Here is a 71499-nt window from a genome sequence, read left to right as displayed (position 1 = left end):
GTAATAACCTTGGGCTTTGCCAGCATGCTTCTGTTTGTAATAAACATGTCTCTTTGTTCAGACAGCCAAGATTGGCTCGAAGTTTGCATGGTGCTGGGCTCTGGGGTTACTAGGTGTCAAAGTCCAACCCAGACCTTGTCCTGGCTTGTGCCTGTTGGGGGCGGGGGGGGTACCACTATCCCAATTAGCTGCTGATTGAGAGTGGGTCGAAGGCTGATATACTGGGGTCTAGGGAAGATGAGCCAACCACAGATGATTCCTCCACTTGATCCCCATTTCAGTAGGGGCCTGTACAGTTTTCAATAGAGAGTTGAGGCCAGATCATTTGAGCAATTCTTGTGTCCTGGCCGCCCCCACCTCTTTGGGACCTCCCATCCTCCACTGGCTGGGGCAGCACAGCATTCCCTCGGGCTCAGCCTGCTTTTTTTCCTTTCTCTCCCGCATATGCCCTCACCTGATGGGTTGTTTGGCCACTGGTGCTCTTCAGGTCTCGGTTACAGACACGGACTCATAGAACATGAAAGAGAACATGTCGGGCTAATTATAGTGTAGCCTTTCCTGGGAACACCGAGAACATTTTGAGATGTACCAGCTAGCTCCCAACAGACCCCATAGGCCTGGGAACAGTAAGTGGCTTTCAATGTCCCCAAAGAAGGTCTGAGCAGAGACTGTACACTTTAATCCAGAACAGCTGTAAGTGCTAAGCACGGTCAGAATGTCCCTCCTCCAGGCACAATCCTTCCCAGGGACAATTGAAGCCAGGTTGACAGCCAGCACCAACACCCAAACAGAGAGAGATAGCTCCTGATAAGCCGCTGACTTTCCACATTAAAGCACAGTGCCTTAGTGATGCTTGTTGCAGCTAGAAAGCGTTATGGCCTGGGTGTGTCTCATGTAATAGTGGTGGGGGGGTGGGTTTTTGAGAGCAGAGGCCTCCTGAGCACATGACTGACCCTGTAGGAGGGCTCCACCAACCCTCGCTCTCTCTGTCATGTGACGCAGTGAAAAGCCAAGGTATGTGTTAGTGCCCAGTCTTTCTGTCTCCAATCTCCGGCCTCCAGAATTGAAAGTAAGAAATTTCTGTTGTTTAAACCCCTGTCCTAATGGCTCCTTGTATAGCCGCCCAAACTGCCTGAGACAGAGCAGTGAATGGACAGGGAAGCAGACACGGCATTTTTATAGACTTTATAAATGCCAAAGACTTCATGTAAACCAGGCATGGTGGTTTGTGACTGTACTCCCAACACTTAGGAGGTAGAGGGAGGAGGGTCACATGTTTGAGGCCAACCTGAGCTACATAGTGAGCTCCAGGCCAGCCAGGGCTACATAGTGAGACCTTGTTTCAACAAAGAAAACAAAAGTCCTGTCTATGCATTACATACATGGAGAATGATCATATTCTCAAATGTAATACTTGAATTTCCCAAGTCCACAATGACTAATGTTTCTAGTTTAAAGTTGTGTCCCTGGCATTAGTCACTTGGTGTTGAAAGGAGCTCACTAGCCTCTGAGCAGTCCCCTCCCAATGTGGCCGTGCTTTTCTCAACTATGTCTTGATTTCTCTGCACCCAGCCACCCTCTGGAGTGACATCACTTCCTGTTCACCAGGAAGTCGGGCTCTCCTGTCCTTGTGGCAAGGAGCTTCCTGCTTCCTGACTCTGCTCACCTTCTGGAACCCTCTTGGCTCTGTCTTGCTGTGGCTAATGCAATGTGACGTGTGGGGGTGGTCACGCCACATGCTTCTTTCTATTGTGAGGATTTCAGAGCCACGTTAATACAGGAAAGCCTGGAGAACAACCCCCGTGCTCCCCCCCCAAAAAGCTGAAGCAATTCCTAGAGACGAGCTTGGTGGACAAGAATGCAGACCCAGAATGGAAGGTTGCAGGAGTGAGGTAAACTCTAGCTGTGCAAAGAAGCTGGGTTTTTGAATCTTTGCTGTGGCCAGATTAAAGAGTTTGTGGCACAACAGGTGTTGTCATTCTGATTTCCAAGATAAGGAAGCTATAAAATTGGTATATGATACTACATTTTTTTTCAAGACAGGGTCTCTCTGTGTAGCCTCAGCTGTCTTGGACTTGCTTTGTAGACCAGGCTGGCCTTGAACTCACATTGATTCACCTGCCTCCGGCCTCCAGAGTGCTGGGATTAAAGGTGTGCATCACCACACCCAGTTTCCACACAACTTTTGACTCTTATCTCTTCATTTTGTTTTTATAATTCTCTTTAGAATATTTATTATTTTATTTTATGTGCATGAGTGTTGTACCTACATGTATGCAAGTGCGCCATATGTGTGCCTGGTGCCCGTGGAGGGAAGAGGGCATCAGATCCCCCGGAACTGGAGTTACAGATGGTTGTAAGCTGCTGTGTGGGTGCTGGGAATTGAACCTGAGTCCTTAGGAAGAGCAGGATGTGCTCTTAACTGCTGAGCCACCTCTCCAGAGGCCCCCATTTCCTTTTTAAAACAGCACCCAGATCTATCCCAAATCACACCCTCTGCCTCCAATGGGGACCTATCCATCCCTGTTACCAGGATAAGGTCGCTGAGAACAGACTGTGCTGTGAAGTGTTGGCAAACGTTTGATGAAGGTCAGTGTAGCTGAATGGCAACCCAATCTGTGATGAACTTTCTGTCTTTAGATATTTTAAATTACTTGTGTACACACACTTGTGTGTGTGTGTGTGTGTGTGTGTGTGTGTGTGTGTGTGTGAAGACAACTTGTGGGGGTTGGTTCTCACATCTCACTATGTGGGACACAGGGATTGAACGCAGGTCATCAGTCTTGGTGACAAATGCCTTTACCTGCTGAGCCACCTCACCTGCCTTAGAGATGACTTTTGTTGATGGAGAAGTTTAACATTTTTAAGGAAAAATAAGTACTTATTACATATATTTAAAGGCTTTATTGTAGTTGGCAAACATTTATCGAAGGCCAGACCAACGGTGCGAGGCATATCGCAGGAAGTGGCGCAGAGGATTGTGGGGAGGCAGACGGTGCCCAAAGGTGGCTGTCATCCAGCCATTTCTTCCCTGTGGTCACACAGCGCCTTTCCTGCCACGAGGAGCCATTCCCATTTATCTGGGACTGAGTCTGTCCTTGTGACTTACCTCAGACAACAGACACGTGCACGTGGCATTGTGCTGTGTTGAGTTCCACTCAGAAGACAGGACGTTTCTATTTCTATTGTTCTGTGGGGGAAACCCAGAGGCTGGCCCATTGCCTGGGACCATAAAGGCACTTAGGGGAGATTTGTTGACCACAGAACAATTACCAGATAAAGGGGTCATAGAAATATCGACGTTTGGGCCACCAAACGGGAAAAGGTGCCTGCCACGGAGACTGACAACCTGAGCTCCGTCCTTGAGACTCATGTGGTTGAAGGAGAGAACCAGTTCCTACAAGTTACTCTCTGGTCTCCATGAATGTGCCATGGCACACATATGTCCACACAGATGTGCGGGCGCGCACACACAGGAAATTTTCCATGAGCTTTCATCTTCTTTTACATTTTCTATCTATCTATCTATCTATCTATCTATCTATCTATCTATCTATCTATCTGGATTTTCTGAACCAGGGTCTCAGATACATACTATACACACCAGGCTGGCCTTGAACTCACAGAGATCCACCTGTCTCTGTTTGCCAGGTTCTGGAATTAAAGGCATGCCCTACCAGGCTCTTATGCTTTCTGAAGCAAACTCAAGGACTAGAGTGTTGTAGACTTGGGCTGACTGCCCTATATAGACTGGAGAAGCCACGGAACTAGAGTGGTCTAGATATGTCCTCATACACAGAGCGCTGCACCACGTACACCCTTCAGGCAGGGAGACTGTCACCAGGGCTTCCTAGAAACAGTGTCTGGAAGCTTCTTGGGTCCTCTCTTTCCCCCATCTGCCCTTTGCCTTCCCTCTTGTCTTTGGCATGAGCTCAGTGGCTAAGCCATGTGAAATCCTTGTGCTTAGGAACACTTCCCAAGGAATGGCCGGAGTAGGAAGCAAGATAAGAAGGCTGCAGCTCCACCAGTGTGTTTGTAGGAAGAATCGAGAATGGACTGTTCCCACAGGGGATGAGACTTCTGTCTGTCCTGTGCCCTCACTCACCCTGTGTCTCCTCTTTGTACTCTTCTAGTCTCCACAGGTTTCTCCCTGTCTCCCACAGGGTGAGAAACAGCAAGATGGACCGACTGCAGGAGGGGCAGGAACACAGGTGAGGCGTGGCCCTGGCAGCCAAGCTCTGGAGAGGAAGGAGAAAATACAGGTAGCTGACACTGCAACTGGAAGTCACTGGTCTACCTCCCTCTGGACTGAGACTCTGGAGAATTACCCAAGATCCTCTGCTTTGAAGAATCATTCCATCTGGTCAGAGACCAGAGACCTCTGCTTCTTTATATAACTCCCCAGGCAGCTGGGCGGTGGCGCAGGCCTTTAATCCCAGCACTTGGGAGGCAGAGGCAGGTGGATCCCTGTGAGTTTGGGCCTAGCCTGGTCTACAATGTGAGTCCGGGACAGCTAAGGCTACACAGAGAAACCTTGTCTCAAAAAAAAATAAAATAAAATAAACAAAATAAAAATAACTCCCCAGGCTGGCCCAAGAAAACAGGTTCGGGTAGGGAGAGGCATAGCATCCTAAGATCAGGTATTGGGGGACTCTGGGCAGCTGTGAGGCCTGGAGCTGAAAAGATAAGGCAGGCCTTCTGTCTGCTGGGAAGGTTGTGAGGGAGGCCTCACCAGCACAGTGGGGCCCCCCACAGGCATGAACTCCATCTACAAGGGGGACAGCAGGAAGCTGCTTGCACCTAAGAGCTAGGTCTTAAGACTAAACATCGCCATTTTGTAGAAAAACAAAGCAGATATTCTAAATCAGCCTGTGAGTGACAGCCTTTTGGGGGTCAAATGACCCTTTTACAGGGGTCACCCGAGACCATCAGAAAACATATTTACATCATGGTTCATCACAATAGCAAAACTAGTCATAAAATAGCGACAAAATAATTTTATGCTTGGGCGGTCACCACAACACGAGGAAGTTTATTGAAGGGTCGCAGCATTAGAAAGATTGAGAGCCACTACTCCAGATAAAGGAAACAGTTCATCCGAAGACAGAGGCGAGGCGCATGGTGGCATCCCACCCACTGGCTGCCATCACTGAGGTGGTGAGGTCCACCGTGGAAGCAGTAGGGAGGCATGAGTTTGTCAAGAGGCTCGTGTTATACTCAAGGTACTTTGGAAGGGCAGGGTGGGGGGCAGGGTAAGGTTTATGACTCAGAGCAGGCGCCCCCCCCATACCCTCCCCACATAAATGATGATGCAACCAGGAAGAGCTGGAGCCAGTAAGGGACACGGAACGAGAAACAGTCAGACAGGTGGAGAGCAGGTGTGCGACACCAGGCCGCTGGCTCCTCTTGTCTCGCATGTGATATGGGCTTTGTCTTTTCTTCTGCTACTATAACAGAATCCCTCAGGCTGGGCAAATTACACAGGGTAGAAGTTTATTCAGTTCATATGTCCAGAGGGTGGGAGTCCAAGGTCGAGGGGTCACATGTGATGTGGATCTCCTTGTTTCATTACAACATAAGCCAGGAAGCACATGAAAGACAGACGACAAACAGACACAGACAAGGGGGTTGAGAGAGGAAGAGGTGGGGAAGACCAAACTGACAACAAACCATCTTTAGAGAGTAGCCCCCACCCTAGGTGAGATTAACCTGTTCCTGACCACAGAGTTTTCACACTCTAATCGCCTCTTCTTAGGATCTACCTCCTAACCCTTCTTCCTTAGTGGTTGTTTTCAACTCATGAACTTTGGGGGCCATATTTAAACAACAGTGTGGGCATGCTTGTAGCAGGGATTTTAGGGTACTTTGTTTGGTTCTTCTCTCTCTCTCTCTCTCTCTCTCTCTCTCTCAATATTTTTATTTAATTTTTAAAATTTATGTGCATTGGGGTGAGGGTGTCAGACCTTGGAGTTACAGACAGTTGTGAGCTGCCATGTGGGTGCTGGGAATTGAACCCTGGACCTATTGGAAGTGCAGCTGGTGCTCTTAACCACTGAGCCAACTCTCCAGCTCCCCCTCGTTTTTTGGTTCTTTTCTCTACCACCCTTATCCCCCCCTTCCACCCCCCAACACTAGGTAGGAGAGAAAGAAGGATAGAGGGAAAGGGGCACTATCACTAGACTTCTTTTTGCTGATTAGGGGTGTCAAGGTTCTGGAGGTAAATTTGTTCTTTGTGCTCAGGACATCTGCAACCAGCAACAGAAGCAGGGGCGGCAGCACCTGCCATGCCTCTCAGGGCTCTGGCACCTATATACCCTCTCAAGAGTTCCCAGAATTCCACATGTCATACACTTGCAGAAACTATCTCCCGCTGGCAAAACCATGCCCCTGCTAGAGCATGAGGCAAATCATAGTCAGCTGCCGTGGATAGTCTGCAGCAGCCCAATATCCCACACCTAGGGTTTAAACAAAACACATTCCCATAACAGTCTGTGGTTGTTGGTTTTATTTTTTTTTAATCTCACTATGTCTGTCAGAATCTGCATTCCGGGTGGTGCAATTGTAGAATCAGTGCAGTAAGACAGACACACAGACGTGGCTCTCAGGGACTCCTGGTGCATGGAAGCTGTGGGTGCAGCATGCAGGGAAGGCTCTCCTTACACTGAGATTATTCACATCCAAACAATAATAGCCCTCACACACAAATGCAAGAGAAAAAACATATTTCTATTGTCCATATTATGGGGCCTGTGCCTTCTCCCCTGGAGTTTTAGTCTCTGCAATGACTGTAACTAGCAGAATTCTGTGAAACTGACATTATTCCATGTGCAAGGCCAGGCCCTCAGGAGCTCTCACTCCCACCCCTGCCTCTTGGGTAGGAGCCCGCGGTCAGGATTCAAGGGCCTGCGCCCACCATGCTGGACACGGCTCTGCCCAACACCAGGCAGGTGAGTAGAGCCAATGCCAGGTCTCCAGCCCATCACACATGTCTAGCTTTGGTCCCGTTCCTGAGATGAGGCGCCTCAGAGCCGTGTAGGGGTACAGTACATCTCAGTAGGATGATCACATGGGATCCAGCGCATCAGTGTGCTTGTTCTGTTTACTCAGCCCAAGATCCCAAGTCCAGCGAGCGGTACAGTCCACAGCAACTGCTGGGTCTTCCCACATCAGCTAACATAATTATGATATCCCTGACAAACATTTTAAACTTAAAAAAACTTTTTACTGATTCTTTGTGAACTTTACATCATGCACCCCAATCCCACTCGTCTCCCCAGCCCTTCATACATGTCCATCACCCCTGCAACCTCCTCCCCAAAAGAAAATGAAATAAGATAGAATTTTTAAAATCTTGTTATGGAAACTATAGTGTGTCAGTGTGTCACACAGTATACCCCTTTGTCTACACATTTTACTTGCAAATGTTCATTACAATGGGTTGTTGGTCTGTTTTGAGGCCCCTGGCTTCTGCTACACGAACTATACTGGATCCTAGTGGGGACTCTTCTCAGATATTCTGTTGTTGCCCTGTGTTATGGAGACACTTCAGCTTTGCCTGTGCAGAACTGGCCCTTTTGTGTGTTCCAGTAGATCATAGAAGGGGTAGATGTTGGTGTGGGCCAGCTCAAACCCTTGGATCTGGGCCTGGGTGGCAGCTGAGTCGGTCAACTTGCCAGCTCTCCTGCACCTGCCCAACCAGTGTGAGCTCTCCAGTGCTACTCTAGCGTGCTCACTCGATGCGGTAACCAACAAGGGGCAAGGTAAGCTCTCCTGCTCCCATGTCCTCAGGGCCAGCTCACCTGTATATATGCCACCAGGGTGAGCTCTACTGTGCTGTCCAGGCCGGCAAGGTGCAGGGACCACTCTCCCAAGTGGTGCAGCAAGTGAGAGGCAGAGCAGGCTGTCCTGCTCTCATGACCTCAGCCACTTTACCTGCCTGACACAAGGTGGTGAGGTGTGACAAAGGGTACTTCTCCCTTGCCCATGACATGCCATCAAAGACTAGGTATAGGGCCACCTTTCTTTTTTCTTTTTCTTTTTCTTTCTTTTTATTTTTTGAGACAAGGTTTCTCTGTGTAGCCTTGGCTGTCCTAGACTTGCTTTGTAGACCAGGCTGGCTTTGAACTCACAGTGATCTGCCTGCCTCTAGCTCCCAAGTGCTGGGATTAAAGGCGTGCACCACCACTCCCAGCTTTCTTTCTTTCTTTCTTTCTTTATTTATTTATTTCTTTCTTTTCTAAGATTTATTTATTATTATGTATACAGTGCTCTGCCTGCATGTATACCTACATGCAGGCCAGAAGAGGGCATCAGATTACATTATAGGTGGTTGTGAACCACTATGTGGTTGCTGGGAATTGAACTCATGACCTCTGGAAGAGCAGTCAGTGCTCTTAACCACTGAGCCATCTCTCCAGCCCAGGGCCACCTTTCTTATGTGCATGTTCTGCACTCCTGTCATCAGGGTGACTGTGGAGGAGCAGGGCCAGCTCTCCTGAGAACTGCAGCCAGTGAGGGGCAGGAAAGCTCTCCTGCGCTCATACCCTTGTGGCCTGCTCACCAGTTCTCCTTGCCATCAAGGTCAGCCCTACTGTGCTGCTCAGGTGAGGGGTGGAGCCAGTTCTCCCGAGTGCCTCACAGATATTCTTAGAAGCACAACTCTGGTGAGTGATATGTTCTCAGGCAAAACAACTGGCAGCAGGCAGCAGATTCTGTATTCCTCTTAGTAGCTTGGTGAGATAGAAGTCATGACCCTGGGCATTTTACAGATGAAGACGCAAAGGTAAGGATAACTGCAGTAAATTCCCTCCATGGCATAGTTGCTCAAGTAGTGGAGCCAGGTTCCAATTCCTACAGGCAACCCTCAGGTGAGAGTTTCTGTTTGCTCCATTTTCCTGCCATATCAAGGCATCTGATTCCTTAAAGGGAATAAAGGAATGAGAGGAAAAAAGACGGCTGGCAAAGGGAGACCCTCGGTGGCCAGGCAGGAAAGGTACCAGGCAGGTCTCCACCTCCGTGTCAGCCTCTCTGGGCAACAGATGGAGTCTCTGCCATACCTATTAGCCTCGGTGCCTGCCAAGGTTGTGTCAAATCCAACATCATCTTTTCATCACCAAGGTCAAGACTCTTGCTTCTTGCGTGGTTTAATTTTGGCATTGGTCAGTAGTCCCTGGAAATGAGCTGGCTAAACTACAAGTGAACAGTGCCAGGTTGCCTGTCCACAAGCTTCACTTCATTTTATTTAATTGCTGAGTCTTCCCCATGGCTCAATTTTGAGGTAAATCACATCATTCCTAATTTACAAGTAAGAAATCTGTGGTTCAGGAAAGAAAAATAAGTTATCAAGGGTGATTTTTGTTTTGAGTTCTCCCCAGAGCCATCTGATGAGCAGGCACCAAGCAGGGGGCCTGCTGCCCTCCCTCCCCCAACACACACACACACACACACACACACACACACACACACACACACGCACACACACACACCACCAAACCTTGCTGCTTATGGAGTTGCCTGAACTGGTCCCAGAGTACTTGAGGATGCTGTGGGCACTCAACTAAGTCCAAATTTACCCATTTTTAACAGCTAAGCAGATTCATTCCTAATATTAAAATGACATTAAAAAACAGTCTTATAGAATCATCTGGCTTGTCATTTCAGTGTCTCCAAGTGGGAAGAGTGGGGTGTGAGCTGGTTGTGGGCAGCGACACAGACTGCAGGCAGCAGCAAGAGCATGAATCATTGAAACAGAGTGGAGACTGGTCAGGGCTGTGGCCTGGGGTGGGGCAAGTGTGAGACAGGGGTTAGGACTTTTCTTCCCAGCTCTGCCCTGGCAAGCAGCACCTCTGGGCCTCAGCTTTTCTTGGTCTGGACTTGGGTGAACTTCAAGATCACTTTGACTCCCAGTTCCCTGCTCCTCGGTGTGGGGATAGGAAACCATTTTCTGTTCCTGCCATGAGCCCAACCTTTGCAATTCTTTCCGGTAGTGGTTAAGAGAAATCAGGAGCACCAGATGGTTGGAGTTCAGACCCAATTCCAGCCTGGTCAGTTTTCAATGCCATGACTTGGGCAAACATACTTGCTCTCCAGGCCCGCCTCTAACTATGTAATGGGGACCTCATTGTCTTCATGCACTGATGTTTGTACCCCGTCCCCATTCATACATTGAGGCCCTGATATCTGACGCCATGATACTCAGAGACGGAACGTTTGTCATTAGGACCAAATGAAGTCATGAGGGTTGGGCCCCATGATAGGATGAATGTCCTTATAAGGGCAAAAGCTGGAATTGAAACTCTCCCGACCTTGTGTGAGGACACAGGAAGGCTAGCCATCTATAAGCCAGGAAATCTTGCCACAGTCTGGATCTGTCGGCTCAGCTCCTTGAGAACGGTTTGTTCTTTGAGCCACACCATCTATATTTTGTTATAGCGACTGAAATGGGTGAGGAGCACTGTGACAAGAACTGATGGCATGGTGCTCTGTGCCTGGCTGGAGAACAGGAAGCCTTGAGACACTGTGCACTCTGGTCCTGATGTCATCCTGATTTTTCTTGACAGCCAGATCCCCTCTGGAGAAATGGCCAGCCATCCCGGGGCACCTTGGTAATTGCATTTAGTGCAGGCATTTACTTGACTCAGGGCATTCCTTGAAAATGCTCCTTAAGGGCAACTCAGAATCCCTGACCCTTGACCCTTGAATGTGGCGCTGCCTTCCCACTCTCAGAGCATTGTTGGGATGACTCAGTGTTCACACACTTCTGAGTCCCTCACAGGGTGGGTTCCACCTCTTCCTATAAATGAAAGGGAAGTCTGTCTCCTCCCTCCTTCCTGAGCTGTGGGACTGCCCTCTTAGTTTGTTGAGTGGACTACAGTCTGCTAAATTTAGGATGACTAAAGAAGCCACCAGAGACCTTATGGGGCTAAACATGGCCTGGCAAGGTAGCCTGTGATCCCAGCAGTTAGGAGGCTGAGGTGAGAGGGTTTTGTGTTGAAAGAGAACCTGGATTACATAGAAAGACTCTTTTTCAAAACTCAAGGCAAAAGCCAGGTGTGGTGATGCAAGCCTTTGATCCCTGTGCTCAGGAGGCAGAAGCAGGCAGGTCTCTGTGAGTTCGAGGCCAGCCTGGCCTACAAAGTGAGTCCAGGACAGCCAGGGCTGTGTAACACAGTGAAACCCTGTTCCCCCCAAAAAACAAAACAAACCAACATACAAAATTAAAGCAGAAGTCAAAATCCTTATCAGAAAGCTAAGCGTAGGGCTGTCATGTAACATGTCTGGTTCTACTTTTAGATAAAGAATGAAAACATAAAATACAAAACCCCTTAGAAATAAATTTATGGCACTACTCGTAGTAGTAAAAAGAGTAGAAGGAACCTTAATGCAAACCGGCGGTTGAATAGAGGAACTGAGGTGTGTCCATACAATAGAATATTATTCAGCAAGAAAACAAATGGAATGTTGATATATGTTCTATGGGTGGGCCTGGAAAAGGCCACACACTGTATGACTGCACTTGTAGACCAGGATGACGTAGACTCTCCAGTCTTTTAACATGAGCAATCAAAAGTAGTCAAATTCATAGACACGGACGGTCGAGTGGTGCTCAGGGCCATGGGGAAAGAAAGAGAACTGTGCGCCTTCCTGTATAGAGTAAATTCTTGAACCCTTTTCAGAGCTGTGTGAAAACACCACTGAACTGTAAGGTTCAAACGGCCATGATGGTATTTCTTACAATATGTGTTAGCATGGTACATATATTTTGAACATTTATTTCTTACTATGTTATATGTGAAAGCATTTTGCCTACATGTATGTGTGTGTGCCATACTCGTGCCTGGTGGCCTCAGGAGTTGGCAGAGGGCACTGGGTCCTGGAACCTGGTTCTGAACTTCCATGTGGGTTTTGGGGAACAGAAGCCAGACCCTCTGTAAGAGCAGTGAGTGGTCTCTCCACTCACCTTAACACAATATTTTAGAAAGCAAAAATAAAACTATGCCATTTACCGATGGATAAGGCTATTGAGAATGAAGGTTGGGGTGTCCCCGGGGCTGGTGGAGGGCAGCGAGGAGCCACTTAGAGGGTTCCCTTTCTGCACAGTGAAATGTGTTTTGGAGCTTTACGGAGGCAGTGTTTGCATACATTTCAAACATATTAGGTGTGACCTCCTTCACCTTAAAATGGCTAATTTTATATTATGCAAATGTATGTAAATTTCACCCTGATTTAAAAAAGTGTTGGTGGATTTTATGAAGTATAAAACCAAATGTAGCCAGGTGTGGTGGTGCACGCTTTTAATCCCAGCACTCAGGAGGCAGAGGCAGGTGGATCACTGTGAGTTCGAGGCCAGCCTGGTCTACAAAGTGACTCCAGGACAGCCAAAGCTACCCAGAGGAAAAAAAAAAGAAAGGAAGAAAGGAAGAAAGAAGCCAAAACCAAATGTATTGGACCAGCAAGATGGCTGTGCTGGCAAAGGCACTGCTGCCAAGCCTTAGACTAAAATAAGAAGTATCTATTGTATGTGAGGAATAGACATAATAGCTATGCCCAAACCTTTCCCAGTCAAGCAGCCTGCCTCACCTCAGCCTCTCTACATTACTTGACCCTGAAAGAGGTTCTGAAAGAGGCCTAACACTGTGACAGGACACTTTCCTGGATGCTAAGTGAATTAATGATGCATCAAAGAGATGAGCTAAGGGACCGAGCAGCTCACGAGCAAGTAGATGAATGGATGGATGGATGGATGGATGGATGGATGGATGGATGACTTTTGTGTCAGATAGGCAATTGCATTTGGCCATTTTCTCTTGGGCAGCAAGAGAAAAGGTTTAGTGACAGAACATGTGAGCCCCTCCAGAAACAGTCAAGTCTGGCAAGTGACAATCACTGTCCCTGACAGCTGTCCTGAGAACACTGACCAGGAGATCATGAAACAGGAAGCCCTCCTCTTCAGGGCGGTGACTTCCTGGAGCCTTATGTTGACAGAGAGGACGGGGTAGAAGTGGCAATGATGCCATCTGTCATACCAGAGCCTTTCCATCGAGCTAGTTCCCACTTGTCACATCAAGCACCAAGACTGACTGACTCACAAGAGCTCTGGAGAGCCCCTGAGGAGCGGAGTTCATCGTCCTGCGCTACCTGAAGGCCGGGCATTGGGGCTGCCTTGATGGTTTCTCTGTGCCCTCCAGGGTGGGAATGCCGTTCTCCCGACACCTGATCTGGAGGAGAGGCATCTGCACTGTCTTGCTACTCATCAGCTGGGACTGATGGACCACTGCGGGGCGTGCTTCCGGTGTGTCCAGATGCGCCCTTTCCATTCTCCCTGGCCCTCTGTGACTCTGATCAGAAGGCATTCTGTGGACCTGCCTGGATTTTAAAAGCCTGTCACAGCCGTGTTTTAGGAGTTTGACTCATGGGATGTGGGTGGCAATGCCACACCTTCTCTTGATGCAGCTGTGTCAAATGTGAGGGGGTGGCATTCTTTGCTGTTACCCATTCCATTTTTATTAAGAAGATCTAAGTGCAGTCGTATTGGAACAGTGAACTGTTTTCTTCCAGGCTGAAAGCCACTGAAGCAAAAGATATTGGATTTTGAGGCTTTTTTTTTTTTTGGTAAGGCAATCTTTTTATTTAAGTTTAGATGCCTATGCACAGAGGCTGGAATAGCAACAGCAAAGGTGTTACCTGCCTGGCCTCCCCTCCCCTAGATCTACCATTAGTCTCAGCTCTTATAAATCAGTGTAGGAGGCTGTCTGGTTCCCACGCTATGATCAGGGTCCCTCTCAACAGCTGAAGGTGAGCTTAGAAGCAAAGAAATTGTCGCCTGTACAAGCTCCAGGTGTCAGCAGTGGGAGGCGAGACTAGGGCGTGGTCTCTCCTCTAGCGGCCCACGGCACACTTCAACATCATGCAATGCGTTCTTCAGGGAGAGAGTTCATGCGCTTGCTACGGCGTCAGACCGCTTGCCTAGCACACTCACCGACCAGGTTGGGCTTGCTCCCTGCGACTGCAGAAATGGGTGTGGTAGCGCATGCGTGTAGTTCCACCACTGCAGCCCATGTGGGGGGGGGGGGGGAATCACCAGGCCAGGCTTGGTTTTCCCTCCCACCAGCTGAGTCCTGAGACAGAACTCGGGTCATTTATCTCCTCAGAAAACACCTTTACTCTGAGCATTCTTGCCAGCCCTATCTTTTGTGTAGCCAAGGTTAGCCTTGAACTTGTGGCAATTTTCCTGCCTTTGCCTCCTGATTACAGGTCTGTGCCACCTCGCTTGGCTCAGATATGTTTTGTTTTAAAATCCTTTTTTGTTTGTTTGTTTGTTTGTTTGTTTGTTTGTTTTTCGAGACAAGGTTGCTCTGTGTAGCCTTGGCTGTCCTGGACTCACTTTGTAGACCAGGCTGGTGTGGAACTCACAGTGATCCGCCAGCCTCTGTCTCCTGAGTGCTGGAATTAAAGGCTCGTACCACCATGCCCAGCCTAAAATGCCTTTTTATGTGTCCTGAAAAATTCATACAATTTTGCAATGCATCTGATCACGTCTGCCCACCACTATCCGTCCCCAACTCCCACTCCATCTCTCAACTTCATGTCTTTTTCTTTACGGTTGCTAGTAATTCCTAATCCAACATGTGTGTGAGACACCAGTACAGCATTTAGAACGCAGTGCTTCTGTTTTCTTCTTTCCCTCATCGCTGCACAACGCCCGTCTCCCCCCGTAGCCCTCCCTTTCCTGTCCCCTGTGTCCTTTCGCGCCCCCTTCCCCTCCCCATCCTACTTTCTTACCCAAGATTACTGTCTGCAGTTGCCTTTCTAAGAGCACAGAAGGCTGGTGAGATTGCATCCTGGGTAAAATGACTTGCCACAAGCCGGACAACTTGGGTTCAATCTCAAAGACCATGGGTAGATAGAACCACCTTCCAAAAACTGTCCTCTGACCTCTACATGCCCTCTGTCTCTCCCCTCTCTGTCTCTCTCTCTCACACACACACACTGATAATTTTTTTTTTTAAACAGTGAATAAGAATAAATCTTTGGGGAAAAACTTACTGTCTGTTGTCATCAGGCATAAAATATTTTCCTTCAAGAAAAAATAAGCTTCTTTGTGGTTAACAGTTCGCTTTAAAGCCCTTTTAAAGGAGACGGAAACAAATAGAGTGGGGGGTGGGAGGGAATGGGGTGTGCTTCCTGTCAAGTGGGGTTTACTAATTTAGATGCACTGTCCCGTTTCCCTATCTGGGCTTTCCAGCGGTCTTTGTTTCTTAGTTTGCTGTCTCTGGCTTCTTCCATCTTAACCACACGCAGTTTTGTAGTTCTCTGCCTGCTTGGCCAAGATGGTTTCCGTATCATCAGCTCAGCCCCAGCCTCACTTTTGGCTTCTTCGCCCGGCAGCTGCAAGACTGTGGGCAGCTTCGCTCCTAGGGCCTGGTCCTTCCTCATCTGCCGCCCCTGGCTGCCGTGAATGGGGACAGGCCTTAGCTGAGTAGAACTGACAAGAACTGGACAGTTTCTCCTCCGTGACAGGCCTTTGCGTGGTCCTCTGTGACCTCCATCTTGTTTTATGAGCCAAAGTCTCTCAGCCATACCACCGTGGGAGCGGAAACAGCACGGCCCAGCCTGGCTAGTACTTGGATTGGAGATTTGGTCTCATTGACTTGGGATGGTGATCCGTTTTTCTGAAAATATCCTTTGACCTCTCATGGGACTGATGTTTTCACAGATCATGTCACCGGGTTACAAAGAACCCTTGAGGTCAGCTAAAGCTATGTGTTTAACCTGCGACCTACTGTGTGCTCAGCCTGTTTATGTTTAACCTGCCTTTTTTTAAAAAATGACATAACCAGCCAGGCATGGTGGCACATACTTTTAATCCCAGCACTCGGGAGGCAGAGGCAGGTGGATGTCTGTGAGTTTGAGGCTAGCCTGGTCTACAAAGAGAGTCCAGGTCAGCCAAGGCTACACAGAGAAACCCTGTCTCGGAAAAACAAAACAAAAAACCATACACACACACACACAACCCCAACAACGATAACAATACCCCTGTAATCTTACTATGTCTTGGATTTCCCACGGATTCCAACTTTTACAAAAGTTCAAGACACAGCCTTGGCTCCTCCACACCCTTGACCCAGCACACCATGTGTAGTTTGTCATGACTGTTTGCTGAAGGCAGCTAACAGGTTGGAAGCAACCTTACAGCAAACATCTACCAGAAATGCTGGAAGCAGCATGCAGGTTATTGGTTGGTAGATGTTTGTTGTTTTGAATGCTACTGAGTCGGTTGGGGTCAGTAATTTCTTCCCTTCTAAAACTCTGTGAAAGACTTTCTTTCTTTCTTTCTTTCTTTTTTTTTTTTTAAATCTCTCAATCTCTTGCTGGGCAGTGGTGGTGCACATCTTTAATCCCAGCACTTGGGAGGCAGAGGCAGGTGGATCCCTGTGAGTTTGAGGCCAGCCTGGTCTACTAAGCAAGTTCAGGACAGCCAAGGCCACACAGAGAAACCCTGTCTTGAAAAAAAAAAAAACAAACAAAAAACCAACCCCCCCAAAAAACAAAAACAAAAAATCCTTCATTTTCTTCCTATACCATGTTTTGTTGTTTTGTTTTGTGCTGTTCAATAAACAAAGTAAAGCTCTTTGTCAGACACACACACACACACACACACACACACACAGACACACACACACAGACACAGACACAGACACACACCAGATTATATACAGGCCAGTAACTAGACTACAGACAGATGGAAGGTAGAATTCAAATTTGGTCTTGCTTTTGGTCAAATTAATGCAAAAGGAAGTTGACTGCTTTGTTTTCATTCCTTAATGTGCCTCGATGAATGTGCGTGTGCATGTGGAGGCCAGAGGTCATCCAGCGTCTTCCTTTGTCACCTCCATCTTATTTCACAAGCCAAGGTCTTCATCCACACCACCCTGGGGGTGCCTGTCTCATCTGAACTCTGCAGCTAAGCTAGGCTGGGCCTAGTTAGTATTTGGGTGAGGGACAAGACGTCTCACCGAACTGGAAGGCCACTAGGCCTCAGGGACCTCCTCAGCTCTAAGACTATGGGGGAAGGGACTCTGGGCAGCATGGCCCTGGCAGGCCTTGCCCTTCTCCCCACTTCCCTCTGCCCTGCTAACAGCTGGTGGATTACATTCTTAGACTAGGTCTTCTCCCTTATCTGGTCACTCCCTCCTCCTGAGGCTGCCTACCAAGGTCCAGCTATCAAAGTACTGAAGTCCAGCCATCAAAAGCCCCCTCTGGCTCATCTAATCAACATGCCCAATTAAAATTAAACACCCCATCCTAACCCAAGGTTTCCCATTTTACCTTTATAAACCATTTTCCCATGGGGCATTTCTGTCTTCTCTCTATCTAGAGGCAGTCCTTTATTCCCCCGGGACAGATGCTCCTGCCCTCTCTCCCTTTTTCCCTTCCCCTCCTCCCTCATCCTGTCTCCTGCCTTTGTCTCTTATTCCCTGCCCTTTGTCCCTCTGGGTCAAATACATCTCCTCTGTGCTGAGAACTTGGTCTCGGGGTTTCTAGACTGGACTTCTGAGTTTCCTTACACTGGGGACGGGGACTCAGGTCCTCCTCACACACACTGAGCCATCTCCCCAGCCCCCCGGTAGAGGTTTAAGTGAATCTTAGTGACTTTCACCAGCTGGTTTAGGGATCCTTGCTGATTCTTCTGGGAGTCATCTCCACGGCTCCAGTTGGCCCCACCATCTTCTGGTATCGCAGAGCCTCCTGTGGGAGTCCCCATCCAAGCAGCTCTCTCAAAGCAAGTCCTTTAAAATAGCTCTGGGTTGTTTCAGTTCCAGGCTACTCGGCAGGCAACTTGGCCAACTCCTACCTGGAGTCTACCACTTAGCTGCTGAGCCATCTCTCCAGGCCCCCTGAGAGTGACCACTCCACCCGCGGCACCCCCAGCTAGCCATGCTTCCCACCAGCCTGAGCGCCACTATGCTCCGTACCACTGGGCAGACAGCGGTGATGGGGGGACATCTACCATTATACAACGTCCACCATCAAATTCATTTCCAATTTTACGAACTCTTCAACTTTCTAGCCCAGCCTCTTAAGGACTAACATTTCCCAAAGGAACTGCCCATACAACCCCTTGCAGATCTGGGCAAACGGGAAACCAACAGAATCCTGCCTCACTTTGATCTGAACTGTTGTTAAAGGTGTTTTTACTTTCAAGTCAGACTTTAAAACTAACAACGGTAATTCTGTTGAGTACAGGTGTCTTGAAGAATCCACTGTGGGGAAAAAAAAAACAAAAAACAATTAAAACCTTAATATTCCCCATCCGGTGCGCGGTAGGAGACATCTGTAGTTCAGAATGAGCACTGGTTCCAAGGGTCAGAAGGGAAGAAAGAGCCTTAAGATGGGCTGAATTTAGTCAAGCGGTCTCCTAATTCAATGTAACTCCCCAGGGGCCACAGGAATAGACTCGCTATAGACCACCGAGGTGCTTAAAGACCATCCAGTGTCCCGCGAATCCACCTCAGGCCTCCCTCCGCCCAGATCTCCAGTTCCTGTCTTTCCAGAGCTAACCAGAAGGAAGTTGAAGAGAAACTCAAAGTGAAGGAGCAGGTTGGTAGGTTTTTCATTTTTCATCGAGTTCCGCGTGCTTGCTTTCCTGCTGTTTAAACACCTTGGTAACCAGCTCTCCCGTTTTCTCCTCCCACGTTATTTTTAAGCACTCAAGCTTAAGCTTTTGTTTTCTCCTTTCTGTAAACTGCATTAACCACAACCTTTGTATCAGGTCTGGTTTTGCATTTGGAAGCGACCCCCACCCTCCCCCAGCAGAGCCCCCAAACACTGTTACTGGTAGCTGGCTATCCACCTCTGACTCCAGTCTCAGGCCGCCCCGAACTTCTAGTCTAAGGCATCCTCTGTGATGCTGTGCTTGTAGTTCATGTCCTTGGTGGATAAACAATGAATTGTTAAGTTTTTCTAAGGATCATATTATACAGTTGAGTTTTTAATGACTAAGCTTATGAGCCGGTGTGGGAAAGATTAAGCTTTGTGACAGGTGGAAGCAGTCTTGGCGGGCTTTACCCTTGGGGTACCCCATGAATACCTTGTAATAGACTGAGTGGAGCCATCCTGGGCCTGGAATTTAGGAAGCAGACCTGGGAACCCCACTTGGGCTATTGTTTTCCTAATTGACCCTCAACGGGAGAAGGAGACCGCCCTTTCCATGTGACTGAGGGAGGTGGGGAGGAGAGAACAACAAGTTCAGGCCAGGGGAGAGCACATGGAGAGCAGCGACCAGGCCGGACCAGCACGCGGGCCAGCGAGACACCTAAGGACCCGTCCCGTGGAAAGGATACCGGAAGGTTCACTCTTTTGTCCCTTTAACCTTTTTTTCCTTCTTGTGTATGCTAGTTGGGTTGTATAATAAAGTTTAATTGTTAAGAAAGATAGCCAACAAGCCGGGCAGTGATGGCCCACACCTTTAAAGCCCAGCACTTAAGAGGCAGAGGCAGGAGAATCTTGAGTTCAAGGCCAGCCTGGGAGTTCCAGGATAGCCAAAGCTACACAGAGAAACCCTTTTTTTGAAAAACAAACAAAGGTTTATGAGTGGTTTGCCTGCATGTTTGTCTGTGCACTCTTTGCATGCCCGGTGCCAACAGACACCAGAAGAGGTCAGATACGTTCAAACTCAAGTTACACAGGTGTGAGTTGCCTGCCACCTGGGTGCTGGGATTCTAACTCGAGTCCTCTGGAAAACCAGCCAGTGTTTCTAACCACTGAATCCATTTCTCCAGACCCTAAAGATGCAAATTTTTTTTTTATAATTCTGCGCATGCGCGCACATGCGCACTGGTGCCAAAGGGACAGGTGGTATGAGCTCTGAATTTTTGAGCCCGCTCACCAGTCTCAGAAGCTGTCAGTGCACCCCACACTGTTGTTAGTATTTGACCCATGTCCGGTTATAGAATGGATTCATATTCACCACCGAAGATGCCCATTCTCCTTCCACACAAGCATTTGGATGCCTCCAGGCTTTTTGCTAAATCTGTCACAGTAGCTGTGACTATGGGTGAGTCCCTGGCTTCTCATGCGCATGCCCTGTAGCTGTGACTACGGATGGGTCCCTGGCTTCTCATGCGCATGCCCCGGGTTCCTAGGAGACTTGCCCACGTGGGATCAACTGGTTGGAGTATTCTACTCTGTGAAGTTATGGTTTTTGTCATTGTTTTGTAAATAAATATTTTTGTTTATATAAACGATAAGACAGGGTTTGCTAAGTCGCCTAGGCTGTTCACAGACTCCATTTCAGCTTCCAGCGTGCTGGGATCACGAGCCTCCTTTATTGAACGTTATGTTTTGTTTTTAAAAGATTTATGTATATAAGCATTCTGTTGCTTGTTTGCCTGCATGACAGAAGAAAGCATCAGACAGGGAGAGCAGCAGGTCTCATTATAGATGGTTGTGAGCCACCATGTAGCTCCTGGCAACTGAACTTTGGGTGAGCCGCCAGTGCTCTTAACCTGAGCCATCTCTCCAGCCCTACTGAATGTATCTTACACTCATGTTAACATATATTCATAGTAATCTTGTTAAGCCTTGATTTCCACTTCTAAATAATTTTTTACTTGGATTTATATTGCTTTACAATTCAAAAACCATTTCTAGCTTTAAAAGCTTTCCTTCCATATCAAGGTCAGCAAGCTAGTTTAACTAGAACTTTCTTTTTGGCAATTTAACCCATTGTATACAATTTAAGCACTATTTCATACATGTGGACAATGTGTTTTGATTAGATTCACTCATTGCTGGCATCCCTTTGCACACTCTCTGAACCTCTCCTCTTAAACTAGTCCCACCTCCCAGGGTCCTGAGTTCTGTTAGGGTTGGTTCAATATGCTGACAAGAAGGTTACCTCTTACAGTGACTCCACCACTGAGGAAAGCGGCTCTCCCACGCCCAGCAACCCACTGCCTGTGGTGGGGCCTTAGAAGCCTCATCCTGCTGCTGCCATGGCCCAGGGATCGAAACCAGCCTGTGTATGGCAGCTCCTGTCTTCCCTGCTCTCCCGCTGGGCTGTATCCTTCCCACTTTCTGCCCTTCCCACCACCTTTTTGTGCGTGCCATGACGGATGAAAACCTTTGTTTCCCACGCTTTTTATAACTCCTGTTCCCCGCCCCGCCCCCAGCACAGTAAAAGCTGTGTTCCTGTCCTCTGATGTGAAAAACCTACTTTGATAATCCTTAGCATTACCACTCTTGGGGGGGGGGGGTAATGACAATCACTAAGCAAGTTTACAAACTAATTTTATAAACTGTTGGGGGTCTTCTCTCTGTAGAATTAGGCATCCTTTGGTTCAATAAAGCATATCCTTACTTTCCCTCAGTATCAACTGCATTCCCTGGGCTCCTATAAACTTTACAGCTATTTTGACATACTAATAACTACAAGTTTTCGCTGAAAACGTCTATTCCTGGGCCTTTACCTTAAAAAGTAGAGTTACTAATGATTAAGAAGTCCACAGCAACAGGTGCAGCCGCAGCATTTAGACTGCACCCCAGCTGGAGTACCTTTCCCATTTACGTCATACTTATTAACTCCCATGTGTACTTGTGCATACATGCCAGCCACCGTGTGCCTATAATCAGAACGTTCTCTCCCCTCAACCTTGTGGGTTCCAGGGGTAGAAACTGAGTCCTCAGGCTTGGTGATGAGCAGCTGTCTTGACCACCAAACCCAATCTTGGTACCTTTCGTGTCCAGGCTTCCACATACTTCACGGCTATTAACTTTAACATAAACCTGACACCACTCACCACCAAACAGCAGCTGGTCCAAGACAACACCCACTAGGATGTGAGAACTTCCATTTCCAGAACTGCTCGGAAGCAGATAAAACGACACCGTATTTCGGTCTCTGGCATCACCTAGAATTAGTTGTGAATAGTCACCACTTCTGCACTTGCTTCTCCAGGAAACTGAGTATTTTTTTTTTTACCAGACCAGGTGGTCATGTACTCTAACAACACCCATTTTAAGACACTTGACTATAGACTGCAAGGACCACAGTGGGTACTGAGGGGATCTGGACCCACGTCTCCAGACCAGCTTACACCTGGTAGTCTGATGGGCTCAAAGCCCATCACTTCCCCACACCCGTGCTTCCCTGGTGGTACTCAAGGGCAGTGTTCTCTAAGAGCAGTCCCAGGATGTTTCTGCCACACAATTCTGGGTCAGTGTTCAGAGCCTATATGAGGTTAACACTCAACTCCACTGTCAGAGTGGGGTCTAAGACAGCAAGTTCTAAGTTGACTGTGGCAGGTTGCCAACTATGCTTTACATCATGGTGGGGCTGGTTACTGCTTTGTGAGCGGAGTACACACTTAACCTATTTTCCCCTCAATGCTTTTAGCCCACACCTCCCCTCTTGGCAGCATGAGAAAATTAACAGCTGTCAACTGCAAAGGCCAGAGTTCCTTTTGCCTCAGCACAGAACTACTGCTCAACTGCAGTCTTTTTTTAAAGGTGTAATTCCAGTATCTCACACACACACACACCACTGCTGGACTCAAATTTCCTGGCTTTATGTTGTATTAACAAAACAGACGTGAAGCCTTATTTGGGACAATTAGGGAAATAAGTTAAAAACAAATTTATTCAAATTCCAAGGGGTGGAAAATTTGAGGTTGCAAATCTTTCTCCATCTATTGGCCACTATTCATAAAAAACATCAGTAACTAATAGCATTAAGTATCACAATTTCAGAATCAAACTAGGTTAGCAATGCCTAATGCATATGAACAGCCAATTAGGCAAGTGTGGCAGGTCTTGGGTACCACTTATGATTTACTTCAGTGAGATGACATCCTGCTGTCCACTGCTCTATTCTCCTTGGCCTGGGAGGGGAGGCAAAATCAAGGTAAATGAGTTGTGAATGAAGATGCTTCATGGCACCACAAATGCATGCGATTTTATTTCTCCTGAAAATACCCCCCCACCCCCACTGCACTTTACTTGAATGCAGTATTTGGAATACTTTGTCCAAAAGGACTGGGATTTCCGAATGTAATGAGATCATAACGATGCGAGCCACAGAACAGTGCTTGGGCTTTTCTCGTCCTCGTCATCGAGACTCAGTGCCTCCCATCGTCAATATTTATTGAGCATTTACAGTGTACTAGGCACAACAGAACATACAGAAAACATTGTCCCTGCTCTTGAGGAGCTTACATTCTAGAAGAAAAAAGAAAATACACCTCTTGTAAAATGGCATTTTTGTTTGGTGTTTTCTGTAAAGTACTGAGGAATACTCGGTAGGGTGTGGGCTCTGGGTGTGACTTAGCCCCATCATTTGAGAGGGAGAGGGAGAGGAAGGATTTTAAGGGGGACTGACAGACCATTCAGGGCAGGGTTTCCAGGGAGATAAAGGCAGGCTCAACCTAGGAGAGCTGGGCTGCAGGGCGGATGAGGGAGGCTGTGGGATGCAAGCAGAGGGGGCGGGCATCACAACAGTGAGTGGAGCCAGAAAGATCATGCGGCCGTTTCCCAAATACATGGCCACCAAGTCAGAAAGGCTGGTGACAAGACAGAGTAAAAGGGAAGTGAGCCTGTGCCCGTGACAGAGAAATAAAGGACTGGAATCAAAGGCAGGCTGTGAGAACATCAGGAAATTCTTAAACCAACAGCGATTTGGAAGCACAGAGCTTAGCGGTTACTGCTGCCCAGTGTCTCAATGGCCAAGGACACCGTGGTTTCCCAGGGCAGAAAACCCACAGACCAACATTTTAAATACAACACATAACACCTTGTGCCAATAGCACCCCACCCCCGAGAAGAACAAGTTCAACTGAGGAACGGGGGCAAGAAGGGGAAGAGCGTGAGACATGGCTGAGAATGGTAGTTACATTAGCGTTTTTTATGATAAACTTTGCGTTCAAAATTGGTAAAAGCCCATTAGCTGCCAAGAGGGAATAAGAAGACAATTTCCTTTAAAGAAGTCTCAAAACCAAGACTAATTTACATGAAAAGCTGTAGAGAAAAGTAGTTGAAAAGTCCATTCATAAAACTTTTATTCCACTTACATGAACTTTAATACATGTGTTCTTAACAATTATGTTTGGATTGTTCATGAAAATTTCATAAGACATTAAAACAAAGCTAGCCGTCATCTCAAGTTATTTCCCTGTTAACTATTTTTACAGCACATGCATGTTAGGCAAGTATCAAAAAAGAAAAAAAAAATCACAAAAGCAAAAAAAAAAAACAAAACAAAAAACTAAAAAAAAAAAAAAAAAAGTTAAATACACGGGCTTTTTGTTTACCGCTGTGCTTGATACACATGGAGCAGTGACCACCAAGCAATTCATTTTTACTGCATCTGTACTTTTACATTTGTTCTTAGATTGCCTAAAACATTTAAATACAAATAAAATGTGTAGCAAAAATAATGAAAGCAAACAGCAGGTAACTTTACAAATAATGGAATGTGAACCGTTTCTGCCCTTATTAGAGTAAACTGGGTCACAACTTTGTCTGGGGGACCCCTTCTGGAGCTGCGGTCAAGGGCGTGCACGCAGAGACACACATCCCAACGTGCATCCATGGGGTGTTTGTACCACAGCCTCTCAAGTACCCACAAAAACTACACTCCTGACTGCAACCAATTATCCCTTTTATTCCCCACTAGCACACACCAATATGTAAATATGTAGGCAGTTTTCCTTGCTTAGACATGAAAGCAGTTCTAACACTGGCCCTTCTGAAGCCCAGTGCACCAAGAGTACTGTGCCAAACACGCCTAACTCGTGTAAAAACTCCACATCCCCATATTGGCCACCTCAAGATGAAAACGAGTAACTCCCTAAAGTTAACTGGCTCTACTCCCCTAATATTAAAACATAAAAACCACATGGGAAATATAGAAATTCAAATAGAAGTAACATAAACCTGTCATAAATCGTAAACAAAAACAACTATTTGTGGGACAGCATGGATGACAAATGGTCTACTGTGTAAATTTTAGAATGAGGCAGACAAAGGTTGGAAGGCCGGTTAATTTTCCCCTCCTTCTCCTGCTTCTGCTTCGTCTCCTTGGGTATCCGATGTCCACAACTGGTAAGAGAGGGAAAGATTTTTTTTCAGCATGCTTCAGATTGAAAAAACCAAAGAACCCCCCCGACCTTCCGTGTACGCCCCAAGGACCTGGTATGTGACCACATGCTTTAGTTGGAAAGCTTAAAAGACATCACTGAAAACAGCTTGACGTGGAGGCATGGTAGAAACACAGCACATGTGTCTTTAAAATAGATTTAGATCACTAATGGTCAGTCACTAAGAGAAAATCTCAAGTTTTCAGTCAAGATGGCAAGAAGGTGCAGTCACTCAGCCGCAATCCTGTCAAGCCTAACCACCCAGGCAGCAGAGCCTGCTCCTGTGAGGCCTCTCATCACACAAGGACACAAACCTCACTCTCAAATATATAAACAAATTTTAAAAATTCCCAACTATTACTCACAAACACGTCGACAGTCTCTCCTCTTGCTTTCCTGTTCTTTAAGGGCTCTAACATTTTGTGAACAGACATTAACACTAGACACGGGACAGCTCATTTCTGGTGAGGTGTGGCTGTGCTGGCTAGATTCAGAGTTGCGTCAACTGGCCGACAGCAGCCCCTACCTCGAAGCTCAGGCAGACTGCAATAGGGACGGGCTCAAAGCAGAGAGCGCCTCCAGTCCTCCTCACTCAGGGGCTGCAGTGCACGCTTTGCTATACTCACCCCACAATTGCAACAGCTGAGAGCATTAAATCAGGAACCTCCAACAGTGACATACCAGGCAAGGTCTACTTTAAATACCATCTCATCACTTCACATAAGACGTATTCTCACTATTACAAACTAGCTAATGAAGCAACTGCTTCAGCTGTTTTGTTTTGTTTTTCCATCTGAGCAGGGATACAGCTCGGCGGTGAAGGACTTGCCTCAGTATACATATGAGGCCCTGAGTCCAGCCCCAGTGCACACAGGGGTCAGTTCTACAGTAGTCCACAGGTTTCTGTTTAAGTCTCTGATGTCTGTAGACAACCTCAGTTGCATTGACTACAATCATTTTAGCTACAGACTAAGGGCTAAGACAAATGGCCCCACACTGAACACACACTGTCAACAATAGATGCTCATCTCTATCTTTTTCCTGACACATAGCAGATGCTGCATAATTTTTTCACCCAAGCCTCAAAACCTCAAATGCAACACTTATCTGGAGAAGGGAAAAGCCAAGAAGCCAACTGTAAGGCATGGGCTGTTTATTGGGATCCCAATTTAAATTAATAAATAAAAACCACTGAAATGAATTCTTAATTCAGTAGTAAGAATTTCTGGTTTTGCTTTGGTTAAGACTCTGGGTTCATGTTCCAATCTTCAGCACAGCAGTACACCAACTGCAACCTTCCCTGGAGCAAGAGACCAGGCAAGCAAGGGCTGCGCAGAGACCTGAGCTCTCACACAGCTCCTACTGTCTAACTTGTCACACACAAGGACAACTAAACGGGGGGGGGGGAGAACACGAGACGGGACGGGATGGTCGGACATCTTCAAAGCAAATTTGTTGTTTGAACGAGAATCCAGCTGTGTAGGCCAGGCAGGCTTGTCACTGTGTAGTTCAGTGTAGCCTGTAACTCACGATCCACCCTCTATCACAGGAAGCCTGGATTCAGTTTCACTTGTGCTCAGTCAGAACAACTAACTCTGGGATAAAAAGGAAAATACTTAAGACTTGAAATACTGGCAATGTGTTTTCAGTATGGGAGTTCTCTTCTGCATGTGTGTTTTTCTCCCCCAAGACAGGGGTTCTCTGCGTAGCCTTGGCTATCCTTGAACTCACAGAGATCCACCTGCCTCTGCCTCCCCAATGCTGGGATTACAGGAGCGCAGTCACCACGCCTGGCTTCTCCGTGTGGTTTTACAAGTAGACAGGGCACTGTATTTAGTAACGTAGACGGCTGTAAGCACCCCTACAGTATGCTCACACAGCAGACTCTGGCCACCCAGCAGGTACTCACTGTCAAGTTGTCTCTCAGTAACTGCATTATTAGCGTGCTGTCTTTGTACGACTCTTCACTTAATGTATCAAGCTCAGCAATGGCTTCATCAAAAGCCTGAAATTGCAAAAACAAAGTACACTTCAGTGCTCAGATAATGAAACCTGCTGAATTCTCAAGTAACAGGTAGAATACGTACTGTTTTTGCAAGAGAGCAGGCTTTCTCTGGGGAGTTCAGAATCTCATAATAGAACACAGAGAAGTTAAGGGCCAGGCCCAGTCTGATGGGGTGTGTTGGCTGCATTTCCTTTTTGCTGATTTCAAATGCTTCTTGGTATGCTTGCTGTGACTGGTCCACAATTCCTGGATAACAAAACACAGTAAATGTACTAAGTTAGCCAGATTTTTCACTTAAAATTACATGTGTCCTCTGAAATATGAGCTCTAACAATCTTAACTACATTAGACTCTTTTAATACAAACAAAATGCTGTCTGGAAGCACACCAGCCACTCGCTACTGTTGAGAGAAAAGTAATTGGGAGTAGGGTCACAGTGAAGTAATGACTCGGAGATTCATTATCCTCAGCACTGGCTGCTCTTTCAGTGGAGCCTGGTTCAATTCCAGCTCACAACAGCCTGTTCTCCAGTTCTGGGAGACCCGACTGTGCTGCTCTGACCTGCAAGAGCACTGGACACTAAGCCACCCGGGAGCCTCATCACTGTTGTACTTGTGCTCGGAGGTTACACCCTGGACACAGTGTGGAGACATGCTTATACACCAAATGGCTTTCGAGAAAACGTCAAGTTTAAAATACCAAAATCGGCAAAAGACAGAGACAGAAAAGAGCGAGCTCCACATATTGCTCTGAACGGTTGAGAAGAGTGTGCATTTTAAACTGTGGGTCTCCACCTCAGCTACTTTTCGTAAGCCCAGACACACAGAGCCAGCTCACCTTTCTTGTCATCCCCAGCAGCCACCTCGGCCAGGTAGCGGTAATAGTCTCCTTTCATTTTCAAATAGAAGACTTTGCTCTCTGCTTGCGAAGCATTGGGGATCAAGAACTTTTCCAAAAGAGACTTCAGAAGAAAAATAAGCAGAAATAGTGAGAAGATAATATTTACAAACCAAAGTTAAGCACATTTCTTAAACAAACACTATGTACTGAATTTTTAAAAAATTCTCAACAAAATCTTGATCTTGAACTGCCACGAATGAGGCCAGGCTGGTCTACAAGCTGAAACTGCCTCAAAAATATAAACTAAGGAATAAGTAAGGGCAGGGAAAAGACCTCAGATGTAAAAAGAGCTTCAATCTCATCACAACAACTTATTTTTTAATCTACAGATCATTATAAATGATAAAATTTCATCTTGTAGTTTTGCTTAAAACTTAAAGCTTACTGGAATTGTCATATACCAAATAAAACCCTTTATAGCTGATTTAGAGCAAATACTGTAATTGTAAAGAAAGGGAAAATGTAGAACTGAGTAAACAAAACCCAGACTCTTACCATACCTACTTCCTTTTGGTAACTGTTACTTTGAAAATCAAAGTGAAGTCCATTTTCATCCGGGCCAACCCCAGAAAAGCCATTTCTTACAAGGGGACCTGTACTGATTGGTTTCTAATCCCTGAAAAGATCTGACTACTTGACTATGTATGTTCCAGTGATGGGGAAGTAAGTGAACAAAAGCCAGTCCTGCCATACAGTCCTGTGTATGCAGACAGCTCATAAAGACACAATTAATTAAGAGTGACTCAATCCCTGTAATCCTCAACACTCGAAAGGCAACAGAGTAATTCTAAGTTCAGCGGTAACTTGGGTTACGCACCTAAAGGCTCTGCCTCTAAAAATACCTGCTCCCCAATAAAAACAAACCACCCAAAGAGCTGAAAGGAAATATATTATCAGTGGCCTTGCACTTGCCTAGCAAAGCCATGGACTCAATCTGCTGTGTGTGGAGGGTGTGGTATAAACACTGAAAATGTTTAACAGGAACTCCTTTAGGCAGTGACCTGGTGCCCTCTTCTGGCCTGCTGGGACATCCAGGCATACATGCAGATAAAGCCCTCATACATAAAATAAGTAAAATTATGAGAGAGCGAGAGAGAAACTGTTCAGTGAGAGTCCAGGCAAGCCACAGAATCATTAAGAATAATAAGCCAGTTTTGTGGTCATATGGAGTAACTGATGAGTAACACAGGGGAAGTCTGTTAATCTGTCATTGTATTTAAAAAAAAAAAGATGTATTTATTATGTATATAGTATTCTGCCTGCATGTACACATACAGGCCAGAAGAGGACATCAGATCACATAATAGATGGTTGTGAGCCACCATGTGGTTACTGGGAACTGAACTCAGGACCTCTGGAAGGGCATCTTAACTGCTGAGTCATCTCTCCAGCCTCCCTGCCATAGTATTTCAACAGCAAACAAGCAATGCATCTTTGGTATGTGCTTCCTACAGATTATTTTAAATAACTGCCATGAAGGGGGGAGGGAACACCTCCAACAGGTAAGATACTTTCCAACTGTAAAGCTGACTTGGAGGGGCACGCCTGTGACCCCAGCACTGGAGGCTGAGACAGTCCAACCAAAGTGGCCTGGCTACGTGAGAACTTCCTTCCCTGTGAAACCCCAAAACTAGTTACATTTCCTAAGAGGAGGAAAATCCTACATAAAAGCAGACCAGCAGTCAGTGCTGCTGGGCGGAGAGCAAGTGCCTCTCCTCTTATGATGAGGAGATGAAAACCCAACTAGTCCCTTCAAATCTCAACTCTGAATGCCCTGCATGAGGCTAACAGAAGAGCCAAGTAACTATCCAACTGACCAACTACTGAAATCTACTCACAGAGCCACAATAAGATTTCACTGTAGGCAGACAAAGTAAGAACAAGAACAAAGGATAGAGGATTCTAAAAGCGCAGCAGAGCAGGCAGGAAGGCAAAGGATGGTGAGTTATCTGCAAGTGTGCACACATACGCTCTCAAGAAATTCTGCGAAACGATGCACTCTCCTACATGTTGTTCACGTACAATGTACAGTAAGAGTAAAAAGGACCTAATTTAAAAGGAAGAGGGTGGCACAGCAAGGTACGTGGGAAATATCACACTGTGTATATACACACTGTGTATATGCAATTTATGCTATGCTTCGCTGCTTTGGTCTTAATCACCCTTTGCCCTCATTAAGAAGTTGTTGGACACAGGATCCACGGCCTAAGCACGTGTGTGCACAGCTCTCAGGTGGCACTATCACAAACACCGTCTTCTATGAAGTGACCCACTTCATTAATTTCCAATGTATCTACCAAGCACATCTGAGTAAGCACAGCTTGTCTATCTAAAGTTCTTACAATCACAGACTGCTCTTTCAGAGGAACCAAGTTCATCTCCCAGTACCCACATGGCAGCTCCTAACAATTTGTAATGTGAGTTTCAGGGATCTAGCACCCTTGTCTCCAAGGACAACAGGTGTATACATGGTGCACAAACACGCATACCGACAAAACAGGCACAGACATTAAAACAAAAACAAAAACAAAACACCAGGAAGGTAATGACTGCTTATACTGCCATTGAAATGGTCACAACTGTACCACACAGTACTAGCAAAAATGACTACCAAGTGCTACTCTTTAAGACAGCAATTTTTTTTTTTTACTGCCCACCAAAGCTCAAAAGACTAGGAAACAGTAATTTGTGCTAAAATACCTTTCCAGACTAACAGTGCATTCTTCCTAAAGCTAATCTTTGAAGTGCTGGGTTCCCTTGCGTCTACTTCTGAAGGCGCTGGTTGGAGAACAAGGGCAGAGCCTTCCTCTGGCAGCCAGGGACTGGAAGACAGGTCCCACAGCGAATGCTACCACACACACAGGAAGGAGAATGAAGCATTTGGTCTAGAGTAAACTGGAAAGATGTTTTTACTTTATCTCAGAGCAGGTACAATTATTAAAACAAACATAATTTTACAGCCTTTAACTTTCACATACTCAACTTTTGTTTTTTAAGCTAGACCTTGATACTATCCAGGCTTGAACTGAACTCAGACGCCAGGAACCCTGCCTCAACGCCGTTAGTTAGTGGTTAGGACGATAGGCTCTTATGGTTTTTAATCTTACAAGCTAAACAAGAAGCAAGAACTATCATGTTGCCTGCATCTAAGACCCTCAAATATAAACCAAGTTGGTTAACTTTTGAACAATTCAGACACAATAGAAACTGAGGTTGACACTGTCAGATAATGAGGAAAAAAGTGTGTTCCTAAACCCCAAGTGCTCATTCGGATGCTGGTGCCAGAGAACACACAAGCTCAGGAGCAGCAGTGGTGCAGCACGCCCAGTGTTTCCACCACACACACACCCTGCATAATCCTAAAACACCAACCACTTTCTAGACCAACAATCAGCAACGGACAGAGGAAGGCGGTGTGAGGCAACAGTCTGCCCGACATTAGCTGTCATCAAGACACTACAGCAAGTCGCTCACACAGTTATGACACAATTCTTCCCTCCGATCTTGCTTCATACTACAACATTAATTTCAAAGTTTGCTTTCCATTTTATCTCAGGAAAAATGTCCCTAATATACTAAGTGTCCCCCAATCTATCACAAACCCTCAGATTTCCCTGAAATTCAAAAGCACATTTTCTCAACCCCTTCCCTTTAAAAAACCACAAACTTTAATGTTTATTTTTATTTTATGTGCATTGGTATTTTGCCTGCATACCTGTCTGTATGAGGAGGGTTGGGTCCCTGGAACTGGCGTTACAGGCAGGTGTGAGCTGCCGTGTGGATGCTGGGAGTTGAACCCTGGGTCTCGAGAACACCTAGTCCCCTCAACCAGTGAGCCACCTCTCCAGCCCCCCTCCCTTTTTCTTACAGGATTTAGAACATACAACTTTTCAAAGTAATTTATAGAGTTTACCCTTCAGAAAACAAAAAATCAAAACCAGCTTTTGTTTTGATGCTATCTGGTGTTTCCACTCGCAGGCCTGCTGTGGCTGCAGTTTGTAGACAACTGGCACCAATCGGGTTTCCTCAAGCCCTTCACTGTTTAAAAACAGCGCAGCGCTGGTGCAGGGACAGCACAGAGGCACATGCCTTCCAAGCATGACTCACTTACTGTAACATAGCATCACGCAGCCTGAAGGAAAGAAGTACAAATGTAAACCCTATCAAGAAACAATCTGCAAAATACACGGGGAGAAGGGCCAAACCATGCAAAGCAGATTCAAAGTCTGGCCCAAATCAAGGACAGTAAATGAAATATGTAAAATGTGACTCTAAATGGAACACCAGAACCATCTAACAAGTATGGTGGTTCAATATTTAAGTAAGATCCCAAGGCTACACAGAGAAACCCTGTCTCGAAAAACCAAAGAGACAGATCTATGGGTTATATAGTTTGTGAACAGTGTTTGTTAAGATTCCTGGCTAAAATCATAACCATTGGGGCTGGAGAGCTGGCTCAGTGGCTGAGAGCGCTGCTGCTCTTTGAGGGAATGCAGACTCCTACCGGGCGGCTGACAGTCCCTGGGGCTCCAATGCCTTCTTCTGGCCTCGAAAAGCACCAACATGCATGTGGTGCACGGACACATTTAAAAACTAGAAACAAGAGCAGGCAAGATGGCTCTTTGGCCAAGGCTGGTGACATGATTTCAAGCTCCAGGACTCCACAGAAGGCCAAGTGATGCCTGCAAAGTGTCCTCTGGTTTGGGTGCATGCACCCACCATTGTAAGCAGGGAGACCTTCGACAGGACGGCGTAACAGGGTGCTTTGCTCTGTCTTTCCCAGCTCATTCTATGCTTTGGTTCAAATTTCCTTGCCAAGTTGGTAAGATTTCCATACTAACAGAAACACGGATGCATTTGTAAATATGAGATTTGGGAAGAAAGTTCTCTCTTTGTCCTAGTATTTCAACAACTGGCCAACTGCTATGAAGGTAACTAACTCATTAGCAAGAACAAGCCCTAAGCTAGGTTTGGTCCTTGTGCCTGTAAGCCTAGCACTTAGGAGAAAGGAGGCTCCAGGTCTGAAGGCAGCCTGAGCTTTGGTATGAAATATACCCTATTTCAAAACACAAAACGCTGGCTGTGGAAGTGCCAACTCCTGGGAGGTAGAGATGGGAGGACCAGGATTTCAAAGCCAGTGTGGGGTAGAAGACTTTAATCTTATATAAAACACACACACCCAGCAAATTAACTGAACTTTGAGTATCAGCTGGACTTTAATGTGGCCTTCACAGTGGAGTGCAAGGGACGCCTGCAGACCCATCCTCTATTTCACACTGTGTCGTCATGTCACTCAGGTAACACTCAACTGTCCCCCAAACAGCAGCTCCACTTTCCAAGCACACTCCAGTCCACACCTCTACCCTGTGCAACTCTTGCCCGTTTGCTCTTCCCATACTTTCACTTTACTTTGTTAGACCTACAGAAAGAACTTCCCGTCATTTCTAGCTCTCTTAAATTTTGATATAAAAAGCTAAACCACAAATTTATTAGTATTAACAGGGCCCACTACTTTTGAGTTTACTCCCTTACTCCCCCTTGTGGCTGAAGTTGCTTCAAATTAACCAATTAATGAAATGTTCACAAGAAATGCTAACAGCACAGTCCATGCAACTGACAGCCACTCTGAGGCTTCCTACGGTAGAGCCTCCGAGTCTCTGTGAGGAAGGGCTCATGAACAGACCTGGAGGCCATGAGTTCTGGCACTCTGCCTCCCAGGACGAGGACTCTGGGCACGTGTCACCGTCTGAGCCTGGGCCTTCGTGCGTCCACAGCACATGCTTACCAACCAAGCCCTCCCTCCAGCACCACCACAGCCTCTTTTTACAGTTTAGTTTTCCAAGTCAAGGTTTTATCACATTTTGCTCAAACTTACCTCAGACTTGTTACCTTCCTTCCTAGGGCCCTAGGCTTACAGGAATATGTACCTTGAGGCTCTGGCTCGGGCTGTAGCCTGAAGCAGCTCTGCGGGTGCAGGCGTGCTCCATTCTGGCCCTTCTGCCCTCACCTCCTGAGCCGCATGCTAGGACCACAGCACTCACACTACGCCCTTTACGGGGTGCTGAGGACGGAACCCAGGGCGCTGTGCACACTACACACGCCCTTCCTGCATCAAATGAGCCATATCCCTAGCCCAACACTTTTAGTAGTGGTTTTAACCTGGACATACATATTAGATAGTCTATAAATTCCCGATCACCACTCCCCTGGCCCCTATTATCAATCTTTAGAAACACACTGAAGCAACTTGCCCCCGCGTACATCCTATTTGTGTACAAGGCATTTTCCTCTCTAGCTGAGACTTACAAACAGAGCCTTTTTATATCTACTTTTCTATAGCATCGGACTTATAAAAATATGGGTAGTGAGTGGATAAATAGTAACCACAGGAGAGTTAGGTCTGCACCACCAGCCAACTTCATCCTTACCATAGAAACTTACATAGAAATCAACACAGAAGCGCCCTCTTCAGGGCACATCATTTCTCTCACACAGACAGCCTGGTGACGAGTGTGCTCAGCCGAGAACTAAGGACAAGGGGAAGGGAAGCCAGCACAGGACGGTTCTGTTAAGCACACTGAGCTTGGAAGCAAATTAGTTGCTTATTCTGTCAAAACAACCCCAGAGCCTCTGGGTTTAATGTCACTGTAAAAAGGGAGCTTTATTATTTTTAAATTTACCATTTTGTGTATAGATATTCTGCCTGAGTGTATGTCTGTACACACGCATGCTTGCTGCCAGGAGAAACCAGAAAAATTTGTCAGATGCGCTTGGATTGGAATTACAGACAGCTCTGAACTACACAGACAGGCAGACAGAAAAACACCTATACACATAAGGTACTAAAAAAAAATCTTAAAAAAAAAAGGGATATTTTAATTGTCTATTAAGATTAAATCAGGCCTGGGTGTAATGCATTGCATGCCTTTAAGCAGGCATCTGCTAGGGATACAGCCAGACCTTGTCTTAAAACAAACAATCCTATGAGGGTCAGAGAGATAGCTCAGAGGAATAAGTATGTTAGAGACCAAGCCTGATCATGTGACTTTAAAAGCTGGAACAACAATATCCCAGTTGTCCTGACTCCCCAAAGTGCTATGGTGCGTGGGGGGTGGGGGCGGTGCACGCACACAACTGGGTTTTAAAATGTAGTGACACTTAAAAAAGCTAAAGCTAAGGGACACTTAGGAACATCTAGCTGGGTACTGCCCAGGGAGCCTACTGTGCACATCATGTGAATGAACAGAACAGGTGGACACAGTAGCCAGGCAGCACAGGATCTGGAGCAGCTGGTTCAAGAGCACAGAGTGTGGCTCTGAGCACAGATAGCTGTTCCAAGACCTCTAAGAAACCCTCCAGACCAACTTAAGCTGACTAGAATGCCAATGGATTAATACTGATCCAACTTCGCTCTCATCAGGACATCCCAACCTTGACTCTAAAAACCCTATACTTCAGCATAAATATGCCAAAGCATCTCTCTTCTAGAACCAAAAATGTCTGTTTTCAGTACTGTAAAGATTATAAATAAAGGCATAGCTGTTATCTAGACTCAGGTCTCTTTTTTTAAAAATGTATTTTACTCAAAAGCTTAAAATACATTACTATACTAAAAAAATCCTAAGTCTTTCATGGGCTAAAGATGCTCCACAAGTGAAATCCAATTCTGCAAAAATAATATTAGCATATTAATTATTTTATATAATTTATTAATTTTTGTTTTATGTGTATTAATGTTCTGTCTGCATGTATGTCTGTGTGAGGGTGTCAGATCCCCTGGAACTGAAGTTACAGTTTTGAGCTACCATGTGGGTGGCTAGGAATTGAACCAGGGTCCTTTGGAAGAATAACCAGTGCTCTTAAATGCTGAACCACCTCTCCAGCTCCATAGATTATAATGAGCTGATGGAGAAAAAAAATCTGAGAGGAGGGAACCTCAATTAAGAAACTGTTTCCAACTTTACTTACCAAGAAAGTGGGTCAGAGGAGAGGACATCCCATTGAGACTTTAGGCGAGAGTAGCATGGAAGAATGGGGAAATAGTAGGACCCACAGGGTCCTGGAAACCTACAAGAACTTTATGACAGGCAGATCTGGGTCCTGGGGTCCTCCTCAAACTAAGACACCAGCCAAGGAGAATATAGGCAGTAAACTTCAAACCCCTACCAAGACCTAGCCGACGAACATGATATTCTCCACCGTTGAGTGGAGAGTGAGATCTGACTCTCACAGGAACTCTGGTGCCCCTTTTCTGACCACGTCCCCTGGATGGGGAGGCCTGGCGGCACTCAGAGGAAGGATAGCAAGTTACCAAGAAGAGACTCGATACTCTAAGAGCATATATAGGGGGAGGAGGTCTCCCTCAACCACAGACATAGGGGAGGGGAGAAGGGGGGAAGTGGGAGGGAGGGAAGAATGGGAGGAAACACGGGAAGGGCTAACAATCAAGATGTAATATGAACAAATTAATAAAAAAAGAAACTATTTCCAGCCGGGTGTGGTGGCGCACGTCTTTAATCTCAGCACTCAGGAGGCAGAAGCAGGCGGATCGCTGTGAGTTCGAGGCCAGCCTGGTCTACAAAGCGAGTCCAGGACAGCCAAGGCTAACACAGAGAGACAAAGAAAATAAACTGTTTCCATAAGATAAGGCTGCAGCCAAGCCCATGGTGGTGGTGCTATCCCTGGCCTGGTGGTGCTGGCTTCTACAAGAAAGCAGCAATGGCTTCCCTCCCAGTGTGTCTTCAGTTCCCACCACTCACCAAGCTGCCTCTCTACTCTTCAGGGCACATCAGCTCCTGCCACACTTCCCTGTCCTCATCTCCTTGGATGCGGGAGTGTAAGCCAAATAAACGCCTATCCTCCCCAGCTGCTCTGGTCACGCAGGGTCCTGCAGCGACAGTCCCCACCACGCTGTTTTTGGGAGGATTATGGAAGGACTTTTGAGTGCTCAAAGCTGTTCTGTGGGAGCTTGGAAGAAAAGTGTTCAGAGAAATGCAGACCATGGAGGCCTGACTTGTGAAGTTCCAGAGTGTGAGGTACTGGGGAACTGTGTAAGACTCAGTGGTTTGGGTCAGCTGTGATTAACAGAAGACCAGCACCCTTCAAGTGAAACCTTTTGCTTTACAGGGACAATTGATGCCGGTTAACTACAGGAGATATTAGCAGAGTTTAAGAGACCAGCATTGTGGTGGGCGTGTTGGCGCCTTTAATCCCAGCACGCGGGAGGCAGAGGCAGGTGGATCTCTGAGTTCGAGGCCAGCCTGGTCTCCAAAGTGAGTCCAGGAAAGCTGGCAACACAGAGAAACCCTGTCTTGAAAAACAAAAACAAAACAACAACAAAAAAGAGACCAGTATTATGAGGGAAAATTTTCTATTAAGTGTTTCCTGAGAGTCAGCAAACAGAGAAGCTGTGTTCCAGAGGCAGCCAAGGTTGCACATGAGCTAGAAGTCACCTAGGTGGTCCTGGGTTTGAAGGACTGGAGGAAGCAGGAAGACCAGCTCCGGTGTGGGTCTGAGAGAGGCCACTGGTGAAGGTACAGCCTTAACAGCAGTCCAAGGCCCAGGATGGAAGGGATCGTGTAGAGAAGCTGAGGCTTGGCACCACAGAGAGCATGGGACAGGCTGTTGGTAAAGTGCTGCCCAGCTGCACTCCAGCGCCATGGAATCACCACCAAGAACAACACAAGCGACAGAGTGGAGACACCCTGGGCCTACCTGACAAGCCATCGTGTGCTGCAGAGGGTGGAGCTGGAGGGTGACCGGAGCCCCTGGAGGTCCCAGAAGACGGTGAACCCTGGATAGTAGGCATTGAGCCACTTACACCTTAGGACCCTGACTTTGATTTGATTACAACTATGGCCTGGCCCTTCCCTCTTGAAGGATTCAACTCATTTTTTATTTTACAGGAGCCACAGTTGAGACTTTGAACTTTTAAGGAACTAGGAATTTTACAAAGACTTTGGATTTTAAGAGACTAAAATTCTTTAAGTGTTATTTTATTTTGTCTGTTTTGTTGAGACAGGGTTTCTCTGTATACTCCTGGCTGGCCTTGAACTCAGAGAGATCTACCTGCCTCTGCCTCCTGAATGCTGGGATTATAGGCGTGCAACACCACGTCCAGCAAGAGTTTGACTTTTTAAAGGCTGTGGGACTTTTAAAACTGGCAATGCTTGTAACAAAATGCTGATACCCATGTGACCAAGGGGAAGAAGGGAAGCGTTATGTTTGTGTGTCAAGCTGACAAGGAGTCAACTGTCCTGGCTAGTCTTATGTCAACTTGTCATAAGCATGACTTGAAGCATCATATCTCTGTGTGGTCCAGCTGTAGTTCATAACAATGGAAAATTAAAGTTATGAAGTAGCAATGAAAATAATTTTGTGGTTGGAGGTCACCACAACACGAGGAATTGTATTCAGGGGGTTGCAGCACCAGGAAGGTTGAGAACACTGCTCTATAAGAAAGCATGTTAGTTGGGTGTGGTGGTGCACGCCTATAATCCCAGCACTCGGAAGCTGAGGCAGGTTGGTCTGAGTTCCAGGCCAGCCTGGTCTACAATGAGGGTCCAGGACTGCCAAGGCTACACAGAGAAACTGTTTCGAAAAACCAAAAACCAAACCAAACCAAGCAGAGGGTAAGGCCGTAGCCAGGGTCCCTCCTCGGTCTCTGTCAGCACCCGCCTTTCCCCCAGGAGTCGCTTTGGTCACAGTGTTTCATCTCAGCACAGGACACACACCTCTAGGCACCTCTGTGACTATTTTCAGAGGTTTAACTGAACAGGAGAATGGCACGGAGTGCAGGCAGCATGGCCGTCCATGTGGGGTTGGTGGTGAGTCACACTGGGGCATCAGTGGCCGTGCTCTATGCTACCCTAACTAACTGTACCCTCAAATGGGGAACCAATAACCGCCTCTTCCCACAGTCACAGCAAGAAGAGGAACTAATAGACATACTTCTCTTGCTTCAGCGCTGGGATTAAAGGTGTGAGCCACCCCTCAGACCCTGTATTTATTAGACTACTGTTACATTTTCCCTACTCCTGACAGATAGTTCGGTGTCATTTTCTTTGTATAGGTTTGTCATGACTTAAGATCCTTAATTATAATGGATCTGTCACAATGTGGCCAATGCCTATTTTTCCTACTAGCCCCATCTCTTAGGGAAATTACTGAAATGTTTTTGTTTTGTTTTGTTTTAACACACAAAGGCTCTCTGCTCTCAATAAGAACAGCTCTTAGAGAAGCATCAGGTAACATGTCAATTTGACAACTAACTCCCCTTACTTGAGAAGAATGTTTAAGCTGACTTCACCATACACATCGATGCCCAAAGTTTGCCTAGGTGTGGGAGGCAAGCTAGGGTTCCCGGCCACTCCAATGTCCCTTGGTTCCACAAGCAACCAGGAGCTTAACCAAAGCCCAGTGTCTACTGCCAAATGTCTGCCACCACACTGGCCATGATCACGTAAACATTATTCCTAATGAAATACAAGTATGACAAGATGTTTATAAACAACCAAAAAACAAAAAAAATTAATTCTGAGTGATGGCCTATGAACATCTAAGTGCTCATCTAAAACTTCACCTTACAGAAGATGTACATTACAAAGGTAGAATCGGCAATAAATTATTTCTGGTCTATACAAAGATCCGAATCCCATCTGAAAGACATATTTACATTTTAGTTCAGTGCTTAAAGCCAACTACGATCACCACATATGTGAACTATCACTCAACCAGCCAGAAGCTTCTACAGTACCACTTCCAATGTAAACACCAACAAACCAACAGCGCTTAAAAACAAACCAAACCTCTTTGTAAGCTAGCACAACCCTTACATGGTTTATTACTCATCCAATCCAAACGTATAAGCAAAGAAGAAAATATCTTTTCTGGGACAGGTCAAGGAAAGGGTTAAGTCACTATTTCAGAAGTGAACATTTCTTCAGACTGTAAGACTTCTAGGGTTATATTTTTCATTCTAATTCTCATCTGAATTCAACTTCTCCCCACTCACTGTCAATTATTTTCACAAGTCTTCTATACACAAGTCCAAGTTACCTGTTTTATAGGGACCAATATTGCTTTCCAAGAAAGAATAGGTCATGTGCTCTTCTTGGTCAAGTTACTGGTTGTTACTGTTCATATCAAACACACACCACCTTCCTAGTCCTTTTCACTCGTCAGCAAATGCTATTCCTTAAGATGAAAAATGTTAGCAAATCACCATTAAAAAGACACTCCCCCAAACCCCACTATTCTTTCCTGGAAGGCACTGTATCAATATACATCTTAGTTCTCTGGATGTTAAAATGCCAAAAGCCAGCCAGGCGTGGTGGTACACGCCTGTAATGCCAGCACTCTAGGAAGCAGAGGCAGGTGGATCTCTATGAGTTTGAGGCCAGCCTGGTACACAAAGCGAGTCCAGGACAATCAAAGCTAAACAGAGAAACCCTGCCTCAAAAATAAATAAATAAACCCACTATCTAGAAAGCAGTGAGAATGGGTTCCAGTCAATGAAGAAATTCTTTTGGGAAGTCTTTATTCTGAGTAATAGGAGCCACCTGGTGATTTTCAGCTAAAAATAAAGTCTATACAGCTCTTTTTAAAGCCTAAGGCACATACTGACATTTTATTTTATTTAAAAAAAAAAAAAAAAAGAGCTGCCTGGTTTCTATCTTGTTCTTGCACGAGCTAATAAACAGTCAATCTGAGGGCTGGGGATGATAAACTGTACTCAACAGCTGCACCTCATGAAGACCTTCACCCGCCTCTTGTCTACAGCTTTGTGGCAACATACACATTATTCCTATTAAATTGGACTCATTTTTCTACTACTTTGTAAATTGTAACTTAAAAAAATATAAAAACTTGAGCTTTCCATTATCACAACATATTTAAAGTCTGAATTAGGTTTTTTCAGTATACATGATTTTATTATGATTTCCCTAACTGGGGCTGTACCTTTCGGGTTTATGAAGAATTACCATTAGGTATCTATCGATGGCGTCTGGGTCGCTCTCTCACTAGCGTTTCATCTAGGCCAGATTCAGTACTACAACTTGCGATTAACAACAGGACCCAGGAAAGGCTGAACCCGCCCCCATGTAAGGAAACCATGCTGTGATGAGCGCACTAATGACTGCTGCTCTGTGGTAACATCCCCACCTCTAGTCCACCTTTTAAATGGCACACACTAAACAGTAAATGCACAAGCCAGAATGGAATGTTGGAGAACTGCAAGTACTTTTTCTCAGCTAATATAATGCAAGTGATTAATGGAATAATTAGGTTGTACTCATCACTGATGCTGCCAGCCAATAACAAATTCTGCAGAAGTAGCTGCTTACTTTTCCCAGAGAAAGAAACCATACTCATGATTCATAAAGTGCAATGGTGTACTTCCCCTAAGAGAAGTATGCCATTACATTTTACTCTTGTATTTTCCTAATTAGAAAAGGAAGAAGGAACTGTATGAAAAATATTTCTCAGTCTCACTTTGGAAGACCAGGTAGGATGTCCACCTCAAATCCAGGCATTCACTGAGCTTCTCAAGGTGACCAACACAACATGCCTTGGAAGAGCAGCGGTGCTGCCGACCTAACTCTGCCCTCTTCTCTCCCAAGGACTATTCAGTATCCGAGCATTAATACATTATAAACCAGAGCTGGTCTTTTGAAAAGAACAAGACTAGAGGCAAAAGCTGGTTTACCAGTCTCTAGGTCACTAACACGGCAGAGACTAAGCTTCCCAGGAAAACCCTCAGTTATGCCTGTCAAGCCAACCCTCAGACAGGCAGGAATTGAGAACCCTTCACACCCTCAGAAGAGGCTGTTTACAGATAACTCCATCTTCCTCTACCTCTCCTGTAGCTTTCTTATGGGGAAACCAAGTGGAGAGAATCGAATCTGCTAGTCTTTCCTTAGAATTTGGGAACTTCTCTATTTCTTGCCTGTGGGAATATGCAAACAGCTACCTGGAGCAGCACAGACGCTCATAAAGCGCAATGTCAGCATGTCCCCTTTATCCCCAAAATGTTTTTGTCTTAGGAAATTCAGTACTTGGGAGGAAAAAAAGCCTCCACAAAACCTAGTAGTCTGAATAAAACCTAGTGAAATAGCAAGAAAAATAGAAAGAAACAAACCAAAACATTTTTATTACGAAATGGACATCTGTCAAGTTTTATGTGTTCTTAATTACCTGCTTTTAAGATAAGAACATTATTTACCTTCAATATAGTACTTTTCAACCTTGGAAAAACAGCAGTCATAAAACCCGATTAAAGAAATAAAAATGTGAGCTGGGTGCAGTAGCTCACACCTGCAATCCCAGCACTCAGGAGGCAGAGGCAGGCAGATCTCTGTGAGTTTAGTCCAGGCCAACCAAGGCCACACAGAAACCGTCTCAAACAAACAAACAAACAAACAAACGCCCCCCAAATTAAAATGTACCCAAAGCAAAGCCACTTAAGACTGATTTCAGCTGTGTTTTTCATCTTAAATTGGGCTCAATCTTCAAAAGCCTGAAAACATTTTGACAGTCTTAAAAGAATTCTAATTTGGGAGACTGAAGACAGCAGGACAAACTTGAGTTTTAAGGATAGCCAGGGTTATAAGACAGATCCTGCCTCAGAAAAGCAATGGTTGGTTTTCTATTAGATTAGCCTCAAATTTTTCTTAATCAAAAAAGCCATTATTTTTAAATACAGGAAATCCAAACAAATGTACAGTTTAATCTCTTAGAAGCACAGTATTTCAACACAGTAAGTGTCAAATACTTCTATGCTTTTAAAACCCGGAAAGCCAAGTTTGAATTCATTCACAACCACCTTTCGTTGTTTGTCAACATCCAAAGTTGACTTATTAGTCCAAACAAGGAACTGCAAACCAGTCATCTGCACAGTAGACTCATTCTATCATCACGGTTAATCCAGATGGGAACTGGCCCTACAATAGTCTACACCACGTGTCTTACTTAAAGCAAGGATGTAAAATTCCAGTGTCCACATACGTACGTTTATGAGTGTAAGCTCTAACACTGCAAGAACACCAACCGTTAGATAAATGGTTTTTCTGGCTTCTGTCTAACCTGAACAGCTTGACAAACATTACTGCATTACCTTAGTTATAGAAATGATCTTTTAAATGACAGGCAACTTCTAATTTACAATAGTCACATTTTTAAAAAGGGGGAAAAACCCCTTGAGTTTACGAAGCTAAGCAAGCGATTCTTACCAGCACGTCATTGCAGATGTCCCTCAGCTCAGTCTCAATTTTCTCTCTGTACTCTCGAGCCATCTGCTGCTTTTTCTCAGCACCTTCCGTCTTTTGCTCAATACTGGAGACGACCCTCCAAGATGACCTACGGGCTCCTACAACATTTTTATAAGCAACAGAGAGAAGATTCCTCTCCTCGTTAGATAGCTCAGCCCCTTGCTCAGTTACAGACTTCATGCAGGCTGCCATGTCATCGTAGCGCTCAGCCTGCTCGGCCAGTTTGGCCTTCTGCACCAGCTCATTTTTATCCATAACTGGATATTCTGCAAAAGGAAGAAAAGGAGTATTTCAGAAAATGCCTATTAAAAATACACACTCATTATAGCTGTGGTAAACAAGGCACACCAGCACCTCAAAGCTAGCTATGCTGGAAGATTCACACGAGGATTAAATGCAGCCCCCCAATCCCAACTAGAAAGTTAGCACAGTGTGCATAAAACCAACTGTTCAAAAGATCCTGATTTCTAGTAAGGTCAAGGCATGTATGGCATATGAGCTACCTCAGAAGCCACCTTTACACTGCAGGCGGTGCTCTAGGCATCGCTCAGTCTGCTGTCCTCTGCCATGTACTCATAGACTTTTCTTAAAAAGCAAAACAAACCCAACACAACACCCACATCAAAACCCTTACCTATTTTCCTTGGTCAAAAGATCAACTTGATCCACTACCACTAAACGGCCCACACTTAGCAGCTAGGTGTGTGGGGTGCGGGAGGACTGCAACCTGAGTGCCCTTTACAGCACACTTCCACAATCATGAGCCTTGTCAGTGTACGGTGCATATTCTAACCTCTGCATTCACTCACTCTTATCAGAAGTAACTACATTTTATATAGCAACTTCCTCAACCTCAACCTACACTTGTAACATTTGCCAGCTGATCACGGAATGAAAATTATCTTAATAACTACCTACTGCTTAAGATATCTTGAATATAAAACCATTAGGGATCACTAGCCTAAAGACCAAATATGTCTGTATGGCGCTAAGGAGCACTTGCTCAGCAAACAAGCACACCTCAATTCCTTCTGTGAGCGAGCACTAAGGAGCACCCACTACGTGCAAGGATCCAAGTGCTTCCAGTGCCATCATTGCAGTTTAGAGGTAGAACCACTGCAGTATTTAGAGCAGGCACAATTTACTACTCAAGCTGTTTTTTCATATTTTCCCAGTTTTCTTTCACTCAATTTTAAAGTCCCCTAGATTCTAATTTACTTCTGTTAGTTTTTTTCTTGATGTCAAGAATAAGATTCTAACCTGACGTCACTGCCACCGACATGATAATCACCACGCCCTTTCCTTTCCTTTTTCCAGAAAGTACGACCTTTTCTTGGTAATCAAATGAGAAGTGGCCACAACTGAAACAAGCGTTGGGCTAGCTTGAATTTGAGACTTAGTACCTACAGCGCATTAACTATTTAAGATTTGTGAAGACACACTTGCCCCGGGGGCTCGAAATCTTAACATCAGAAATGGTCTCTGGTTAACGTTGCTTCCAAAAAATGATGTAAGCCCAGTCAGTACAAACCGTCCCCAGCCAACCTCTCCCGTATAAGGGGAAGTGGATTAGGTTTCTCACAGAAAAAGTAGTGCTCCGGGGGCCTCGCCTCCAGACTGCGGGAACACTCGCCGCACCCACTTAACCCTTAGCTGCCCGAGGCCGGCGGGTGGGGCGAACCGAAACCGCCGAGCGGTGACTTTAAAGCGCAAGTCCTTGCGTCCGCGCCATCCGCAGCCACCTCCCCTCCTTGGCTCCGCCCAGGCTGGTGCCTCCGCGCTAGTCCCCGACTCTCTTTGTCACGGCGGAACTGTGTCAAGGAGCCCAACCTACTCCGACTGTGAAGCTCCCCCCCCACACCCAACACCCGAGCAGAGGGAGGAGCAGTCCGCGCACCCGCCCCAGTCGAGGAGGGGGGAGCGGATCACCCTCCCCGGGGGCCCCGATGCCAGCGGCGCCCGCAGAAGCGGAACCGTGGCCGACCCGCGCCGGACACACCCCGCTCCCGCCCAGGGTCCCCCTCCGCGGGTGTCCGACCCGAGCCCCGAAAAGCCCCCGACAGCTGCAGTGGGGGGAGGGGCAGGGCCCCACCCAGACAGGCGCAGCCCCACCGTGGGGCCGCGGCTCTCGTAAGGATGCGCACCTCCCACCCAACCCGGGAGGCCGGGGACCCCGTGCCCCGGTGCCCCCCATGCCTAGCTCTGGCTGCGCCCATCCCCCACCGCGCGCCCCGAGAGTCCTTTCTGGTACCGCGGGACCCGGCGAGCCCCACCCCAGAGCCTCGCGCGCTACCTGGCTGGCCGCGCGGTGGGGGAGGGGCGGCGGGGGCGCCGCGCGGGTGGGGGCGGCCGGCCTCACCTGCGCCACGGCCGAGTCACGGTCGCGGGCGGAAGCAGGGTGCCAGCGGGGGCGGCTCGAGGTCGCCACCCCCTCCCCCCGGGGGAGGGTCTCGCGCGTGGGCACCTCATCCGCCACCCTCACCCTGGGGACCAGCACGGGGCGATGAGCACCCCGGCAGGCCAGAAGCAAGCGGCCGGGGGCGGCAGTGGGCGCCTACCCGGGCCCGGAGGGGACGAGCCGCCGCCCGGGTCCTCCTGGGGAGACCCCTCTCGGGCCGCGGCGTGGCGGCTGGCCGAAGGGAGCGGAGGCCAGCTCGGGTCGGCTCCTCACCTGTGTCCGGAGTGGGTGGCGGCACACGGACCCGGCTCGGCAGTCTCTGGGCGGCGGCGGCGGTGGTGGCGGCGGCAGCGAGGCTGAGACTCTGTCCCTGATCTGGCTGCTCACAGGCTACAGCCGCTCCGCAGACACGGGGTTTCCTCCAATCACTAGCCCTGGCAGCAGGGGCACCACACGCACGATGACGTCAAACGCTGCTATGGCAACCGTTGATTGGTGCCCAGCGCAACCGCCGCTCCCCAGCGCGCGCCCCGCCCGCCCGCCCGCCCGCGCCCGAGGCGAGCGGAGGAGAGCGCGTACCCGGCGCTGCGCTCGGCGCCCGACCCTGCCTTCACCCGCGTGCTCGGTTCCCTCCCCGCCGCCCCCGTGAGCCGCCCGCCCTCCCCGCCCCTGCGGCCCGCGGAAGGAAGCCTCTCCCCGCCCCCACCTCCACTGGCGGGCACATCCGGGACCTTTGCATCATCCCCCACCCATCCAACCCACCCCCTCCCTCCTTGCCGCCCTCTCTCTGCGCCGGTAATGGCGGCTGGCTGCAGGGCAGGGTGACGGCGGCTCTCTTGCCAGGCCATTGTGATCAGACCCGGGGAACCGGGCAGCGGCTCCGCCATCCCCGTCGCGGGGCGTGGCCGCTCCCTCCCGCCGCCCGCGTTACCTGCTGGCTGCAGGAAGCGGCCCTTAGCCCTTTTAAGGCTTGGAAAGGCGCGCGGCTGAAAGATGCCCTGCCCTTCCCAGGCGCGAGCTCGGCGTCCTCACTGTGACAGCCGCCGGAAACAATGGGTGGGCGCCGGGAGGAGCTGGGAAAGGCTTGGGTTAGCGGGTTGTACGTGGTCGTGGAAGCCAGACCTGGGGCGAGGCGGGAAACGGGCTGGAACACACCGAGCCGTTCTCCGTGGGCTACACTGTCACTCTCTGTAAGGCTTACTTTGGGCGACAACGTTCCTGGTTAACGCATTGGAAGGGCATGACCCTTTTATAAAGGTCTCTGGAGCAAGGTTTAGGAGAGTTCCTGGGGCTGCTAGCTGGAGGAGGAGTGGGGGTTCGTAAGGCCCGGAAGAGGGGGAAGGAAAAGGGCGGAAATTGCAGGTGCCCGAACCCGCAAAGTCTCCACCCAGTTGACGGAAGTTGAAGGAGATGGCAGTCTCAGTGTGAAGTATCTATCTGCCCTTTCCCCCTTTAAATGTGTGCCTCTGAGCTAAGACATCTTTACTGAGCATCTGCTGGAGGCCTACACTAAGCAAGGCTGAAAAAAGAACCTTAGGAATTCAGCCCAAAGCTCTCTGGAAGATTCCATTTCAAGCTATTCTTTGCTTAACTCTGCTTTATCAGTATGTTGGATACATTGTCTGAACCACATGCTTATCCTACAAATTGTAATTTGCCTGAATGACAGATAGACAGCTAGACCGAGAATTGCCTGTGACCAGTTCAGTTCAGTGTCATCCCCCTTCCCCGAGTTTCTACATCATCGGATTCATAACGTGCTAAGCAGATGAGCAAATTAATGGAGGTTTTATTTCCAAGATACTGAAGTCAACTTACTTTCTTTCAGGGAGTGACTCACTTAAAATGACTAATATTTCAAAAGCTTTTAGGTTTCCAGTTTTGTAGTAGGCGTTAGAAATTTGACAAGATACTAGGTTAAATCTTTTGTAAAATGGAAATGGCTGTTAATGTCTGTAATACATGTCTATATGGAATATACACCTCAGGGAAAGTTAAAAGATTTTTTTTTTCTGCATAAATTGCAGACTTGGCTTTGGGAAACAGCTAATGTGGGCTTTTGCCTCGTGCGTTAACTAGCAAGGTTTCTTTGCTTGTGTATTAATAAATCAGTAGGCGCGTTTAGCTTTTACAACGCAAAGCAGCATCCTTGCCTAATAAAGGTGTAGCAAGGCTGCAAGGGGCCAGAGTTAGATTTGCCGTGGAAGGCCCGAGTGAAAAGGATTTTAAAGAATAAGAAATCTCATGTAGCAAAAACAATAACAGATGGATCTGAACGCTGGGGAAGTTACTGAAGACTGTGACCGGTGTGTTTTATTTTCTTCTCTACCCAGGTCTTACTTCATCCGTAGATTGTCTCATCTGTACCTTGAGAGCCACAGTAATAAAATGTCAGCAATAAAGGCGTTCTCTGGGGCTGAGGAGGGAGCGCCCATGCACATAGGCGCGTGTGTATTTTTAGCATCTTTCCCATGCCGCCTGTTACAGTGGGGGATGCTACAGGTAATAGATGTCCCCAGTGTTCAAAAACTAACAGAAATGAAGTGAAACTGTTAAAAATGGTAGGTTTACAGTTCAGACATGAACATGCGTGCCAGCTCAACACGAGAGATGATAGATAGATAGATCGATCGATCGATCTAGTATTTTGTGCATTCTATTCCTGTCCCAAGACTATTCAGATCTCTTCAGGGTTATGGTAAACGGTGAAGTGAGAAAGAGCTCAAGTAAATTAGCATAAATCTGTCATTCCAATTGGAAAGGCAAGTCAAGGGCGATCTTTCGGTGTTGTAAACAATTCCAGCAGGCTACAGTCTCACCTCGGCATCATTTTAATCGAGCGAAGCATGATGCGCAGGGCTTTGCAGTTGGAAGGGGCCAATCTTGCTTTGTCATCCAGAAGTGCGTTCTTCAGGGTACTAAACTGGACACACTAATCCCCAGTCCCATGAGATTATCACAGTGTTGGGGAAAGAGCAGAGGGCTACAGATAGTGCTGTAGACTCCAGGGATCCATGCTGGAGCAGGTGAGAATAGAAGAGACGAGCAATTCGCTAAACGAGCTTCTCCAGTTGCTGGGGGTTGGGTCCCACTGGCTCGTCTCTTGGAGCCAGGCGTGCCACTGACCAGCTGCCAGCTAGCGGGACACAAAGTGATGCCCTCTCCTTGTGGGCTGGAACCTTGAGTCTTCCCTGCTAGGATCATAGTTGGACCCCAAATCTACCAACCAAAGAGCAGACCAAGGCATTTGAGGAGCGGGGGTTCCTGAAATGAAAGGTCCTGAAATTGAGCATGGGCTCAGCTGCTGGAGTGTTTGCTTACTCCCAAAGGACTGGATCTGACCCGGAACCACATTACGCTGGTTGTGACAACATGTCCATGTTCATCGCTCAGGAGGTAGAGAAAAGAGGACAAGGTCAAGGTCATGCCCAGCTAGATGAAATCCTGTATGAAAAAAGCAGAGGCGAGAGAAGGGGGGAACTAAATAGCCAGACATAGTGGCACACACCTTTAATCCTGGGATTCAGGAGGCAGAGGCAGGCAGCTCTTTGTGAATTTGAGGTCCACCAGGGATACAAAGTGAATTTTTAGGACAATCAGGGCTAAATAATGAGACTCTTGTCTCAAAGAGGGGAGTGCAGCAACTTTGATGAGGTCAGCAATCCCTTAACCTTTAGCCTGACCTCAGAACAGCAGTATTCCCTCAACACATACTGCTTCAGTGCTCACACCACATGTTTGCTTTACTACTGATACCAACTTCAGGCTTTTGCCTGTTGCTTTGGCCTTTCTTTTCTGAATGTTTCACTCATTCTGAACATGTTCTATCCTACATCCCAGGCTCCAGCCTTATGTTCTTTGAAACTTTGGGTAAATAATTGCTTTTCTGTACATTGATTTAAAACAAGAGGGCTGGAGAGGGGAGGGGGGCTGGAGAGATGGTTCAGTGAGTAAGAGCCCTAGAAGTGCAGTGGGCATGCACATCCATGGTTAAATCCCCATCTGTGCTTAAAACAAAAAGCCAAGAAAACCAAATTAACTCCAAGCCCTTTGCGTGTTCATGATGTCTTAGCTGGTAATTTTATTTCACTTTTTTTTTTCTTCCAAGACAGGGTTTCTCTGTGTAGCCCTGGCTGTCCTGGACTCCCTTTGAAGACCAGGCTGGCCTCAAACTCACAGCGAGCTGCCTGCCCCTGCCTCCCGAGTGCTGGGATTAAAGGTGTGCACTGCCATGCCTGGCTTGGTTGGTGATTTTAAAAATAATGTTTTAAAAGGTTATGTTGGGAGCTGGAGAGATGGCTCAGAGGTTAAGAGCACCGACTGCTCTTCCAGAGGTCATGAGTTCAATTCCCAGCAACCACATGGTGGCTCACAACCATCTGTAATGAGATCTGGTGTCCTCTTCTGGCTTGCAGGCAGGATATTGTATACATAATAAATAAAGAAATCTTCAAAAAAAAAAAGGTTATGTTAAGGGTTGGAGAGATAACTCCGTTTATGAAGTACCACTGAGTTCTGGTCCCTTTTTGCTGGACCAGCACACTGGGGAGAGCAAGAAAAGACTCCTCGGAGCTTACCGACCATCCGGGTCCAGTGAAATACCCTCCTCCTTGGAGCTTACTGACCATCCAGGTCCAGTGAAATACCTCCCTTGAACAACAAGGCAGAGGTGAGCACCTCTGGGATCTCAGGTCCCTGTGCTGTCCGTCTGCGCTGCTCTCAGCTTCGCTTAGACAAGTGTCTCTTTGCAGTGGGTCGTGGTTAATTCAGACTTGAACTGGTCAGAGCGCCAAGGATAAGTAAATGTGTTTACTGTGCGTGAGGGAAGACCGTGAGGTGGAGCATGGTGACGAGAGCTGTGAAGTTCTGTCTTCTGGACGTGATGGCTATTGCACACATCCACCTATTCATAGCAGCGTGGTCACTTGCCAGTCAAAATAACAGCATGGCTGAGGCAGGAACTCCTGACGCCTCACCCTTGGTAGAGGAGCTGTTTATGGGTAGTTGATGGCTGCTAAAAAGGAAGAGTCATGTTCCTTTAAGGCCATGGCCCTTGATAGGTTGCCCGTGTCCTAGTGTATAACCATATGGGCAGCGCTTGGTTAGAGCCAGGAGGTTATTAATAATGTGAAGGCTAAAGTTATGCTTTAAAGTTTTAATTACTGTGCTTAAGAGATCTGTAAAACAAAAATGCCTCTAACCTGTAAGGCCCACTTGCCTAAGGACAGATAAGCTTCTAAGCCTTACTTGCCCAAGGACAGGTAACTTCTTGGAATGCTGGGGGCTATTGTTCGTGTAAGATAACAGGCCACATGTTTTCACTTCTGTAAACAAGGTTGGTTGCCCCAACTGCACAAGATGTTCTCCACCACACGCAGGCAGGCAGGAAGTGGGTAGGCAGGCATAGCAGGATATATGCTTGCCTCTGATTGGACAAAGGCAGGAAGTATCTAGCCTTTGAGGTTCTGCCTTTATAAGCACGTGACTAATCCCAGCTATGGACCTGATCAGTGTCCATTTTCCTACCCAGTATTTAATAAAGCTTGCTCCAAATTTGGCTCAAAATTTGTGGTAGTGGACTTATTCCTGCTCAGTGGGATTAACAATAACAACAAAAACAGGAGGCTATGAAGTTGAGATAAAGGGGAAGCACTAGAGGAACTCAAGTGTATGAACATTTCAAAGAATAAATTAAAAAATGTTCCTAAAAAGTTAGATGGAGAGTGTTACGACAGACTTTTCCAGGGGAGATCCGACACACATCTGCTCACCCCAGATTCGGAACCTATGACAGACCAAAGTAGGGATACCACCAAAGCGATGAGTTCTACAGGGATTACTTAAAGGAATTATGGGTGAGGGCTGACTTCCTACAACAGCAATGACTCCCCAAAGCCCGCCCACCCTCCCACAGAAACCTGGAGAACACTGCGCAGCCTGCAGGCAGGTCAGTGGGTTGAAAAGGGACCTTCATCTAAACCTCTTCCAGACAGCCTCACTGCTGCTTTTCAGGATGGTCTGTTGTCTTTGCAGATTTATTGTTTACTCTTGGGGGGAGAGGGTCGCAGTAAATCTGGTCAGTTTCAGGGAGTTCCTGAGCTATTTTGAGTTGTTAACCTTCTGGCTTAAGGAGCTTCCCTGCCAGATGGAATTTTTCACTCTAGTAAGAAACTGTTACACAAGAGAGCCACTCAGGAACATACCCGGTGTTCGTTGATCAACACACGCACGCACGCACGCACGTACGCACGCACGTGTGCACACACACACACACATATCCACTGTACACACACACATGCACACACACACACAATGGGATTGTTCATTTTAACTATGGCACAATACCTGAGAAAGGGAGGGGTCATTGAGTTTATTCACAATTTCAAAGGTTTCATCATCCATCAGCAGTTGGCTGTTGCTTTGGGCCTGGCAGAGGAGACATGTTCACACTTAGCTGTGAAACCAGGAAAGCAGCAGGTCAGGGTCACAGTATCCTTTAAGGGTACATGCTGACTCAACTCCCTTTTACTAGGCTCTGCATCTCAGCAGAATGAAATAATATCCATGTTCCCATTAATTAATTAGTAAGCTCATTTATAGCCTAGGTTGGCCCTGAACTCCCAGGTCTCCTACCTCTCTGCCTTTTGAGAACTGCAGTTACAGGTATAGGCCACCACACCTGTTATTTCTGTAGGTTCTTAGTTCCGGGGGCACTTGGTTAATAGAGTGTGTCTCTTGCATCCTTTTGAGAACACAGATGCTTTCTAAAACTCCTCATGCCCCCACCCCCAAGGTGGGAGCCGAACCCAGGGCCTTGCCCTTGCTAGGTAACCGCTTGCTGCTGAGCTAAATCCCCAGCCTACAATTCTCCACTTATTCCATAGTGAGTATCACACGCTCTTCCTTGGGTCTTCAGACAGTCAGTTCCTTGTACTCTAGAATTGCTAGTGATTGTTCGCCTCCTCGCCGTCCAAGGGGAAGTGACTTCCAGATGGTGGGGTTCCCTTTCCTGTCTTGACTGTCATCTTAGAAACCAACTGACCTACTCAACCCTGGCGTCCAGCAGCTGCTTCCATTTGTCACCTCCTGAGTGGCCTCCATTACAAGAGCCTTCCTGATGCCAATTGCCCACTTGTTTTCAACGAGGGGAATTTATGTTGCCAAGAAGTAGAGGCTATCTGTGCTTCTTCAGTCAGCTCTGGTAAGTGGGAAAGTGCAAGCTGGAATGCTTTCGGAGCTCTGTTCCCTCTGCTCTTAGCCTTATCTGTGGCTCTGTGTTCTGGGCTCTGTTCACCCCAATGTACAGCCAGCTGTCTTCCAGGCCTGGGGTCTATAAATGCTGATTCCCTAAATGGGTTTGAAGTTCTCTCCTCTCTCTCTCTCTCTCTCTCTCTCTCTCTCTCTCTCTCTCTCTCTCTCTCTCTCTCTCTGTGTGTGTGTGTGTGTGTGTGTGTGTGTGTGTGTGTCTTTGAGGTAGGGCATCCAACACACATGGTAGGAAATGACTTTAATCCCAGAACTCAGAGGCATGAGAACCTCCAACTCCCATGTCAAAGAAAAAAAGAAAGGAAAAAGAATTGAGGTCTCATGTATCCTAAGCTGACTGGAAAGTCACGGTGCAGTATAGTATGACCCAGAATTCGGAATCCCCATGCCTTCATCTCTGTAATAGGCCACCATCCTGGTTTACTCTGAGTGGGGACTGACCCTTGACTTTGTATAAATTCAGGCAAACACTTTTCCAACCAAGCTAGAGCCACAGCCATACGGTCAGGTTTTGTCTGTTTCTTCCGGTCTGAAAGGAAGACATTGGCTTGTGAGAGCAGATATCTGTCTGAATTCAGGAAGCATTTCTATGGAGAGGTACTTATCCATGCAGAAAATGCAAAGAAGCTGGGCACAGTGGCGCATCCCTGTAATACCAGCACTCAGGAGGGAGGCAGAGGCCGGCAGATGGATGTGAGTTTGAGGCCAGCCTGGTGTACAGAGTGAGTCCAAGACAGCCAAGGCTACACAGAGAAATCCTTTCTCAAACACAAACAAAAATAGCAAAGAAGGAAAAGGAGGAAGGAGTCGGTGTGTGTGTTGGAGGGGGTGTGGAAATACAAGCACCCCCCTGACTGTTGAACCCTCGAGGCAGGCTACAGTTCACAATTCAAAAGACAGCCCCAGAGAGAAGTCAGAAGACTGATTCCACAGCCTATGGTCCAGTCTGAGTACCCAAGGATCAGCAAAGGGGATGTTTGGGATATTAAATATTTAAATATATAATGCATGCATGCATTCATACACACACACATACACACACACACACACACACACACACACACACACACACACAAACACAAACACCACACAGCAGAAAAAAAATGTTTTCTTTTTCCCCTTTCTAGCAAAACAGGAGTTTGGGAAGGAACTGAGCAGCAGTGCAGTGAATTCCTGGCAGTTTTCCTGGAACTTGACAGGAAGTTTCCCCAGGCCTGAGAGCAGTTTCCACAGTCCTTCCCTGTGTTCCTCAGGGCAGTTTCCCTCAACTTGAAGTTCTTTTGAGGAGAAGTTCCCATTCCTTCATAGCCATAGATTCCTCAAAATTCCTGAGCTATTTCAATATTTCAGCACCCAGATAGGAAATATAAACAAAGCCTATTATATAGGACACGAGATGGCTATTCCGGGCAACTCAGATGTGGCTTTTTCCTCTCCGTGACTCACTTTCACACAATTCATGCCTCACTTAGTTGTTGAACATTGATTTTTTGCTTTGTTTTGTTTTTTTAGTCAGGCTAATACTATTGGGAGGCTTCATCCTCGGAGCATTAAAAACCTGTAGGAAGATTTGCTCACTGGTGAGTGACCAATGGAAGCAAAGACACAGCAAGGGGCTCCACTATTGCTAAAAGGCCAACCTACGCTGTTGGCAAGAAGTCACCTTTCTTTTATGGCTGCTCTATCCCACCTGGTTCTACACAGGCTTGAGACAAATGAAGACAGGTGGCTGCTGTAGAGCCGAGAAGCGCAGGGACAGTGGAGGACCCTAGGAGCAACAAGCTGTATGAAGGAAACTCTCAGCCACAGACAAAGAAGACTTGACTGTCTTATTGGAGCAAGGCGAGTCAGGACAGGGAGAAGAAATGGCTGAGAACAAGGGGAGGAGCAAGTCCAGGTCCAGCGCCTGCTGTATGGGCAGAGTGGAAATCAGCCGGCGTGAGAAGACCTTGGCTGCCACACCTTTCTGTTCTTTGTAGACTCTGCTCAAAGAACGTAACTAGCATCAGGACCAAGGGACTTTGGAATGTCAGTATCATTTCCACTGCTACCATGATTTATTGTATTTGTATTTGGATGTCAAAGGATTCATTCTTTCATTTATTCTTTTTTCTTTTTTCGAGACAGGGTTTCTCTGTGTAGCCTTGACTGTCCTGGACTCACTTTGTAGACCAGGCTGGCCTTGAGCTCACAGAGATCCGCCTGCCTTCTGCCTCCTGAGTGCTGGGATTAAAGGCGTGCGCCACCACGCCCGGCTCTTTCATTTGTTCTTAAATGTTTATTGAATAGTTGTTTATAAGTACCAAGTATTTCAGGTGCTGAGGTAGGAGGGATGAAAGAAAAAGCGAAGGGTTGGAGAGGAAATTTAATGGTGGAGTGCTTGGCCTAGAACGTGCAAGGCCCTGGATTGTATCCACAGTGGAATGCTAGGATCACCGGACCACTGCACCAGGTTGAGAAGTGCATCTTATTAAGAAAATCTGAGCCAGGCAGTGGTGGTTTACGCCTTTAATCCCAGCACTCAGTAGGCAAAGGTAGGTGCATCCCTGTGAGTTAGGAGGCAGCCTGGGCTACAGAGTAACTTCCAGGACATCCAAAGCTACACAGAGAAACCCTGTCTCAAACAAAACAAAACCAGAAAGAAAGACAGAAAGAAAGAAAATCTGTGAAATTGAGTATGGTGGCTCACTCTGGGATTTGGAAGGAAGACAGAAGTTCAAGGCTATCCTCCTCACACAGGGAGTTCAAGGCCAGCCTAGGCTAACAGCCCTGCTGCAAAACAATTTTTTTAAAGTGAAACTTTTATTTTTGTTTCTTTGGAAAGGACCATAGACTGAATTTGTTCAGGCTTAAAATGAGATCAGAACTTAAAAAAGAAATAAGACCTGAATAATCCAATTGTGTGTGAACACTGATAGTAAATTGGACATTGTCTCTCCCCGCCCCCCCTCCCCAGTATTTACCTGATTCAGGGGGTAGACTGAAATGATAAATGTAAGAGGATGTAAATATTCAAATGTTGTCTTCCAGTATATTTCTTTAAAAATACAGATAAAGGGTTATATATAATGTAAAGCCTATGTTTATTTATTTTCATTTTGAGAAAGTCTCACTATGTGGCACAGAATGGCTGTCCTTGATCTTAAAGTGGCCTTTCCCACCTCTGCCTCCTAACCTCTGAAAAGCCAGTTTTCTTTCAAGCTAAGAGTTAATCCCACTGCATAGAGCATTGGCTTAGAAAATTTTCAAAAGATGTACTTTCAAAATTTCAGATCAATAAGGTTTTAAATCATTCATAAGGCATTTTTGTTTCATCCACATTGCGTCTTTGTCTTAATAATTTAGCACTTACCCCAGTTTCTTGAAAAATATTTTATAATTACTGGATAAATGTGAGTAAATGAATGAGGATTTTTAAAAAAAAGAAAAGTCATATTTCTGGTTCAAATTAATGAAAAAATAGAAACATGGGGCCTGATTAAGAAGCAAAAGCAAGTATGGCCTGTGGATGAGTCGGCAAGTTCTTCCAAGAGATTTCCTCCTTCCCTTGTGTATTAATAGACGCTGATAGGCTCTGTGCACTTGGCTCTCTGGAATAAAGGCTGCATTTCTCACCCTCCTGTCCGTCTGAGTGCACCATATAAGACATAGCTTCGGAGGTCTCTGGGAGGTCATCCTCAGCAGGCGGGCATGCGCTTTGTTTGTCTTTTCCCCTTCTACCTGGCAGAATAGGACAGATGCTGGTTGGCCACCTGGTCCAAGGCAGCATGCGGAAAAGCGGAGGCTTGAGGTAAAGGGGGCCGGCCTCCCACAACGTTAGGTCGTCACACTAGTCCAGAGCTGTGGACTTCACACTTGTTTGGCTGTCAATAAGTAGAAGTTTATAAAATAGAAGCATCTCTTACCTGGGATTAAAAATTTTTTTTCCCATGACAAGATTTCTCTTTGTAATAGGTCTGACTGTCCAGGCACTTGCTTTGTAGACCAGGGCAGGTCTCGAACCCACAGAGATCCACTTGCCTCTGCCTCCCAACTAAGGGCAGGGTGGGATTAAAAGCCAGCGCCACTCCACCCCAAAAACCGTTTTAAACTTGATCATTCCTGTATGTATGTATGTATGCATGTATGTATGTATGTAGGTATGATGTGTATATGGGAGTACACATGATGTAAGTCAGAGGTCAACTCTGTGCAGTCCAGTCTCTTCTTCCAGGGATCCAGGGATCAAACTCTGGTTGTCAGACCTTAATGGCGACTGTTTTCACCCTGTGATCTTTCTCTCCAGGCCTGGGACTTATGTCGGTACATACATGTTGGGTTGCATGTGTGTGTATGGTACATGTACGTATTAACGTAGGTGTGTACAACATGTGGGTGCTGGGATCCAAACCCTGGTCCTCAGAAAGAGCAACCACTGCTCTTACCTACCAAGGCATCTCTCCAACCCCTTTGTCTTAGTTTTGGTTTTTTGTTGGGTTTTTGATTTTTTTTTTGGCTTTGTTGTTGTTGTTTTTGTTTTGTTTTTTTCAAGATAGGATTTCTTCGTGTAGCCTTGGCTTTCCTGGACTGACTTTATAGACCAGGCTGGCCTTGAACTCCCAGCGATCTGCCTGCCTCTGCCTCCCGAATGCTGGGATTAAAGGCGTGTGCCGCCACCACCACCGGCTTGTTTTGTCTTTTTGAGACAGGTCTCATTCTGTAGCTCAGGCCAACTTGGAGCTCATGGTGTAGACAGATTTGGACTTGTGGATTCTCCTAACTCCTCCCAAGGCTGGCATTTTTCCTGGGCCTCCATGCCCAACTGCTCTTGTTTTTTTTTTTTCAATAGAGCTAGAACTCCACATAAATTAAATCATGTGTTATGTATTATCTTCTGCCTCACTTTTCTCTTTTTCTTTCATCTTTTTCTTCTCTCTTTCTTTTATTTTTTGGTGGTTTTGTTGTTTGTTTTCAGACAGGGTCTCCCTGCATGGTGAGCTCGCTTCAAGTCCACAGTCCTTGTGTCTCTGCCCTCCAAATCACAGGAACACAGGTGTGCGCTGACTCACAGGGCCCCGTCTGACCTTTCTCACTTAGCGCAATAGTCAGAGAGATCCCGCACACCTTCCACCCAGCCCCCAGCAGCGACATTGGTGCAGTCATGACTGAGTCACTCCCATCATCCCCCAGTCTTTCCCTCTTGGCTAGCCCATTTCCCACCTACCCTTATCCTTTCTCTGTAACCCCTCCCAGACAGCAAGCTCTGCTTCATTTCCGTCTTAGCATTTGAAGACTGCTCTGTGAATGGCATCCTTTGGGGGAATGGCTTGCTCCCTTTGCAGCTCTCTGGAGAGTCACCTGTGTCACTGCACACACAGGTAGACATGGCTTGTTCACTGGTGTCGCTGGCCACATGGCCATGGCTTGTTCCCAACTTGGCAATTACAAACAAAACTGCTATGAATGCTTGCGTGTTGTTTTCCCATGCGACTCTGGTGTCTTAGTCAAGGTTTCTATTGCTGTGATGAAACACCATGACCAAAAAGCAAGGTGGGGAGGAAAGGGTTTATTCACCTTAAGCTTCCACTTTGCTGTTCATCACCAAAGGAAGTGTGGACAGGAACTCAAACAGGGCAGGAACCTGGAGGCAGGAACTGACGCAGAGGCCATGGAAGGTGCTGCTTCCCCTGGCTTGCTCACCTTGCTTATAGAACCCAGGACTACCAGCCTAGGAATGGCCCTATCCAACATGGGCTGAGCTGTTGTTGTAATGAAAGAAAACCCCAAATGTTCAATTTTACCAATAAAGACCCAGGATCCAGATGCTCAGGTGAAAACCTAGTAGCTCAGAGAGGCAGAGAAAGCACCCAACTGACCTTTCTACTTAGCTGATGTCCCAGAAGGAAAAAGCCAAAATCTCAAAGCTGAAAGCTAGCTAGCTCTGCTGATGGCCCCGGAGGAAAAGGCCTGTCAGCTCATCCGACAATCCAGGAGGAAAAAGCTAAAAGCCAAAACCCTTCTTCTTCTCCATGCTGTCTTAAGTACTCTTTCCTCAAAGTCTCTCCTTTCTACCTAATCCCTGTCAGCTGTTTTTTGCTCAGCCTTTTGACCTAGGATTAACTTTATTAAATCCCTTGTACAGAAAGCTCTTGGATTAAAAGTGTGTGCTGGGGCTGAACCACACCAAACAAGAAACAATTTTTTTAAAAAGATGTATTTATTTATTATTACTTATATGGTGCTCTGCCTGCATGTACACCTGCAGGCCAGAAGAGGGCATCAGGTCACGCTGTGGATGGTTATGAGCCACCATGTGGTTGCTGGGAAATGAACTCAGGACCTCTCGAAGGGCAGATGGTGCTCTTAACCTCTGAACCATCTCTCCAGCCCAAGAAACACAGTTTTTGTTGTTGTTGTTGTGTTGTTTTGTTTTTTTTAAATCAGGGTTCATAATGGGCTCAAATATCCTGCAACATTGGGCCCTCCCCCATGGATCACTAGTTGAGAAAATGCCCTCCAACTGGATCTCATGGAGGCCCCTTCCTCTCTGATGAACCTAGCTTGTGTCAAGTTGACAACAAAACCAGCCAGCACATATAGGATTTGCTTCTTTAAGATACATATCTGCAGGGATTTGAATGTGAACATGAATGCTTCCTACGGACACAAGCGTCTGAGCAACTTGCCCACAGCTAGTGAGGCTATGAACTCTCTGGGACTGTGGCCTCGTGAGCAGAAGTGGGTTGCTGGGAGTGGGCCTTGAAGGCGATGGCCACTTTTGGTTCCTGCCCATTCTGTTCCTAAACCACCTTTATGTGAGGGGCTGCCACTGCAGGCTCCTGTGGCTGCGCACAGTGCTGTCCTAGCCACCATGGTGGACTGTGTCCCTAAAACTGTGAGCCAAAACAAATACAGTGCCCAAGAGTCTGGTTGGTGGGTCCTGTGGTAAAAGTACCTGCTCCTGCCTGGAGTAACCAGAGCGGCACCATTATAACCCGCAGTGTGAGTGGTCCAGTTTCTCTCTAGTTGGTGCTATCAGTATTTTTTTTTTATTTAGCCATCTGCCAGGTAGTAATAGCTCCTAGTGGTTGTACTTTGTGTTTTCTGTTGGCTAATGAGGTTAAACATATTTTCATGTATCATTTGTCCTCCTTATCCTGTATCTGGTCAAATGTCTATCTTAAAAATGAATTCTTTTAAACTGTTGACACTTGAGAATTCTTTGCATAATCTTGTTCGATTTGGGTAGGAAATGTTTCTAAAGTCTCCTATGTTGAAGGTTTGGTTCCTCACGGTTCTTTGTGAAAAGGTCACAGGAGAACAACTAATGCTCTTCCAATCCCCCCTCACCCCCCTCCCCCCTCACCCCTCACCCCCCACCCCGACCCCTTGCAAGAGTTCATGACTGCAGGGCTATGAGGAGGTGAGTGTGAGTGGAGAAAGTAGGTCACTGGATGGCCCTGGCTCCATTGCTCCCTGACTGCCTCTTTCTGTGGTGAAGTGAGCCTCTTTACTCCACAGAATGCTCCCAGTCAAGGTGTTCTGCTCGGAAGCAATGGAGCCTCGGGACCTGGGAAAAGCTGACCGACAGCAACCTAGACACCAGACCTTTGTCATATATGGGGCTTACAAATGTCTTCTCATTCTGTGTCTTATCTCTTCTTTTTAACTGTCTTAATAGTGTCCTCCTGCAGAGCAGAACTTTTCAATTCTGATGATATCTAGGTTTTTCATAGAGGCTGGAGAAATGGCTCAGCAGCAGTACCCACACAGTACCACATAGTATCTCACAATCGTCCATAACCCCGGTCGTGTGTCCAGTTGCTCCAGCATTACTCTGAGAAGCCTAGCCTTTCTGTATTCTATTGGTTTTTTGTCTTTGTCCAAAAACCATTGGGGTGGCTGGGATGTAGCTCAGTCAGCAGAGCACTTGCACATACACAAAGCCCTGGGTCCAACCTGCTTCAGTACTTCATAAAACCAGGCGTGGCGGTGCACACTGTAATTCTAACACCCAAAGGTGGAGGCAGAAGGACTAAAAGTCCAAGGCCCACCTCAAGTACATAGAGAGTGCGAGGCCAGTCTGGGCTACATGAGACTATGTCTCAAAATAAAAAAATAAAAATAAATTAAATTAAAAATGTGGTATATTCAGTTTATTTCTTTTCATTTATGAATAGTACTGCCCCCAGGGATATACCACTATGTATTATCCACATGGATGTGTGGTTATTTTTTTTTAGCTTTGGACTATTATGAAAGTCTCTTCCAGTGTGGTGGTATTATTTTGCACTCTCACCAACAATATGGAAAATCCTACATCCTTGCCAACACTTAGCTGTGTATGTTTTATTTTAGCCACTCTGGTGTGTACATAGTAATCACATTACTGTGATTTTTAAGATATATCTCCAACAAATGATGGTGGACATTTTTAGGAGTGCCTGTTGCCATTTTCTTACCCTCGTTTTTATATTTATTTATGTATTTATTTGTTTGTTTTTTCTTTTTGTTTTTGAGACAGGGTTAGGACAGCCCTGGCTGTCCTAAACCTAGCTCTATAGACCAGGCTGGCCTCAAACTCACAACTGGCCAAGTGTCTAAGATACCAGACTCAAGCTCAGCTTCCCTCAGAGCTGGCCCCACCCCTTGCCTGAACATAATGGGAGAGCTGGCTCCAAAAGTTGAGAGTAGTAGAGTTGGCCCTACCCCTCACCAGCTGTAGCACTGGGGAGAACAGACCCTGGTTGTAGGGGTTGCAAGTGAGCTGGCCCCGAGGGCATGAGCACAGGAGAGCTAGCCTTGTCACTTTTGTCTGTCTTGTAGTGGCATGGGCAAGGGAGAGATGACCTTCCTTTGCCAACATTAGGAGATCTGGCCCCAGGACCATGAGATCAGGAGAGCTGTCCCTGCCCCTCACCTGCTGTGGCACTCCGGAGAGCAGGCCCTGTATCTTTCTTGGGTAGCATAATAGAGCTACCTGGCCCTGGTTGGGAAGCGTGGGAGGGCCTGGCTAGCTCAGTCGGTAGAGCATGGGACTCTTTTTTTTTGTTTTGTTTTTCGAGACAGGGTTTCTCTGTGTAGCCTTGACTGTCCTGGACTCACTTTGTAGACCAGGTTGGCCTCGAACTCACAGCAATCCGCCTGCCTCTGCCTCCCGAGTGCTGGGATTAAAGGCGTGCGCCACCACGCCCGGCCTGAGCATGGGACTCTTAATCCTAGGGTCATGGGTTTGAGCCCTATGTTGGGCACCACCTGTAAACTCAAATTTCTTAACAGTTACACTTTATTATGAATTCACTAACAGAGTGTACCTCACTTACAACCTGACTAACCCAAACAAGAAGAAAAGGAGATTAAAGAATACAATAATGAAACCATAAGGATATTAGTTCTGAGGAACGATTCTCCTGGCATAATCAGCAGGATTTCTTCTGCTGGAACCTGGAGCAACTGGAACCTGGAACCTCAGCCAGAGCCTGGAGCCCCAGAGCCTTTCCTCGAGCGGTTCTCTCTAGGAACATCTCGAAGTGGAGCAAATGAACAGCCAAAACTATCCCAAGTCTCCAAAGGCCCCGCCTCCTGTTTTTTTTGGCTCACATTTATATCTCCTCTCAGAATTTGTTCAAGGATGTTTTTCAGCTGGTTAACAACCAATCTCCCCCACACCATGGTTTGACTTCTAAGGGGATAAACATCACCTGCTCTCTCACAAGTCTTTTTCTTATTCCTCACTTGTGATCTAAACAAAAAACACGTGTATCTCTCCTTCCAAGGGTTGCAGGTGAGCCAGCACCAGGGTGTGAGAGCAGGAGAGCTGTTCCTGCCCCTTGCCTGCTGCAGCACTTGGGAGAATGAGACCTGTACCTTGCCTGGGCAGAACAATTGAGCTGGCCCTGCTGTTGTGGGTGCTGAGGAGCTGGCCCCAAGGGCATAAGAGAGGTAGAGCTTGCTCTGCCCCTTGCTGGCTGTGGCTTTGGATGACCCAGCAGTGCTAGAGAGCTTGCCCCAGTGGTGTGGATGTGGGAGAGCTGGCAGGCTGACCAACTCAGCTACCATCCAGTTCCAGATTCAGGACTTTTGAGTTGGCCCACACCAATATCTACCCCATCTATGAACTGCTGGAGTGTGTGAAGGGTTCAGACCTACAGGTCTAAAGCTATAGGTTCTCCACAACACAGGGCAACAACAGGATATCTGAGAGGAGTCCCCGTGAGGATCCAAAATAGATAGCGAAGCAGAAGCCAGAGGCCTGGAAACAGACCAATGACTCATTACAATGAACATTTGCCAGTAAAGATGTGTGGACAAAGGGGTATTGTTGATCACTAGTATTTAATGTCGATTTATTATTTTAATAAATCAACCAGCGGTTACTCCTTAACCAGCTTGATACCCAGATAACCGCACAGAGAGACTAGGATCTATTTAATTAGTCTAGATCACAATGCTGAGCAATAATTACTCCATCCTAAAACTCCGTGTTTGTATAGCTTCCTCCCCTTCAGTTTCCCACATTATACTTGCTTTTTACTCATTTCCTTAGGTCTGTTTTGTTTCTCCTGGTGTTTTCCTGTCCTCTACACGAGGGTCCTTTCTGTCCTTCCCGCACTTTCTCTTCCCATCACTGGAACAGGATGTCCCACCTTATTCTCTGTATTTCTCCGCATTGGCTAATTGGCTTTTATTGGCAATACTGAGAACCAATGGTGGCATGTTTACACACCACAATGCAATGCCCATGGAAACCAGATAGTGGGGTAGAGAAATCAGCATTTGAATGAACAAGTAACATTATGCCAACAGGGTATACTGTGTGACACACACTGACACATTATAGCTTCTATAACAAGATTTTTAAAAAATACTATCTTATTTCATCTTCTTTTGGGGAGGAGGTTGCAGGGGTGATGGACATGTATAAAGGGATGGGGAGACGAGTGGGATTGGGGTGCATGATGTAAAGTTCACAAAGAATCAGTAAAAAGTTTTTTTTTTAAGTTTAAAATGTTTGTCAGGGATATCATAATTATGTTAACTGATGTGGGAAGACCCAGCAGTTGCTGTGGACTGTACCACTCGCTGGACTTGGCATCTTGGGCTGAGTAAACAGAACAAGCACACTGATGCGCTCTCTGCTTCTTGGCTGGATCCCATGTGATCATCTTACTGAGATGTACTGTACCCCTACATGGCTCTGAGGCGCCTCATCTCAGGAACGGGACCAAAGCTAGACATGTGTGATGGGCTGGAGACCTGGCATTGGCTCTACTCACCTGCCTGGTGTTGGGCAGAGCCGTCTCCAGCATGGTGGGCGCAGGCCCTTGAATCCTGACTGCGGGCTCCTACCCAAGAGGCAGGGGTGGGAGTGAGAGCTCCTGAGGGCCTGGTCTTGCACATGGAATAATGTCAGTTTCACAGAATTCTGCTAGTTACAGTCATTGCAGAGACCAAAACTCCAGGGGAGAAGGCACAGGCCCCATAATATGTACAATAGAAACATGTTTTTTCTCTTGCATTTGTGTGTGAGGGCTATTATTGTTTGGATGTGAATAATCCCAGTATAAGGAGGGCTTTCCCTGCACACTGCACCCACAGCTTCTGTTTAAATCCCAGGTGTGGGATATGGGGCTGCTGCAGACTGTCCATGGCAGCTGACTACGATTTGCTGTAGCAGGCGCGTGATTTTGCCAGCTGAAAATAGTTTCTGCGAGTGTATGACATTTGGAATTGGGAGCTGTCAGAGCCCTGAGAAAGAGGTGTAGTGGCGGCTCCTGTCACCCCTGCAGCTAAGGCTGCTGTTGCTGTTTTCTGTTTTCTGGATTGCTTGTTGCTGGATGGAGCTATCCTGCCAATCAAGATCAGATGTGCTCCAAGAAACTTGATGCCCCCAATCAGCAGTCTTCACAGGGTCTCTGCATGAGTCTCCCCAAGAAGAGTGCCAGTGCTACAGCTTGAATATTCCCACCCAGGGCCAGGCCCATATTCCAAAGGTTTAAGAGGCGGGCTTGGTGGAGTCTAAGGAGTGATTAGGGCATGAAGGTCTGGATTCTAGGTTAACCATCAGAGTGGGTCTACTACAAAAGCTGGTTTAGCTCCATCTCTTGTACACCCCTCCCTGCCCCCCCCCCCCCCCGTGGGCTCCTGGTGCCTTGTCCCACCTCATCAGCAAGGTGGCTCCGTGACCTTGACTCTCCCAGCCTCCCGAGCCATGAGTTGAGCCAACCTTTATTATTGATCCATCCCCAGTCTGTAGGTTAAGTCACAGGAACAGAAGACTGCCCCAGACGGTGACTGGCTGGAGAATTGAGGAAGACCCTAAGGAAGCCAAGATCCAGAGGCTGTTGCCAACCACACTCCAGTGCAGCTCAATAGCAAGTCAGGTCTTGAAGAAGGCTCGGAGTGAGGCATGCCTGTGTCTGCCCCAGGAGGGAGAAGGGAAGAATTGGAGAGCTATTGTACAGAAGTCATGACAAGTCTTGGTGATTGGGCAGATGCACAGCCTTGGACTAAGAGAACCACTGTCAGCCGGGGCAGCCTGCGGAGACAGCACCCTCCCCTGACACCCACTGATGCCTTTACTGAGAGCAGACCAATTAGTGGCTGCATATTGGCATGGTTTGAGCCTCTCATGGGAGGGACTATCCACCATCCTCAGCTGCAGCTGAGGGGCCTTGGAAGGAACCCACAGAGACAGGCCCTCACACGCAGACTTGAGGTCGGCTGATGTAAAGTTGTCTTTTAGTAGGGATGGAGAGGCTCAACACTTTTTGAAAGACCTCAACCCAAGCGAGAGGCCGCACGAGCTCAGGCTGTGTTCCTGATGATGCTCTGCTGCCATCCTTCTTGCCTGGTGCACTGAGCTGTCCAGACCCCAGTGGGGCCTGGGAGCACAGGCGGAAGAGGTGTGTTGTTTGCGCCCAAGCATGTTCTTGCTGCAGTAAACTTTATCCTCCACTGGGGATCTGGGATGCCACTTCCTTTAAGACAATGTTCCGTGAATTTGAAAGCAATAATGATGCTGTCATTTCTTTCTTATAAAAGTGAGAGAGAAAAAAAAAGCACTGGCCTCTGAAAACTATCCTGACAACAGCTTGTTTAGTTTAATCTTTCGTGTTTGGTTTTCTTTATGTAGCCTAAGGATTTCTGATCCGAAACCCATAATCCTCCTGCCTCATCCTCCTACTCAGGTTTACAGGCCTGTTCCACTACACCCAGCTGCTAAGCATCTTTCTTAAGCCCATGAGTATCCATCTCCCCTCTGCTCTTTCTTGGTTGTTTTGACCAAGCACTGGACACATCTCTAATCTTGAGGGACGGCTTATCTGTCGGCTTCATTTTTGTGGCATTCTAAAACTCCTTCAAGATACTTGAAGTATCCTACAGGAAAATTTTCCTTAAAATAGTATTTTTTTCCCCCTGCTTCATTTAGCTCCCTTCCATGCAGTTCCAAAAAGATGGATGACGGGAAGTGGACGTCTCATCTTGCTTAGTCACAGAAGAGCCCCGCTATCTGCTGTACCCACTCTTTCACGTGTGTGTCCAGCCTCTCCCATCAGTGGGCCTTTTGCCGTTAGTCATGGCCTCACACAGTTAACACAGTCACTCGGGAGGCCTGTGTGACGCTGTGTGTAATGTAATAAGATAAGGGCAGGACTTAGACATGACACGCCCTAAAATACTTGTCCTGGCGTTCTAGGCTATCTCTAGGCTAGCTTGAATTACCTAGCAATTTCAAGGGTGGCTTGGGCTACCCAGGCTCTGTTTACAAAACACATTATTCTGTATTATTCCAGGCCACACAGGGAACGTAGCTTTGCCTTCTTGTTTTTTCTCACACTGTAGGCCTTCCTTTATGTAAGAAGGGAACAGTCCTGAACCACCCATGTGTGCCTGCACTATCAACCATTTATATACTATGTTTTTCTGTACATAAATACCTATGAGAAAGCTTAATTAATAAAGTAGGCCTGCTATGAGATTAGCAATAATAACTAATAAATATACCGATTTGAAATCTTTGCTGTCCTGGACTCACTTTTGTAGACCAGGCTAGCCTTGAACTCACAGCGATCCGCCTGCCTCTGCCTCCCGAGTGCTGGGATTGAAGGCGTGCGCCACGACGCCCGGCCCGGTTTCTCTCTCTTAAGGTATTGCTCTGTAGTCCCCTTTCTTCTTGTAGTGATGATGAAAGACAATACAATGTCCCCAGAAGAAGTGAAACGAGATGGCTGGCAGGTGTGGACACCCACTGAGTACCGTGACAGGTGATGTGATGGCTGAGATGGCTACCAAGTGACAAGAGCACTATACAGCGCGGAAATCCTGGACAAAGCGGCAATTCACACGCCAGGGCCAATACCCATCCTGCTCAGAGTGATGAACAATTTAAAACTGACACATTGTTCGTGCCCGGAGTTTTCCATTGAGCATTTCCAGATCTCTGTTTGAGCACAGATAACTGAAATGGGGCGCATGTGGGTGTGGATAGGGCTAGTGTCTAGGTCCCAAAACACTTTAAAACCACTGAAGGAATATTGAAGTATAATGTAACCAACTCTGAAATTAAGGGGTGAGTATCATAATGACCTATCATCTTATGTTGCACAAGCAATAATGGTTAAAGTCAGTTTTTACTAAGGATAAGAATTAACACAGCTTTGGAGTGTGATGGTTATGGAAAGAAGTATTGAGATGGTGAAGCAGGCATTACTGCTGAAACTGGCTCTGGCTTTCTTTTGGTTTATCTGAAGTAGTTACTATTTTCACATGATTACAAACCAAAAAGATAAACTAGAATATACAGTATAGTGAAGAACTGCTCTCCAGAAATGGATCCACATCAGCAATGTCAATTGATCTATCAAAGGAGCCAGAGCACTCTGAAATGCAGGTGGTGTAGGCCCAAGATGGTGGTGGTGGTGGTGGTGGTGGTGGGGGTGGTGTGAGCATAGTGGGAGCTTCCATGGTGGTGTGGTGTGAGCATAGTGGGAGCTTCTGTGCTGGTGGTGTGAGCACAGTGGGAGCTTCCATGGTGGTGTGGTATGAGCACAGTGGGAGCTTCCATGGTGATGTGGTGTGAGCACAGTGGAAGCTTCCATGGTGGTGTGGTGTGAGCACAGTGGGAGCTTCCATGGTGGTGTGGTGTGAGCACAGTGGGAGCTTCCATGGTGATGTGGTGTGAGCACAGTGGGAGCTTCCATGGTGGTGTGGTGTGAGCACAGTGGGAGCTTCCATGGTGGTGTGGTGTGAGCACAGTGGGAGCTTCCATGGTGGTGTGGTGTGAGCACAGTGGGAGCTTCCATGGTGGTGTGGTGTGAGCACAGTGGGAGCTTCCATGGTGGTGTGGTGTGAGCACAGTGGGAGCTTCCATGGTGGTGTGGTGTGAGCACAGTGGGAGCTTCCATGGTGGTGTGGTGTGAGCACAGTGGGAGCTTCCATGGTGGTGTGGTGTGAGCACAGTGGGAGCTTCCATGGTGGTATGGTGTGAGCACAGTGGGAGCTTCCATGGTGGTGTGGTATGAGCACAGTGGGAGCTTCCATGGTGATGTGGTGTGAGCACAGTGGGAGCTTCCATGGTGGTGTGGTGTGAGCACAGTGGGAGCTTCCATGGTGGTGTAGTGTGAGCACAGTGGGAGCTTCCATGGTGGTGTGGTGTGAGCACAGTGGGAGCTTCCATGGTGATGTGGTGTGAGCACAGTGGGAGCTTCTATGGTGGTGTGGTGTGAGCACAGTGGGAGCTTCCATGGTGGTGTGGTGTGAGCACAGTGGGAGCTTCTGTGGTGGTATGTGTCACCATGTAGGCCAGGTCTGCCCACCAGTGGGGCTGCCTATGCCAGGGGGCTCAGCTTATCTGTGGAACTCCCTTACCTACGCCGTGGCACTGCATGAAGTGGAATGAGCTAGCTCCGTGTTTTCCTGAACCTGCAATGTGGAGAGTGCGGGAGCCTCAAGTGTGTCACCTACTTGGGTCTTTTTCCCAGGGGAGAGAGTAACCACATCCTCTTGCATCATCCTCGTGTGAACCCACTTCTGGCTGGTCATGAAGATAAGTGGAAAGGACTGGACTGGACCTTCACCCAGACAGCACTGGTTCGTACCATTACTCTGTGCAATGGCACCACAGAAGCATACATGCCATTAAGTTCGTCTTTCCATGAATCAAATAGTGACAGTTATATGGATCTTCCATCCACTTGCTTGTGAGAGGAGATGGGTTAACTAAATATACTAAAAAAAAAAAAAAAGGAAAAAGAAAGAAAGCAACAGATGGCAAAATGATAGTCTTCAACAAAGGGTATTTTAAAAACTATGCATCCTTGTGCACAAAACAAAAAAACAAAACAAAACAAAACAAAAAAACGTGGACAATATAGGCCTTCCATGTTTCCTAAAAGTGAACTCAAACTATAAAATGTAAAACCGTGGAAGTCTTAGAAGAGGACGTGACTCACAGTATGAAGGTCTGGGGTTCAGCAAGGAAGGGTCACTAAAACTAAGCATGTGTGCTCCACAATGGACTGACACTGCTAGCAGAATGAAAAGATGAGCCACGTGTAACTTGTCCAAGTGTAACCCGCAAGACTTCTTAGTAAGAAGCTGGGCAGTGGAGGCAGAGGCAGGCGGATCTCTGAGTTCGAGGCCAGCCTGGTCTACAGAGTGACTTTCAGGACAGCCAGGGCTACACAGAGAGAAACCTTGTCTCAAAAAGCCAGTAAAAAAACCAAAACAAAACAAAAAACAAGCTTGGAAGTAAAAGAACAACCTTACATAAACACGGACTAAGAGCCTAAGATTTCTTTACTCCCTCTTTAGTCAGAGCCTCGCGAGCCCAGGGCCCTTGCACTCACTTTGTGGCTGAGGACACTGATTGTCCCAGTGGCTGGAACCTCCTAGTCTTCTGAGCGCGGCAGTACAGGCAGGCACTCATCAGTCAAGCTCAGGGCTTCCTGCACGCTAGCTGGGCAAACCCTGTACGCCCACCTCCCACCCCCTCAGTCCCCCCCAACCCTCATCCTCCCACCCCTGAGCCACCCACCCCCCTACCCACCCCCTCACCCCCCCGCCAGCAGAGCTGGCAGGCATTTTTTTCTCAAGAAGATAACAGCACAGCAAATGAGCACAAGAAGAGCTACCCTGCAGAGTTGCGGGGAGATGTAGCTCTGTAGAGCACTTCCCCAGCATACAGGAAGCCACGAGTTCAAGTCCCAGCCTAGGGGTGGGGGATGGGGTGGACAGAGCGTGGTATCTTAAAGTAGTATGCTATAGATAGGCTTACTTTGCATAAGTAAGTACATTCTTTTGAAAAAATATTTATTCACTGTTTGCATTTTTAATTACATATTTTATAAGCATCATTAAAAGCTTGTACCAGCTTTGGGCCCAATGAGAGTCCCTCTAACCAGTCTTTAATGAAGAGATCGAAACTCTGGTTCTTAAGCAAGGCTGGCTTTGTGCTCTAGTCGACACGTGACACAGTCCGGAAGCAATTTGCCATATAACAACACTGGTAGAGGGGGAGGGGCTGCTCTTGGCATCTGGGGAGTGGAGAGGGGTGGGAGTGGGATGGGGGTGAGGAGGGTGGACAGTGGGGGGTGTGGGAGGTGGGGGGGTGCTCAATGTCCTTAGCTAGTGAATGAAGCTGTCCCCAGAGCAATAGTTATGTGGCCCAGGAGAGCAACAGCACCTGAGGAAGCCTCACCTGGAACTCAAGGCACAGAGCAGAGGCCAAGTAGCCCCTTCATCCCAGAGGCCTAAAGCTGCAGCGGGGGAGGCTGTAGTTTATTCAGTCACTTCCTTACCTACTTGCTTAGCCAGTATTTAAGTACTCAATGTTAATTTTGTTTTGCGTTTTGTTTTGTTTTTTGGTGTTTCTCTGTGTAGCCCTGGCTGTCCTGGAACTTGCTTTGTAGACCAGGCTAGCATCGAACTCACAGAGATCCACCTGCCTCTGCTTCCCTCTTTAATCTCAAATGGCCAGCCTTAATGCTAATATTTTTACAATGCGACTGTGTATGACTCCGTAAGTCCCCACTGGCTCAAGCCCACAGTTAACATGACTTTTTTTTTTTTTTCATAGTTTCCATGGGTCAGGGTTTGGAAGCAGTTCAGCTGGTTGATTCTGGTTCAAGCTCTGTCCTGAGGATGCAGTTGCCGAGTGTCCATAAGGATGCAGTCAGTCATCCTTGAGTTGGCCTGGGTTTGTGTCCCAGATGGTGCCTCACACAGTGGGGAGTGAAGACAGTTGTTGGTAGAAGACCTCAGCTCCTTGTCTCGTGACATTTTCTTCCCAAGGCAGCTTGAAGTCCCCACCATGTGGCCTTTCTCACAACAGATGATCCACAGGGAAGCAAGGCAAAACCTGACTTAAAAAAAAAAGTCTATTCTATTATTTTATGTATATGAGTGCTTTGCCTGGCTGTATGTTTGTGAGTCGTGTGGATGCCTGGTGCACGTGGGGGTCAGAAATGGGCATCAGATCCTCTGGGTCGGGAGCCACAGACAGTCATGAGGCCCCTGGTTGGCTCTGAGAATCTAATCCCAATCTTC

At 47.0% G+C, this 71499-nt stretch overlaps 1 protein-coding gene and 2 long non-coding RNA genes across 3 annotated transcripts; 2 read left to right on the top strand and 1 right to left on the bottom strand.

Annotated features, from left to right (window-relative positions):
- The first annotated feature begins 18459 nt into the window (after positions 1-18459).
- Positions 18460-23841, top strand: LOC311609755. The gene is made up of 2 exons (XR_014783490.1): positions 18460-18600; positions 20909-23841. It is a non-coding gene; the product is annotated as an uncharacterized lncRNA (long non-coding RNA).
- Positions 23126-46138, bottom strand: YWHAZ (tyrosine 3-monooxygenase/tryptophan 5-monooxygenase activation protein zeta). The gene is made up of 6 exons (XM_084803079.1): positions 45979-46138; positions 43269-43573; positions 27976-28099; positions 27221-27384; positions 27043-27138; positions 23126-25095 (listed from the first exon to the last, which is right to left on the bottom strand). The coding sequence occupies exons 2-6, from the start codon at positions 43560-43562 to the stop codon at positions 25036-25038; spliced, it is 738 nt and encodes a 245-aa protein (XP_084659205.1). The 5' UTR covers positions 43563-43573; positions 45979-46138; the 3' UTR covers positions 23126-25035.
- A 499-nt stretch (positions 46139-46637) lies between these two features.
- LOC311609749 lies at positions 46638-48143 on the top strand. The gene is made up of 2 exons (XR_014783484.1): positions 46638-46895; positions 48039-48143. It is a non-coding gene; the product is annotated as an uncharacterized lncRNA (long non-coding RNA).
- Positions 48144-71499: the final 23356 nt, after the last annotated feature.

The sequence above is a fragment of the Acomys minous genome (genome assembly GCF_964271855.1).
Source record: "Acomys minous genome assembly, chromosome: 12".
NCBI lineage: Eukaryota > Metazoa > Chordata > Mammalia > Rodentia > Muridae > Acomys > Acomys minous.
This window is presented reverse-complemented; position numbering and strand designations above follow the sequence as displayed.

Excerpts from the sequence above, each read along its gene's own strand:
- YWHAZ (XM_084803079.1), bottom strand. The coding sequence starts at position 43,562 with ATGGATAAAAATGAGCTGGTGCAGAAGGCCAAACTGGCCGAGCAGGCT. Across the intron at positions 28,100-43,268 it reads ACATCTGCAATGACGTGCTG|TCTCTTTTGGAAAAGTTCTT; the intron begins GTAAGAATCGCT and ends TTTCTTCTGAAG. Across the intron at positions 27,139-27,220 it reads CCTGCTCTCTTGCAAAAACA|GCTTTTGATGAAGCCATTGC; the intron begins GTACGTATTCTA and ends TTGCAATTTCAG.